This window comes from Leucopleurus acutus, assembly GCF_964270905.1.
Source record: "Leucopleurus acutus genome assembly, chromosome: 8".
Classification (NCBI taxonomy): domain Eukaryota; kingdom Metazoa; phylum Chordata; class Mammalia; order Artiodactyla; family Delphinidae; genus Leucopleurus; species Leucopleurus acutus.
The window spans coordinates 19,098,058-19,170,146 of record NC_139151.1 but is presented as its reverse complement, the minus strand read 5'-3'; the positions used below and the strand labels follow the sequence as shown (position 1 = coordinate 19,170,146).

At 41.7% G+C, this 72,089-nt stretch overlaps 1 protein-coding gene across 1 annotated transcript; it reads left to right on the top strand.

Moving 5' to 3' along the window:
* Window positions 1-21,329: 21,329 nt before the first annotated feature.
* On the top strand, window positions 21,330-56,119 carry HTR3B (5-hydroxytryptamine receptor 3B; the record flags this gene model as incomplete). Its single annotated transcript, XM_082844344.1, has 9 exons — window positions 21,330-21,369; window positions 26,623-26,783; window positions 42,798-42,842; window positions 43,163-43,272; window positions 44,236-44,405; window positions 44,919-45,076; window positions 54,364-54,574; window positions 54,708-54,890; window positions 55,884-56,119. 9 exons carry the CDS (start codon window positions 21,330-21,332, stop codon window positions 56,117-56,119), a joined length of 1,314 nt encoding a protein of 437 aa, XP_082700470.1.
* Between the last annotated feature and the right edge of the window lie 15,970 nt (window positions 56,120-72,089).

Sequence of the window (72,089 nt, the reverse complement as noted above, 5' to 3'; positions counted from 1 at the left end):
TGTGGAGCATCTCTCACTGCAAATAACATGAAGACTGGCAGAAAAGCTCTTCTACCACCAAGACTATAAAAAAGATCCACATGTAGTCAGGTAGAAAGGGAGGAGAAGTAATTGGGTCAGGAACCACACTCCTAGCATGGGGACACAGAGGAGGAGGGGAATATCTTGGGCTTGGTGATCCTCCCTGGGGAGTGAGGGGTTCAAGTCACAGTTTGGGCAACTCAGCCCTGGGGTCCAACAGCAGGAAGAAAAGTCCCCTTAGCTGGTTTGGAAACCAGTGGAACTTACAGGAGGGCTGTAAGAAACCAAGACTCTGCTGTTTGGGAGTGCACACGCACACACACTTGCTTACCCCCAGGAAGAGCATGGAGGCAGCAGGTTGAAAACTGCCTGGGCTCTGACCAGCTTGCTGGGACCACCCCAGCATGCAACCCAGTCCATATCAGGCACCTTCTCTGGCCCCTCTTGCTCTGGCTCTGCTAGTGTGGAGGTGTTATTGCTAAGGAGAGTGTGCACACTTAAAGGGAATGGAGATGGCTCAGACCCAACCCTCAGGACTTCCACTCCAGTCCCTTGAACCCCACTCCCATCCTTGAGAAGGCAGTGACTGCCATTGAGCAGAGGAGAAGCCCTGGCTTACACATGTCTCTGGCCCTAGCCCTTCCATCTCCAGCCCTACCTCCTACCAAGGTGGTAGTTGCCAGCATACCCTGGGGGAAGATTTAGCCCATGATTGCTTCAGATTCAGCTCTTCCACTAAAGCCACTGGGCACAAGCAGATTGTATAAGGATACTCCCACACAAGGACACCCCTTCAAGACTGGGACAGGTAACCATTTCACCTAATTTCATAGAGACAGAGAAAGATAAGCAAAATGAGAAGACAATGGAATATGTTTCAATTGAAAGAACAAGAACCCTTGCCCCCCAAAAGAACCCTAATGAAATAGAGATAAATATTGAATAATTTACCAAATAAAGAGCTCAAAGTAATAGTAATAAGAATGCTAACTGAACTTGGAAAGAGAATATATGAACACAGTGAGAACTTTAACAAGGAACTAAAAAATATAAAAAAGAAACAGAGCTGAAGAATACAATAACTAAAATGAAAAATACAGTAGAAGGAATTAACAGCAAACTAGGTGATACAGAAGGATAAATAAGCAATCTGAAAGATAGAATAATGGAAATCATCCAATCGGAATAGCAAAAAAAAAAAAAATTAAAAATGAGGACTTTTAAGGGACCTATGGGACCATATCAAGCATACTAGAATTTGGATGGAGAAGAGAGAAAAGGATAGAAAATATATTTGATGAAATCATTGCTGAAAACTTCTTGAAGATGATGAAGGAAACAGATTTCCAGGTACAGGAAGCACAGTGAGTCCCAAACAAGATGAACCCAAACAAACTGACACCAAGATGTACCATAATCAAAATGGCAAAAAGTTAATGATAAAGAGAGAATTTTAAATTCAGCAAGAGAAAAACCAAGAACTACATACAAGGAACCCTCATAAAGCTATCAGCAGATTTTTCTGCAGAAACTTTGCAGACCAGAAGGGTGTGGCATGATATATTTAGAGTGCTGGAAGGTAAAAACCTAAGCCCAGGATACTCTACCCAGCAAGGTTATCATTCAGAATTGAAGGCGAGATAAAGAACTTCTCAGACAAGTAAAAAGTAAAAGATTTCATCAATACTAAACTGATCTTATAAGACATGTGAAAAGGTCTTCTTTAAGTGGAAAAAGGCTACAACAAGAAGTAAGAATTTATAGGAAAGAAAAAATCCCACTAGTAAAGGCAAATATATGGTAAAGGTGTGGATCAACCACTTAAATAAGCTAGTATGAAGAATGAAAGACAAAAATTGTAAAATCAACTAGAACTACAATAAACAGTTAAGGGAAAGACACAAAGATGTAAACTATGACATCAAAAACACAAAACATGGGGGAGAGGAGTAAAAAATGTAGATCTTTAGAAAGTGTTTGAACTTAAATGACTGCCAGTTTAAAACAAGTGGATAAAGTTATCAGTCAACATACATGAACCTTATGGTAACCACAAATAAAAAACCTTCAATAGATACACCAAAACTAGAGAAAAAGGAACACAAACATAGTGCTAATGAAAATTGTCACACCACAAGGAAAAAGACTAAAAGAAGAAAATAACAGAAGAACTACAAACACAACCAGAAAACAAGTAATGAAGTGGCAAAAAGCACATACCTGTCAGTAATCACTTTGAATGTCAATGGACTAAATGCTCCAATCAAAAGACAAAGGGTGAGAGACATTAGCAACCAAGATGGCATAGTAGACAAACATGCTCTCACTCCCTCTTGCAAGAACACCAGAATCACAACTAGCTGCTGGACAATCGTCAACAGGAAGACACTGGAACTCACCAAAAAAGACACCCTACATCCAAAGACAAAGGAGAAGACACAATGAGACGGTAGGAGGGGCACAATCACAGTAAAAGCAAATCCCATAACTGCGGGTGGGTGACTCACAGACTGGAGAACACTTAGACCACAGAAGTCCACCCACAGGAGTGAAGGTTCTGAGCCCCACGTCAGGTTCCCAACCAGGGGGTCCGGCAACGGGAGGAGGAATTCCTAGAGAATCATACTTTGAAGGCTAGGATTTGATTGCAGCACTTCAACAGGACTGGGGGAAACAGAGACTCCACTCTTGGAGGCCACACACAAAGTATTGTGCGCATCAGGACCCAGGGGAAGGAGCAGTGACCCCAGGGGAGACTGAACCAGACCTACCTTCTACTGTAGGAGGGTCTCCTGCAGAGGAGGTCAGTGGCTGTGGCTCACCATGGGGACAAGGACACTGGCAGCAGACGTTCTGGGAGGCACTCCTTGGTGTGAGCCCTCCCAGAGTCTACCATTAGCCCCAACAAAGAGCCCAGGTAGGGTCCAGCGTTGGGTTGTCTCAGGCCAAACAACCAACAGGGAGGGAACCCAGCCCCACCCATCAGCAGTCAAACGGATTAAAGTTTCACTGAGTTCTGCAACTCAGTAGAGCAACAGCCAGCTCTACCCATCACCAGTCCCTCCCATCAGGAAACTTGCACAAGCCTCTTAGATAGCCTCATCCACCAGAGGGCAGACAGCAGAAGCAAGAAGAACTACAATCCTGCAGCCTGTGGGAAAAAAGAACCCAATACATTCACAGAAAGATAGACAAGATGAAAAGGCAGAGGGCTATGTACCACATGAAAGAACAAGATAAAACCCCAGAAAAACAACTAAATGAAGTGGAGATAGGCAACCTTCCAGAAAAATAATTCAGAATAATGATAGTGAAGATGATCCAGGACCTCGGAAAAAGAATGGAGGCAAAGATCAAGAAAATGCAAGAAATGTTTAACAAACACCTAGAAGAATTAAAGAGCAAACAAACAGAGATGAACAATACAATAACTGAAATGAAAACTACACTAGAAGGAATCAATAGCAGAATAACTGAGGCAGAAGAACGGATAAGTGATCTGGAAGACAGAATGGTGGATAAGAAGGAAGTTTATAGCTATACAAGCCTACCAGAAGAAACAAGAAAAATCTCAAATAAACAATCCAATCTTACACCTAAAGGAACTAGAGAAAGAAGAACAAACAAAACCCAAAGTTAGTAGAAGGAAAGAAATCATAAAGATCAGAGCAGAAATAAATGAAATAGAAACAAAGAAAACAATAGCAAAGATCAATAAAACTAAAAGCTGGTTCTTTGAGAAGATAAACAAAATTGATAAACCATTAGCCAGACCCATCAAGAAAAAGAGGGAAAGAACTCAAATCAATGAAATTAGAAATGAAAAAGGAGAAGTTACAACAGACACTGTAGAAATACAAAGCATCCTAAGAGACTACTACGAGCAACTCTATGCCAATAAAATGGACAACCTGAAAGAAATGGACAACTTCTTAGAAAGGTATAACCTTCCAAGACTGAACTAGGAAGAATAGAAAATATGAACAGACCAGTCACAAGTAATGAAATTGAAATTGTGATTAAAAATCTTCCAACAAACAAAAGTCCAGGACCAGATGGCTTCACAGGTGAATTCTATCAAACATTTAGAGAAGAGCTAACACCCATCCTTCTCAAACTCTTCCAAAAAATTGTGGAGGAAGGAACACTCCCAAACTCATTCTATGAGGCCACCATCACCCTGATACCAAAACCAGACAAAGATACTACAAAAAAAGAAAATTGCAGACCAATATCACTGATGAATATAAATGCAAAAATCCTCAACAAAATACTAGCAAACAGAATCCAACAACACATTAAAAGGATCATACACCATGATCAAGTGGGATTTATCCCAGGGATGCAAGAATTCTTCAATATACGTAAATCAATCAATGAGATAAACCACATTAACAAATTAAAGAACAAAAACCATATGATCATCTCAATACATGCAGAAGAAGCTTTTGACAAAATTCAACACCCATTTATGATAAAAACTCTCCAGAAAGTGGGCATAGAAGGAACCTACCTCAACATAATGAAGGCCATATATGACAAACCCACAGCAAACATCACTGTCAATGGTGAAAAACTGAAAGCATTTCCTCTAAGGTCAGGAACAAGACAAGGATGTCTACTCTCACCACTATTATTCAACATAGTTTTGGAAGTCCTAGCCACAGCAATCAGAGAAGAAAAAGAAATACAAGGAATATAAATTGGAAAAGAAGAAGTAAAACTGTCACTGTTTGCAGATGACATGATACTCTATGTAGAGAATCCTAAAGATGCCACCAGAAAACTACTAGAGCTAATCAATGAATGTGGTAAAGTTGCGGGATACAAAATTAATGCACAGAAATCTCTTGCATTACTATACACTAATGATGAAAAATCTGAAAGAGAAATTAAGGAAACAATCCCATTCACCATTGCAACAAAAAGAATAAAATACCTAGGAATAAACCTACCTAAGGAGGTAAAAGACCTGTACTCAGAAAAGTATAAGACACTGATGAAAGAAATCAAAGATGACACAAACAGATGGAGAGATATACCATGTTCTTGGATTAGAAGAATCAATATTGTGAAAATGACTATACTACCCAAAGCAATCTACAGATTCAATGCAATCTCTATCAAATTACCAATGGTATTTTCTATGGAACTAGAACAAAAAATCTTAAAATTTGTATGGAGACACAAAAGACCCAGAATAGCCAAAGCAGCCTTGAGGGAAAAAAAACAGAGCTGGAGGAATCAGACTCCCTGACTTCAGACTATACTACAAAGCTACAGTAATCAAGACAATATGGTACTGGCACAAAAACAGAAACATAGATCAATGGAACAAGATAGAAAGCCCAGAGATAAACCCACGCACCTATCATCAACTAATCTATGACAAAGGAAGCAAAGATATATAATGGAGAAAATACAGTCTCTTCAATAAGTGGTGCTGGGAAAACTGGACAGCTACATGTAAAAGAATGAAATTAGGACACTCCCTAGCACCATACACAAAAAAAACCTCAAAGTGGATTAGAGACCTAAATGTAAGACCGGACACTATAAAACTCTTAGAGGAAAACATAGGAAGAACACTCTGTGATATAAATCACAGCAAGATCTTTTTTGATCCACCTCCTAGAGTTATGGAAATAAAAACAAAAATAAATAAATGGGACCTAATAAAACTTCAAAGCTTTTGCACAGCAAGGGAAACCATAAACAAGATGAAAAGACAACCCTCAGAATGAGAGAAAATATTTGCAAATGAATCAACGGACAAAGGATTAATTTCCAAAATATATAAACAACTCATGCAGCTCAATATTAAAAAAAAACCCAGTCCAAAAATGGGCAGAATACCTAAATAGACATTTCTCCAAAGAAGACACACAGATGGCCAAGGAGCACATGAAAAGCTGCTCAGCATCACTAATTATTAGAGAAATGCAAATCAAAACTACAATGAGGTATCACCAGTTAGAATGGGCATCATCAGAAAATCTACAAACAACAAATGCTGGAGAGGCTGTGGAGAAAAGGGAACCCTCTTGCACTGTTGGTGGGAATGTAAATTGATACAGGCACTATGGAGAACAGTATGGAGGTTCCTTAAAAAACTAAAAGTAGAATTACCATATGACCCAGCAATCCCACTACTGGGCATCTATCCAGAGAAAACTGTAATTCAAAACGACACATGCACCCCAATATTCATTGCAGCACTATTTACAATAGCCAGGTCATGGAAGCAACCTAAATGCCCATCGACAGACGAATGGATAAAGAAGATGTGGTACATATATACAGTGGAATATTACTCAGTCATAAATAGGAACGAAATTGGGTCATTTGTAGAGACGTGGGTGGATCTATATACTGTCATATGGTGTGAAGTAAGGGAGAAAGAGAAAAACAAATATCATAAACTAACACATATATGTGGAACCTAGAAAAATGGTACAGATGAACTGGTTTGCAGGGCAGAAATCGAGACACCAAGGGGGTAAAGTGGGAGGGAGGTGGTGGTGGTGGTGTGATGAATTGGGCAATTGGGATTGACATGTATACACTGATGTGTATAAAATTGATGACTAATAAGGACCTGCTGTATAAAACAATAAGTAAGATAACATTAAAAACAAAAAAAAAGACAAAGGGTGGCTGATTGAATAATAATAATAAAAGATGAATCTATACACTTCCTACAAGAGACTCACTTCAGAGCTAAAGGTACACACAGACTGAAAGTGAGGTGATAGAAAAAGTTATTCCATGCAAATGGAAATGCAAAGAAAGCTGAGGTAGCAATACTCATATTAGACTAAGTAGACTTTGAAACAAGTCTATAACAAAGGACAAAGAAGAACATTACATAATGATAGAGGGATCAATACAAGAAGATAACATAACTTTTGTTAGCGTATGTGCACCTAAGCTAGGAGCACCTAAACTTATAAAGCAAGTGCTAATAGACATAAAGGGAAAAATAGACAATACAATTCAATTTGATTCAATACAATACAATAATAGTAGGGAATTTTAACACACCACTTACATCAATGGACAATCATGCAGACAAAAATTCAATAAGGAAACAGTGGTCTTAATTGAGACATTAGACCAGTTGGATTTAATAGATATCTACAGGACATTCCATCCAAAAACAGCAGAATACACATTCTTTTCAAGTGCACATTATATGTTCTCTAAGATAGAACACATACTAAGCTACAAAGAAAAAGTCTCAACAAACTTAAGGTGATAGAAATTATACTAAGTATCTTTTCTGACTATAACTATATGAAACTAGAAATCAATTACAGGAAGAAAAAGTGGGGAAAATGCAAACATGTGGAGACTAAACAACATGCTACTAAAAAACTAATGGGTAAATAAAGAAATTAAAAGGAAATCAGAAAATACCTCAAGACAAATGATAATAAACAACTTTCCAATATCTATGGGACACAGCAAAAGCAGTTCTAAGAGGGAAGTTTACAGTGATACAGGCCTTCCTCAAGAAACAAGAAAAATCTCAAAGAAACAACCTAACCTACCATCTAAAGGAATTAGAAAAAGAAGAACAAAGCCCAACGTTAGCAGAAGGAAGGAAATAATGAAGATCAGAGCAGAAAATCACATGATAGTATATATAGAAAACCCTAAAATCTCCACCTCAAAACTATTAGAACTAGTAAATGAATTCAGCAAGGTTGATGGATACAAGGTTAATATACAGAAATCTGTTGTTTTTCTATACAATAATAATCAACTATTAGAGAAAGCAAGAAAATAATCCCATTTAAAATTGGATCCAAAAGTATAAAACACTTAGGAATAAATTTAACCAAAGAGGCAAAAGACCTATACTCTGAAAACCATAAAATGTTAATGAAGGAGATTGAAGATGATACAAAGAATTGGAAAGATATCCCATGTTCATGGATTGTAAGAATTAATATTGTTAAAATAACCATACTAGGGGACTTCCCTGGTGGTCCAGTGGTTAAGACTTTGCCTTCCAATAAAGGGGGGTGCGGGTTTGGTCTGTGGTCTGGGAGGTAAGATCCCACATGCCTCTTGGCCATAAAAACCCAAAACATAAAACAGAAGCAATAATTGTAACAAATTCAATTTAAAAAAACTTTAAAAAAAGTCCATACTACTCAAGGCAATCTACAGATTTAATGCAGTCCCTATCCAAATACCCATGACATTATCCAAAAAACTAGAACAGATAATCCTAAAATTTATATGGAAGTACAAAAGACTCTGAATAGCCAAAGCAATATTTGGAAAAAAGAACAGAGCTGAAGTTGTCATGATCCCTCAATTCAGACTATACTACAAAGTTTCAGTAATAAAAACAGCATGGAACTGGCATGAAACAGATATATTGATCAATGGAATTGAATAGAGAGCCCAGAAATAAACCCATGCATATATGGTCAATTAATCCACGACAAAGGTGGTAAAATATACAGTGGGGAAAAGACAGTCTCTTCAACAAGTGGTGTTGGGAAAATTGGAGAGCTACATGTAAAAGAATGCAATTAGAACACTTTCTCACAACACATACAAAAATAAACTCAAAATGGATTAAAGACCTAAATGTAAGGCTAGAAACCATAAAACTCCTAGAAGAAAACATAGACAGAACACTTTTTATGTAAGTCATAGCAATATTTTATGTTTTTTGGATCTGACTCCTCAGGCAAAGGAAACAAAAGTAAAAATAAGCAAATGGGACTTAATTAAACTTAAAGCTTTTGCACAGCAAAGAATACCATCAACAAAATGAAAAGACAACCTACTGTATGGGAGAAAATATTTTCACATGATATGTCTGATAAGGGGTTAATATCCAAAATATATAAACAGCTCATACAACTCAATATCAGAAAACAAAGAACCTGATCAGAAAATAGGCAGAAGACGCGAACAGATATTTTTCCAAAGAAGTCATACAGATGGCCAACGAGCAGAAGAAAAAATGCTCAGTGTCACCAGTTACCAGGGAAGTGCAAATCAAAATCACAATGAGATATCACCTCACACCTGTCAGAATGGCTGTTATCAAAAAGACCACAAATAACAAATGTTGGTGAGGATGTGGAGAAAAGAGAACCCTCATAGACTGTTGGTGGGAATATAAATTGGTACAACCACTATGGAAAACAGTATGGTGGTTCCTCAAAAAACTAAAAATAGAAATACTATATGATCCAGCAGTTCCACTCCTGGGTATATATCCGAAAAAGAAAAAAAAGAAAGAAAACACTAATTCGAAAGATATATGCTTCCCTATGTTCATAGCAGCATTATTTACAATAGCTGAGATATGGAAGCAATTTGTGTCCATCAACATATGACTGCATAAAGAAGACATGGTGTATATATACAACAGAATACTTCTCAGCCATAAAAATGAATGAAAATTTGCCATTTGCAACAACATGGATGGACCTGTAGGGTATTATGCTTAGCGAAATAAGTCAGACAGAGAAAGACAAGTACTCTATGATCACTTATATGTGAAATCTAAAACATAGAACAAACAAATAAATACAACAAAAGAGAACAGACTCACAGAACAAACTAGTGGTGACCAGTGTGGAAAGGAATGAGGGGAGGGGCAAGATAGGGGTGAGGGATTAAGAGGTAGAAACTGTTATGTATAAGACAAATAAGATACAAAGATATGTTGCACAGCACAGAGAATATAGCCAATATCTTATACTAACATTAAATGGAGTATAATCTATAAAATATTGAATCACTTTGTTTTTCACTTGAAACTAATATTGTAAATCAACCGATAAAAAAATATCCAGAATACTGACAACACCAAATGCTGGTGAGGATGTAGAGCAACAGGAGTTCTCCTTCATTGCTGGTGGGAATGCAAAGTAGTACAGCACTTTGGAAGACAGTGTGGCAGTTTCTTATAAAGCTAAACATACTCTTATCATGCGATCCAGAAATTGTGTTCCTTGGTATTTATCAAGAGGAGTTGAAAATTATATCCATACTAAAACCTGTACACAATTGTTTATAGTAGTAATTATTCATAATTGCCAAAACTTGGAAGCAATTGAACTGTTTTTCAGTAGGTGAATGGGTAAATAAACTGTGGTACATCCAGACAACGGAAAATTTTTCAGCACTAAAAAGCAATGAACTCTCAAGGCGTGAAAAGACATGAAGGAACCTTAAATGCATATTCGTATGTGAAAAAAAGCCAATCTTAAGTGGCTACATACTGTATGATTCAAACAATATGACATTCTGGAATAAAAAAACTATGGAGACAGTAGAAAGATCAGTGGTTGCCAAGGAGTTGGGGGAGGGGGCATAGGGGATAGCAAAGTACAGAGGAGTTTTAGGGCAATGTAAATACTCTGTATGGTACCATAATGATTAATACATGTCCCTCATTATGCATTTCTCCAAACTCATAGAATGTATAACATCAAGAGTGAAATGTGGTGTTAACTACGGACTTTGGGAAATTATGACATGTCAGTGTAGGTCTATTAATTGCAATAAATGCTGCACTTTGGTGGGGGGTGTTGATAATATGGGAGGCTATGCGTGTGTTGGGTGGGGCAGGGTGTGTATGAGAAATCTTTGTACCTTCCCCTTAATTTTTTTGGGAACCTAAATCTATTTTAAAAAATAAAGTCTTAATTTAAAAAAATAATGAAGCAAAAATTTAAAAACTCTATCCATACTGGTTTTAATAATAAGATTATGTGCTGGGAACTTACCTATTTTTCTGAAGTGTGTAGCCTTAGATTTCCTCTGAGGCCTAATCATATAATTTGGAGTTAATTCAGTCTCTAAGATTCTCTGAGAGTTATAAACTAAGAATATGAAGGAGTTGGCATATTTAGCAATGACGGAGCACCCTAGAGTCTTTAGTTTGAAGGATCACACTCGACCTATTTCGTCACAATCAATAAAAGTGAGTTGAATAAATAAATCAGCACACGTTGTGATGGGCTGAATTGTGCTCCCACCAAATGTGTATGTTGAAGCCATTACTTCTAGTACCTCAGAATGTTCCTATGTGGAGAATATGTGGTCAAGTCCTTCAAAGAGGTAATTAAGTTAAAATGGGGTCATTAGGGTGGCCCTTAGTTCAATACGACTGGGATCCTTATAAGAAAAGATTAGGACACAGAAACTTACACAGACCAAGGGGCAACCAGATGAAGACACAGAGAAAGTAGCCACCTGCAAGCCAAGGAGAGAGGCCTCAGAAGAAACCACCCCTGTTGACGTCTTGATCTTAGACGTCCAGCTCCAGAAGTGTAAGAAAATAAATTATTTAAGCCCCAAAGCCTGTGGTATTGTGTCATGACAGCCCTAGCAGACTAATATATACATATTCTATTTGACCAGCCTCATAGTTGAATTCAACAATCATGTACTGAACCTTCACTGCACCATTTTACTGTGCTCGATGCCAGCTGGATGAGCAAGGCATAGCCTCTCTTCCTTAAGGGCCCTCTAGTTCAGTGAGGCAGACAAACATGGTGATGAAGAATGATTCCACACACTCAGAAATGTATACGCACTGTAAGCTCATATACTTTACCTAACGGAAAGTTATTCTGGGGCACAAACTTAGCACCTGGCCAAACTACCATCGTTTTAACAAAGGCTTTTTAGTTGTAAGTAAGAGAAACCAGCACAAAGAAGCTCTAAGTAAAAAGGGGCGAGGAGGGCTTTTTTGGAAGCCACAGGGCAACTTCTTGGTAACATAGCTGGGCCACACGAGCACTGAAACCAACTCTTGGAGAATCATCAGGAATCAGTTACTCTTCTCTTTGCTGCCACGTGATTTCTCATCCTTGATTTCTCTACAGGTCTGTTTTCTTCTCATTCTCTGTCGTCCAGTTGCTTCTCTGTGGAAATGGTGGAAATTGACATTTCCCCAACCCCAGGTCCATGACACTTTCCCAGCCCCAGCACCACTAACCAACTGGCCAGTGACTTATCCCCCAAGTTCTTGGAGAGAGTCTAGTGGTCCACTTGGACCAGATGTCCACCCCTTGTCCTATTGGCTTTGGTCAGAGTGGTTGGGAAAACTATACACACATGGCCATGGGAACTGGAGAAGGAGGCAATTATCAAAGAAGGGAAGTGTACACAGGGCAAATATCCTGACAGTTTCTTTTTACAAGCGTCAAAGTAGAATTCAATAATAATTGAATGAAGGGAAATTCATTCCATCCATCTACAAGTGCTTCTATTTGCACTGATTTAAACTTGTGATTTTCAGACCTGGTTGCACATCAGAGTCACCTGTGGAGTTTCAAAAACATGCCAGTGCCTTGTTCCCACTTTTTACCTTAACATCAGAATCTGTGAAGTTGGGGCCCACGTAATCACTGTTGTGGCTCTCCCATTGCGGAGCACAGGCTCGGGACGTGCAGGCTCAGCGGCCATGGCTCACGGGCCCAGCCGCTCCGTGGCATGTGGGATCCTCCCAGACCGGGGCACGAACCCATGTCCCCTACATTGGCAGGCGGACTCTCAACCACTGCGCCACCAGGGAATCCCCCCACATAATATTTTTAAAGTTTTTAAGCACTCCAATGATCCCAGTGTGCTGCCAGGGTTGCAAACTTCTTGTTTAGACTTCATGCCATTATAATTTAGACTTACGATTTTATGGTTTACTATCTTATTCTTTAAAACTTAAAAATATTTATTTATTTGGCTGCGCCGGGTCTTAGTTGCAGGACACAAGATCTTCGTTGTGGCCTGCAGGATCTTTCTTTTTTGTTGTTGTTGCTGCATGAAGGCTCTTAGTTGCAGCATGCAGGATCTAGTTCCCTGACCAGGGATCGAACCTGGGGCCCCTGCATTGGGAGCACAGAGTCTTAACCGCTGGATCACCAGGGGAGTCCCTTCATATATTATTCTTAAAAGATGTGATCAAGTTAGGAATCATGTGCCTCTGCTAAACGTTATGGAAAAATCATCATTGAGTATTCTGGGGAGAGAAGAGCTTCCTTCAGGGTAGGGTAGTATTAATTTGAAGGTACCTTTTTGTTTTATTTTTAAAACATTTTTATTGGAGTGTAGTTGATTTACAATGTGTTAGTTTCAGGTGTGAAAGGTAGCTTTTTATATTTCTGTATGATTAGGCTCTGAAACAAAGTTGATCATCAGGTTCCTTAGAATGTAACAGTCTTCTGGAAAAATAAGAAACGTAGTATCTCCCACAAATCTTTGCTGACTCTTCAGTGGAAACCTTCAGTGATCTTCCCAGCTCTTCTCAGATCCCTTTTTACTGTTTCTGTGCTCCCTTATCTCAACTTCTATGTGCTATTGCTTCCAAATGTCAATACCTAGAACTTTCGTAGAACTTTCCTTGGGCTACTAAAGTTTTGTCTGCCCAAGAAAAGAGCAGAAAATGCCTGGGAGTTCACGCCATCACCCCTGCCCCCGGGCCCAAAGCCAATGACAGACAGGTGTGAGTATGCCACCAGGCTCCCTTACTAAGGAACAAATTCTTCGTGTAGGTTTCTGTCAGTTTCCCTGCAGTGTGAGGCTATAACGATTGTTTTCCCTTAGCTATTTCTGTTGTGAGTACTTCTACAATAAACACGTGTTCACAAATCCTTATCTCAGGTATGTTTCAGGAAAACCCAATCAAGACATTCAGCTTTATGGAATTTTATACTTTCTGTCTAATATTAAAATTCTACATGACTTTTAATAATACTGTTTATAACTTTTCAGACAAGGAGCATCAAGGTTTTACTTATTCCTGCTCTTAGGAACAGAGTAGGGAAGTCACTGAGTCACTGGGAAACTCCCAGAAACAAAGAGTTTGGAGGAACAAACGTTAAGTGAGCAGGGAGGAATTGGTTGACATTTGTAAGCACAGTGGAAATAGATTAGACAGGTTGGTGTGAGTTGACGTTGGGGAATCTAAAGAGGGATAGTCAGAACAAAGAAAAAAGAGTGGTGACACGAATAGAGGCGGGACGTGACTTTCAAATCAAGTAAAAGTGCACTGTGTAATAAAATAGAAAACAGCTTGGCGATTCCTGGGGCTGCAGGTATGACAGCTGCCACAAGGCGGCGCTCTGATTACATTCACTTTGACTTCCAAGCAGCTTTCCCTTTTCCCACTCTGCAGTTTTTAAGGGCTCTGACTAGAGGTCTGTCATACTCCAGCCATAGTCAGCCAGCCTATTATTAGTGCCAAGCCCTCCTCCTGGAGCAATGACAGTGTAAATTTCAGCAATGGCAGAAAGGGGACAAATACAGCTGTTGTGCATTTTAGAATAATTGCTACAGGCCATTTGAAGACAGCTTTATAACAACAGCCCTTATACAGACTTATACAGTATTTCACTTTTCCGTTTTATTCTCTCCTCAACGCTTTTTAACACGAACTTATTAATCCACTCAACTCATGTGCATCTGGGATTATCTGCCTCCCAATTTTACACAGTGAGGCTTGCAGCTCCCTGGAAGGTACCATGCTCTTTCTTTTCTTTTAGTTTTTATTGGAGTATAATTGATTTACAATGTTGTGTTAGTTTATGCTGTACAGTAAAGTGAATCGGTTATACATATACATATACCTACTCTTTTTTTAGATTCTTTTCCCATATAGGTCATTACAGTGTATTGAGTTCCCTGTGCTATACAGTAGGTCCTTATTGGTTATCTATTTTATATATAGTAGTGTGTACATGTCAATCCCAAACTCCCAGTTTATCCCTCGCCCCTGATCTTTCCCCTTTGGTTAACCATAAGTTTGATTTCTATGTCTGTGACTCTATTTCTGTTTTGTAAATAAGTTCATTTGTGTCATATTTTAGATTCCACATATAATTGATATCATATGGTATTTGTCTTTCTCTGTCTGACTTACTTCACTTAGCATGATAATCTCTAGGTTCATCCATGTTGCTGAAATGGCATCATTTCATTCTATCATACTCTTTCATCTCACCGTCCAGCCTTTTCACATGCTATTCCTTCCTCTCTCCTAGTTCTCTCCTCACCTACCTATCTTTACCCAGCACAAATGTCACTTGTGAAAAGCCTCTCCTCACCTCACCCCAAATCTGGGCTCCATTTTTTTTTTTACTTCTATATTCCCCCACTTCATTCATCTTTTGGCATTTATCTCATTGTATTCTAGGTGTTTCTTACCTATTACCTCCACCCCAATTTCCTTGAACTCCCTTATCTTTATACCCCCAGTGCCTACCACAATTCTCCACAGAGTGAATGAATGAATGAATAAAGCAAGCTCTAAAAGATCAAAGCCCTTGCCCATCTTGAGTCCACGGCAGAGATAGAAATATCCAGAAATTTAGACCAAACCAGAATATCTTTCTTACTGGTTTCTGTGATTGACCGTATCCAGGCCTCTCCACAGAAGACTCCTAAATGAACCTAAATGGAAAAGTCCTGGGCTCTGCAATGAGCCACAGGTCACGAGAGATTCCCCAGTGCTGGCACAGCAAGACTTGAAGGCTCATGATCTGTGCAGAAGGCCTGACCAGCATGGCATCGTGAGTCAGACTCTTTGCTTTACACTGCAGTCTAAGCAGCTTCCTGGAACTGCTGTCATTGAAGGAATACACAGAAGCAACAAGCCCCCAGGTGTACATTCCTCTGGCTTCTGGGGGGACATCTCACTCCTGGGGATCACAAGACCCCCGAATTTTAGGTACCCTCTGAGAGACTCAAAGAGAGGCATGAACTTCCTGCATTTGTGTCCCATGTTTATCCTTTTCACGGCTTGCTGGCCTGTTCTGGAGCAAACTAAATAAAAGCAATCTTGATCTGAACCCAAGCCATTATTCTCACCATCCTTTGTGAGATGGGTAGTGAAGGGTTAGCATATTATATGTGGTTGTGAAAAAGCTAGGCCCTTCCTGGTGCCATCTTTCCTGCATAAACCAAAATTCTTTTCTGCCTATTTGTTAATTCCTTCCTTCCTCTCCTCTTTCCATCCTTCTCAAACATTTAATGAGCACTCGCTAGGTACCAAGCTCCGTGCTGGAGATAGAAGGATGAATATGATACAGTGCTCTGCCTTCAAGGAATCCACAGAATTCTGGAAGAGATAGGAAAGTAAACAAAAAATAGTCATAATACACTCAAGTGCCACAATGGAGGTGTCTATGAAGCCCTGTAAGTTCGAGGGAGTGGGCCCTGGGGTGCTAGTGGGTGTTTGGTCGGAGGAGACCTGATTTTTAGTGTTTGCTCGTTCCCGTGTGGCAGATACTTCCGTCATGGCTGATTTCAAGCTACTAACCTGAACACAGAGTTGGGAAGGGATGTACACAGTTGCCCCCCCCACCCCCTTTTTTTTTTTGGCTGTGCAGGGCTGCCTTCGGGATCTTAGTTCTCTGACCAGGGATCGAACCGGTGCCCCCTGCAGTGGAAGCACAGAGTCCTAACCAGTGTACCACCAGGGAAGTCCCCACAGTTGGCCTTTCTGATGTAGTAAGAGCCAGCTCCAGCATACCACCATGATTTCTGCCTTGTGAGACCTGAGCAGAGAATTTATCCCTGCTGTGCCTGGGCTTCTGACCTACAGAACTTTGAGCTCACAAATGAGCTTTGTTTTAAGCTGCTAAGTGTGTGGTAATTTGTTATGCAACCATAGAAAACTAAACAGAGCCTCTTATACCCTTTTTACAGTTGTGAAAACTGAGGCTTAGAAACAGTAAGCAATTTGACCAAGGCCATGAGCAGCTAGCAAGTGATGGAGCTGGGAGGCAAAATGAGGTGTGTCTGACTCCAAAGCCTGGAACCTTAGCTCTTATGTTCTCATGGAAAACAATGTCACATAACCACGAAAGGCCGCGGTCATGGCGGACCATATTTTTTTATTTTTAGGGACCAGAAAATGTGCATTATTACTAAAAAATGAAATCCTGTGCCACAAAAAAAAGCAAATGTTCAATGTAGCTTTGGACTTGAAGTGGTACCCAAGTGGTTACCTTGATATTTATTTCAGAAGGCACTGCTATAGAATAAAAGAAATTTCATATGGGACTCTACTCATTAAATAAAAGAAATTTCATATGGGACTCTACTCATTAAATATTTGAGTATGGCTAGAGTGTCCATTTCTGCTTTTCTCCTCCAGCCTGACCAGATGTGCTCAGAAAATTTGGTTCTCCCTGAATATGTACATCTGTCAAAATTCCTGTCAATTTTAGCACTACTGCCAAGGGAGTGAACAAAGAGAGTTAGCGATTAACTTCAAAGAACTTTGTTGGAGAGGAATAAAGATATTTAAGGCCTATTTTGTCAACTAATTGCATTTGCATATTTATGGGATTTACTGATATAGCAGTAATTAAAAACTATTTAGTAGTCTTAAAGGACACATAACTCAGTTGCTGTTTGCATAATAAACACTTCCTTATTATGTTTGCATAATAAAAACTCTCCCCCTGCTTCTTCCAAAAAACTGGTCCAAGAGGTGTCATATCTTACTCGGAAATAATGGAAAAACAAAGTGCAAGGGCTCATGGGAATGTGGAGAGGGGACTTCTGAAATAAATATATTTCTAGGTACTCTCTTAGTGTTAGGCCTGGCCTGAACTGCTCTCAGAGAATGACAGATTCAAACTTCAGATTAATAAGTCTTTTTTTTCCCAGGTGATATTTAAGAAGCCTGAATGCTTATCCCCTGACAATTCCATTTTCTTTACTTTAATACCCTGACCTGTTTCAAGGGTCTGAACAGGGTTCACCCTGCATTCATCCTTCCTAAAGAGATGTCTAAGGGGGATGAAATCTTTGACTAATGGATTGCAAAAAATAATGTGAGTAAACAGTATTGAATTTAAGGAGTTGAGAAGAGATGGTTTTCATGGAAAATTAAAAGTTGAGCAAGGGACAGACACCGAATGTAAAGGCACTGAGTATATAAACTAAACCTAGACAGGACAGTAAGGCTGGGAAAAGAAAGCTCTGAGCCATCTGGTGGTGCAGAGCAGGGCAATCAAGGGAAGATCAGGAAATATCTGTATATAAACTACTTTGAAGACAAGTCACTCACACAAACCTTTCTTGTCTTTGCGAAATTCATCAGCCAATAAAGAGCTGTAATGGGCAGGCTCACCAGACTGTTGTTAAATTAGCTAATGAAGGTCGTAATGTACCTGTATTACACGTCATTAGCAGTGGCCTTCCAGTAACAGATGGGTATATGAGAAAGTGAGCCAGAAGGGAGGGCAAGCGTGTCCCAGGAGGTTTGACTTAGAGTCATGGCTTACTAACGTGTGGCAAGAAGATAATGTTGATTACCATCTCAATTAAAGCTTTGCATAAAGGCAAGCTTCTGTGCTCCCTGCCCATAAAAAAAAATGGTCTGCTGCCTACAGCTTGCCTTTCTCCTGTCCTAATTCATCTCATAGGTAGAAGCCAACAATTCAAAGCATTGATGGGAAGTGATGGGATTTTGATGGCCGGATCAGTCCTTCATGATCTTACCTCTTGATGAAGCCCCATTTATTTTTCTACCCTATCTCAAGGATATTTCTCAAACTTTCCATAACTTTGTATCCAATTTCCTCTACCAGGTTATATTTCTTTTTTTACTTTTTCTTCTGAAAAAGTAAAAGTATTTTCAAATGCCCAGCAAAACTGGAAGCACAGGAAGTAGAAAGAACTCTCCACCCCCACCAGCCATGTGAGAGTTTGTTGCCAACATGATGACCCTTCACCTGTGATTACTTAGAGCATTACTCTTACAAACAAGGACATTATTTAACATAATCTCAATACAATCAAAATTAGGAATTCAACATTGCTCTATCACTACCATCTAATCCACAGACCGCATTTGAGTTTCACCAGTTCTCTCCAAAATATTCTTATGACAAAAGGATCCACTGCAGAATCACACATTGCACTGAGTTGTCATGCCTCTTTAATCTCCTTTTGTTTGATACAGTTTCTCAGTCTTTCTTTAACTTTCATATCCTTGACACTTTTGAAGATTACATGCCTGCTGTTTTGTAGACTGTCCCACAATACGGGGTTTCCTACTGGATAGATTCAAGTTATGAATTTTTGGCAGGATGATAACAGAAGGGCTGTTGCATCTTCTCAAATCTTGTGGTGCACAACTCCCATAACTGGTGATGCTAATTTTGATCATTTGATAAAGGTGTTGTCTGCCAGACTTCTCTACTGAAATATTTTTAAAATTAATTAATTAATTAATTTTGGGCTGCGTTGGGTCTTTAGTTGCAGCGAGCAGGGGCTACTCTTTGTTGCGGTGCGCGGGCTTCTCATTGTGGTGGCTTCTCTTGTTGCGAAGCATGGGCTCTAGGCGCGCGGGCTTTAGTAATTGTGGCGTGCAGGCTCAGTAGTTGTGGCACATGAGCTTAGTTGCTCTGCGGCATGTGGGATCTTCCTGGACCAGGGTTTGAACCTGTGTCCTCTGCCTTGACAGGCGGATTCTTAACCACTGCACCACCAGGGAAGTCCTGAAAGATTTTTTTAAATCTTTGTATTTAATAAGTATTTTGTGTTAATGTCCTGTTCCTCATCAAACTTTTGCCAACTAGTTTTTATCACCCATTGATGTTTCTTTTGTGAATTAATGATCACTATAAAGATTCCATTATTTCTTCTACATTTATTAGTTGGCAATTGTAATTTAAGGGAAAAGTTTTCTCTTCTTCCCATTCATCTCTTTATTTAAATCAGGATGGACTCATGGATTGTTATTCTACTTCATGAGTTATAAATCTTTGCCATCATTATTGATTTTGATGCTTGAATCATAACAGATTTGGCCAGTGGGAGCCCCTTCAAGCTGACTCTGTCCTTTTATCCTGTCCCCATGATTCTTTTAGCACTTCTTTACTTTGTGATACAAGGAGGCATTCTAGGCTCTTTTTCTACTTTCCTGCCCTGGCCCTGGCATCACGCATTTCTCCATTTCTTCCTTGTAGGTATGTATGCTATTTAGAGACCAAGATCTGGGTGTTAGGTGTACTCATTTTTGTTGGGGTGTTCCTGCTCTCAGGCGCTCTAGTGGACAGAGCTAGGAACATATGCGTGTATGAACACATGTACACACACGCTTACATTTGTATGTATTTCTATATTTAGCTACATGTATCGAAAACCAAGAGTTCACTCTGATACTTCCAAAACCAACTCAACACTACAGGGTTCATCCTAGTTTTCTCCCTTTCCATATTTGTAACTGCTTTCACCAACATCTATATTTTACTGGTAGATGAAAATTAAAAAGAGAGCTTCATGGATTCTAAACAAAGGGACCAAATGATTAGGAGAACAGGGATCAGGTATATGCTTCCCCTCCCTCAGTTTGTTGTGTGAAAACTTATCTCAAACCTGTTCCTCTACATTCCATCTATAGTAAAAAGCGGGCAGATGTTGGAAATGGTATGAAATTTAATTTTTGTCTCTAGAGCATCTAGGGGTCTACCAATGCAAGATAGAGTTATGTGGCATGATGCATCTTTTTCCTTAATAATGAAAAGTGAATGGGGCTCAATCAAAAAGTGAAAAAAAAAACCCAGTTTTTATTGAGTGATGTTAAACTTTAGTAGTTTTCATCTTCAGTAAGCCTAGACGCATTCTCTCTTATGTAGTTACTTTCTGAATTGTGGGCAGTGAGAATTTAAGAAGATTTCTATTTATCAAAAATCGATGTTTCTTTTAATGAAAGGGGCTTAGGAGAAACAAAAGACACTCTTCCCACTGTACTGTTAGCAGTTGCTCTTCATTTGACAATACCAGGTTTCCATTAGCTTAGTGTAATTCAAGAGTCCAATAATCACAGTCAAATGCTGAAGATGTTACTGCATAAGTCTGATTTAGATCAGCTATTTGGATCTCAATTATTAATGAAATTAGTGTCCTAAATGTCAGCAAGAGGACTGCCTTAGGTAAAGGCTGTAAAGGAAATCACATTAGTGTGGAATTTCCCCTGCTTAGGGGCTCCTCTTAGATTACATTATTCACTTAGCTATCTCCTGTCAGGGAAATTGAAATGTTGGCCAAGATCTGATCCTGGGGCAGAACCAAATGGAGAAGTTAAGAGGTATTGCAATGGTATCAATTCCATTTGTGTGGTGCTGGTACTGCCTTTGGTCCCATTTAGTGTTTACAAAATAGCACCAGCAAGGACAGCATAAACTGGCAAACAGAGAAGAACGGAATGGAAAGGAGGTCTTTTAGGAAAGATTGAGCGGCGTTCCATCCAATAGGCAAGTTTGTGTTTCTCATCTTCTGCAAGTGCCTGGGGAACACTGGCAAGTTCAATGGCCCCTCTGTGGCCCTTGGTCCTGGTGGCCGCCTCAGGTGAGTCCTTTAATGATATTACTAGGCTTTGAATATTAACGCCTAGAAGCTAGAGACCTGGTTTTCTACGTTGTGCTGTATAACTCGTCACAAGTGTTTGTTTTTATTTACCATCTGTAAAATGTCAGTCCTGTGAAGCTACACGGAGACCAACAATTTGTTACGACTTTGCTCCTACAATTATAGATGTATATACACATAGGGTCACACAGTGGGGCTTTACACATGGCTGAAAATATGCTCTGAAATGTTATAATTGTCTGATAAATTTCTGCTTCCTTAGAAATCAAGCTTTCTTTACAACAATTGACATTGAGAGTTTGGGGTATTCTCTTTCAGATTTACTTTTATGTCTGAATAGTATATTTTTATTATCCAAAGTAGTCTTGGCTTTTAGTAGCCCAGAGAGAGAGTTCCTTGGATCCATCATAGCTACAGAAACCTGGATGTCATTTTGGTATTAGGGGCTTTACATCCAGCCGTACAAAGGCTGTGTAGGTGATGAGTGTTTCTCTAAAGACGAGCTCTATTAACTTGCATGTTTTGAGTGTACAATTCCCCTTAAAAATATTTTAGAAACTAATATATATATATATATATATATGTTTTCTTTCCCTAAATTTCTGAAACTAAAATTCCATAGTGCCAGTATTAACTCTACTGAATTGAGCCATTTGAATAGGATACAATTGGTTCTTAGAAAATATACGCAAATCAAAAATTTATGTTTATGCTGGTGTTTTCCAACACCCCACTTTCTTGAGGGTTCTCCTAGAGCTCGTATCTGAATTTCCATGTTTTAAAATATAACTGAAAGTGGAATGAGTCCATTACGGAGATGAGGAAGCAATTTGGTAGCCAAGCAGCTGGCAATGATTTTTTTATTGGGTAGAGAAGAAAAATAGCCACTTATCATTAAAGAATAAAAATGCTGGGTGTTGAACTTAAAGGATAAAAGCATATCTTAATTATAAAAATGAAAACAGAGGGAATTTCATTAAATGTCAAATGGGTTTCTTAGCAGAAAATAATTGTGAACATTAAACTAAGTAAGATAAAATAGAAAAATGAAGGTTTGAAAACAGAAGAAATTCTTCTTCATGATTTCTCTTTCTAATGTTTTGCCTTATGCTTGATTTTTGCTCTAACTGTGGCAGAGAAAGTGTTTTAATAGTGTCTCGTAATCAGTGCTTGACCATAAATCATACTGAGAACATTTGTTGCAGAAAAATTCATCCTTTGGAATTTTTACTGGTTTAATATCAAGATGATTTGTAAACATCAAAGCCCTGAACCAACCACCAATTCACCGCTGCACCCAGGAGACAGTGTGCTAGGGTAGGAGGCCTGGATTAGAACCATCTAGGTCCTGCCACTCTACTCACTAGCCACGTGACCCGGGCAAGTCAATTAACCTCTTAGAGACTCTGTTTCCCTGTAAGTTAACTGTTTATTTTCTATATTCATGAAGACCGAATAAGATAGCATTATGTAATTGTAAGCTGCAATGCAAATGTAACATATCACTGACCTGAAAACACACAAATGGCAGTCCAGTGGCTAAGACTCCATGCTCCCAATGCAGGGGACCCAGGTTCGATCCCTGGTCAGGGAACAAATCCCTCAGGCAGCAACTAAGGGTTCACGTGATGAAACTCAAAGATCCCGAGGGCCGCAACTAAGCCCCGGCACAGCCAAATAAATAAATATTTTTAAAAACCCCACAAACACAGAAAATAACAATGCGCTGTTTCTGTCCAAAAATGTACAACATGCAACTCTTCCTTTTGAAGGGTTACTCACCTAGTATTCTCAGGGAGCCAGTTCAGGGTAGTGCCAGAGTAAGAGCTTGACCTTTGCATCCAGATCAGTCTTGTTTAAATTCCGGCCTCCTCACTTACAAGCTGTGTGATCTTCAGTGGTACTAACCTCCCTAGGCCTAGAGTCCCTCACCTGTAAGTGACCCTTCACGGGGCTGTAGAGTACCTATTCTTGTAGAAGTTAAATGAGATAATTCATGTAAAGGGCTCTTAGCCCAGTGCCTGGCACACAGCTAATTATTTAATCAGTATTAGGTATTCAGTCGTACCATGCCCTCAAACCTCTGTTTCCTTGTAACATCTCAGATATATGTAATGCTACCAACCAGGTTTCTTGGCCTTCCTTAATCAATAGAAATTGATAAGAGGCCAGACAAGAAGTTCAGGCAAGGCTCTATTGGGACTCCTACTATATAGCAGGGAGGAGTAAAAACAAGTAACAGGTTCCCTTGCTCGCTCCCTGAGGTGGGAGGAGCTGGTTCCTTAAATGGCGTGAGGGTAGGGGTGTGTCCAGGGGTCCAGCCAGAGGGGAGGCTTAGGTGGTCTGCCCACCCCCTTGGTGGTGCTGTGTGCAGGGGCATGTGCAGTACCCTGCTTTTGCTCCCTGCTCTTCAGAAGTGGAAGTTGGGTTTTTTTGGTCTTTTTGTATCTTGTTGTCCATAATTTGCCCTAACTGCACATGCATGCAGTTATTTTTAGTCCCTTTTAGTTTCTTTGTATTTTGCTTCTTAAGGAGACATTTGTCCAGGTGTAAGCACTGCAGCAAAGGGTCCTAGGTCCCAGGTCCCAGCCTGTCTCAGTATCATTCTCTTATAATCCTAAAGGTGGTATACTCACTAAAGCAAAAAGAGCTCTTTTCATCAAAGTGCCCAGAACATTCTAAGATAGGTGTGTGTGTAACTCGTTGAAATAAGGAAAACAAAGGAATAATTCTATTGTATTCTTATCTTTTTAAAATCTCTCTTCACCAAAAGTGCTTCACAGCTCAGTTCCTAACACATTCTACTTTCCAGAAATTTACAAGTGAATTATTTGAAGCTGATTATTATCATTCAAGAAGGCAGAACTAGTGAGGAATCTTTCCTGGGTCTGTTGATAGTTTCCATCAATGTCTGTTGAAACATCACTGAACTGTGAGTCATTTAGTGCTTGTGTGAATGTCACATTAGCTTTCAAGGGGCATAATTTACTGTTAATTAATGGTCACTTAAATCCTTAATCTTTCTCCTCTAATTGATCTTTCTCCTCAGGCAAATTTGCACTCATAGTAGAAATGTAATTTATTATTTCTTCCCATTTTAAACAAAGAACTCTTTCCCTCTGTAGTTTATTTAAGCATACTTCCGTTTGCTTCTGATTTTTCTCCAATCATTGCCTGCTTCTCTTTTGTTCCTATTTCCAGCTTCCAGAACATTCTCTTTTTACCCAAAGACTATGACACATTCTAGAAAGTATGTGTTTATCCATAGGGGACCTATGGATTGTTTCCTAGAAAAGGTATCAGAGGGGAATTTGACTCTCCATGAACAGAGGGTATAGGGAGCACACATTCACTTCTCAGAATTATGTCTTAACTCTGTCTCAAGTGGTTTCCTGTATTGAAACAGGCACATTTCAGTGGTTCCCCAGCTGGGACTTGAATTGGGAGCTTCCAAGGGAGGTAAGAGTGAACTTGCCCAAAGCGAAGTTCTCAGGAAAAACACCAGACCAGCTTTGCTTTGGGCTCCAGAAATCTCTACCCCCAGCGTCCGCCAGCAAGAAACAGTCTCAGGTAGAGAGATTCACAGCACACTTTTTGACAATCACAGTTCACAAAAACTAAAGATGATGCCTGATGCAAGTCACCCACCTTAGTCCCGCATGCCAGAATCGCTGTTGCCACTTCTGGCGTCTTGTCTTGTCGGGTGAATAGTTAGGGAGCTAAAACGCTAATTAGATTCCCAGTTCAGATGATAATGAAAGTGAATATTCCACTGCCTACAATGAGTCTGGAATTGCACCTCCAGCACCGTTGTTAGCATTTTGGTCACACTGACATTGATAAACACAGAAATTGCTGCCTGCGGCAGCAAGTGACACAACATCATTCATAAAGAGATAGGTATAAACAGGATTGTCGCACGGGGAGAGGATATCTCATTTACAGTTTCCTGCTGGATCCCGCGTACCTTCAGCAGCTCATCAAAATAACCATCAAAACCGCTGAGAGCCGAGGTGAATTCACACGCAGGACACTACAGATAGATTTCACTCAGGCGCTGTTGGCGGGAGGTGTGTAATTTGCTTCAGTCCAATGACTTAGCGAAGCCTTGAATCCCCCAGGGGCCGGCAAAGCTGGTGAACAAAATATCTTTTTGCAATTCTGAGAAAGCCCTCACAGGTTTGTCACTTCCAATTGCTGGTGCTCATTTCTCCTGCTTGCTTTCCCCTGGCCTTGCCGGCCTCAACACCAATCACGGCTCCTCTACAAATCAAGATTCCTGGGTCCTAGGAAATGGGTGTTCCCTGGAGCCACAGAGAATTTTCCCAAAATGAAGATCTCATTTTCTGACAAGTGCATTTTAAGGCAGAGTGAGAGAACAGATATATTTTTGAGGAGAAAAATATGAATTGGAATCTCACTAATCCCATTATTCAGAAATCCACACAAATCTTTGTGTTCAACTGGTTTGTCCATGTTTCTGCTTTGGGCTTTCTATGTGATTTTGAATTACGAACAGAAAATCAAAAGAAAAATCCAAAGAGGAAGTTAAATGTTGGCTAAGTGCATAGGAAGTTTTCTCCTATGTACCGGGAGGGGGTGATACGGAAAAAAGAAAGGATGTTGTCTCCAATATGCAAGATTGTTGTAAAAATGGAACTGTAAGTGAAAGTTTGCATCCTCAGAGATGGGGTTGATTTATTTATCTTTACAATGAGATTTCTCCATTGGGCACTTAGACCATCAGCTTACTTTGCTTTTTTTTGTTTGTTTGTTTGCTTTTTAATTGAAGTATAGTTCATTTACAATGTTTCAGGTGTACAGCAAAGTGATTCAGTTATAGACACACACACACACATATTTTTTTTCAGATTCTTTTTCGTTGTAGGTTATTATAAGATATTGAATATAGTTCCCTGTGCTATGCAGTAGGTCCTTGTTGTTTATTTTATATACAGTAGTGTGTATCTGTTAATCCCAAATTCCTAATTTATCCCTTCCCCCTCTTTCCAGTTTGGTAACCATAAGTTTATTTTCTATGTCATCAGCTTACTTTAAACAAGTGTCTGCCAATAAGCCCGCTAGTTGGCTGTGAACTTAAGCAGTTCGGATGAGCTGAAAACTATATCCTGCTAGGAGCCACTGAGTCCTGAGCAGTCTGAAGTGTCCTAAAGATGCTAAGTTCCTTTTATTTTCATAAACGATGAAAACGATGATAGTTTTCTTTTTCAGGAATCCTGGCCATAGATACCCCTCATCCCAAGAGTTCTGCTCTGCATCATCTCACCAAGCAGCTATTACAAAAATATCGCAAGGAAGTGAGGCCAGTTCACAACTGGACCCAGGCCACCACAGTATACCTGGATGTGTTTGTCCGCGCTGTGTTGGATGTGGTAAGGACCATCTTACCATCTCTTGGTCCCATCGTTCTTTTGTAAAACTACCTGCTGTTTATGCAGGGGTCTAGGAGAAGTTTTATTCTTGAGACTCTCGAGCTGATAGAGAAGTTGTGCTCGACTCAGCAGTGAGCCTGGGGTAAATATTTATTAGGCAAATCATGCTTTCTAGCCCCCGACTTACATTGTGAGGGCAGATATAGAAATAGGAATTTGTATATCTAGAAAATATTCCTAGAAATAGGAATTTCACAGAAATAAGAGGTTTTAAGAATTGTGGTCATAGGTCAAAGAACATATTTTATGAGCATTGCTGAAACCAAAAGTGGTAATGGGTATTATTTTCTATGGTTCACATTTCTTAGTGATAGTAGCAGGTTTATGAAACAACTTCTACAACTTACTGCCTGAAATTTTAAAAGGGGGAAAAAGTGCCTTGCTATCCTGAGTTTTTAAGGGAATTTATACCTAAGGTATTTGCTAAGGGTAGTGGGAAGATTTGTTTATTAAAGCATATCTTTCCTACTATGTCTGAAAAATGGGTTGTTGTGGGTATTAAATAAGAAAGTGCATGTAAAGCAGTTAGCAGAGGTCTTAGGAAGCCCTCAGTGATGGCCCGTATAATTATCTCTGCTTCTTCTTTCTCCTTTTTCTTAATTACAAAGTCTTCAGTATAAATAGATCCCAAATTTCTTTTGATTTCTTTTAAAAGCAGACTTTACTGAGCTTGTTTGTTAAAGTAGTTTAATAATTGTTTTTCAATTTACTTCTCAAAATTTTTTTTCCAATTGAGGTATAATATACAGATATAGAAATGCACAGTATGAGTTTTGATAATTGCATGCACCCACATAATCCGTATCCCTATCAATATGTCAAACATTTCCATCACCCCAGAAAGATCCCCCATTTCCTTCCCAGTCAGTCATCATCCCCTCCATCCACAAGGACAACCACTGTTCTGATTTCTTTCATCATAAATTATTTTTGCCAGTTCTAGAACTTCTTAAGAATGAAAATTTACTGTATGTACCCTACTGTGCCTGGATTTTTCACTCAGCATGTTTTTGAGCTCCATTCATGTTGTTGTGCATATCAGTAGTTTATCTTTTTTATTGATAAGTAGTATTTGGTTATGGCTATACCATGATTTGTTTATCCATTCTCCTGTTGATAGGCATATGGGTTGTTTCCAGTTCTAGTGTACTATGAATAAAGCTGCTGTGAACATTTCTGTACAAGTATTTTGGTGTATATATGTTTTTATTTCTCTTCAGTAAAACCTAGAAGTGGAATAACTGCCAATTCTCATAGGATAGATGTACATTTAATGAGAAACTGCCAGACTGATTTACAAGGTGGTCGTACGCTGTATACTCCCGCCCATCAGCTATGAGAGTTCCCATTTCCCCACATCTTCACCAACATTAGGTGTTATCAGTCTTTTTAATTTTAGCCATTCTGGTAAGTGTGTAGGGATATTTCATTGTGGTTTTTCTTTATACTTCCCATGGCTAATAATTAGGGGCTCTTTTTTTATGTGTTTATTGGCCACTTATATATCTTTCTTTGTGAAGTACCCGTTTAAGTCTTTTCCTATTTTTATTGTGTTGGTTGTATTTTTATTATAGATTAACAGGGATTGCTTATATATTCTGGACACAAGTCCTTTGTCATCTATGTATTGCAAATGTTTATTCTCAGTCTGTGGCTTGCCTACTCATTTTCCTAATGGGTCTTATGGTGGACAGAAATTTTTAAATTTAATGAAGTCCATTTTTTACCAGTTCTTTATTTATGGTTAGTGCTTTCTGGGTACTGTCTAAAAGAAATCTTTGCTACTACAAGTTTACCAAAATATTTTCCTATATTTTCTTTCAGAAGATTTATAGTTTTTAGCTCCTTAGATTTAGTTCTGTGATCTTGAAAACTAATTTTTGTAATGGTGTGAGGCATAGTTCAAAGTTTTGCTGTTGTTTTGAGTTTTGTTTTTGCATTTAGAAAGGATTTGTTCCATCACCATTTTTTGAAAAGTCTTCCCTTTCCCTGTTGAATTGCTGTGATGTCTTGGCTGAAAATTAAGTTAACTTATAAGTGTCAGACTATCTGATATCTTGAAATCAGATAGTGTAAGTCCTTGAACTTTGTTCTCATTTTTAAGATAGTTTGGCTTTTTAGAACCTTTGTACTTCTACATAAATTTTATATTCAGTTTGTCACACTTCATTAAAAAAAAAAAACCTGCTGGGAGTTTGCTTGGAATGGTGTAGGACCCACAGAGAAATTTAGGGGAGAATTGACATTTACCAATACTGAGTTTTCCAGTCTTTGAATATGGTATGTCTCTCCATTTATTTGGGTCTTCAGCAGTGTTTTATAATTTTAAATGTAGACGTTTTATACATATTTCCATTAAAGTTATCCCAAAGTATTTTTGATGTAGCTATAAATATTACTTAAAATTTTAAATGTTCTAGTTATTTGTTGTCATTATAAAGAAATAGGATTCATTTTGTATGTTGACTTTGTGTCCTGTGACCTTGCAAAATTCACTTACTAATTCTAGTAGTTTTTCAGATTAGTATTTTCTACTTACACAATCATTTCATCTGCAAATAGTTTTACTTCTTTCTTTTTTAATCTGTGTACCCTTTATTCTTCTTGTCTTATTGCATTGCCTAAGACCTCTACTACAGTGTTAATGGAAGTGGTGAGAGCAGACATTTTTATTTGTTTCCATTCTTACAGAAAAATCTTTCACCATTAAGTGTGACGTTAGCTATAGATTTTTCATAGATGATCTTTATCAGGTTGAAAAAGTCCTCTCCTATTTTCTATGTGCTGAGAGATATTTTAAAAATCATGAATGACACTAAATTACATCAACTTTTTTCTCAATCAGTTTGAATGATCATATGATTTTTCTGTTTTATGCAGTTAATATGGTAAATTATTTTTAATTGATTTTCAAATGTTAAACCACCCCTGCATTCCTAGAATAAACCCCACTTGATCTTGATATATTATCCTTTTTATATATTTCTGGATTTGAATTCCTACTTATTGTTCGTTGCCTCTATGTTAATGAGGAGTATTGGGCTATAGTTTTATTTTTTGTAATGTGTTTGTCTGGTTTTGGTGTCAGGGTTATGCTGGCTTTATAAAACTAGTTGAAAAGTGTTCCCTCCTCAATTTCCTGAAGGAATTGTGTAACATGGATAATTTTCTTCCCTAATGTTTGATAAAATTCACCAGTAAAACCACCTGGGACTGGAGTTTTCTTTGTGGGAAGGTATTTAAATATAATTTCAATTTCATTAACATATATAGGAATATTCAAATTTTCTATTTCTTCTTGTGTCCATTTTGGTAATTTGTATTTTTCAAGGAATTTGTCTGTTTCATCAAAGTTACAAATTTATTTGTTCATAATATTCTCTTTTAATTCTTTTAATGTCCAAAGGATCTCCAGTGATACTGCCTCTTTCATTCCTCATGTTGGTAATTTGTGTTTTCTCTTATTTTCCCTTGACCAATATTGCCAAATGTTTATCAATTTAATTTATTTCTTTAAAGAACCAAATATTGGTTTTGAATTTTCCTTATTGTTTTCTATTTTACTGATAACTACTCTTATCTTTATTTCCTTTCTTCTACTTACCGTGTACTTAATTTGTTCTTCTTTATCTTGTTTCTTAAAGTGGAAAGTTATATCATTTATTTTAAACCTTTTTTCTTTTATAATTTTAGCATTTAAAGTTATAAGTTTTCCCCCAAGCACTAATTTAACTGTATCCTATGAAATTTTGATGCATTTTAAAATTTGAGGTAACAATTATATAGACTGAAACTCATCATTTTTTTAAGATTCATTTATTATTTACTTTATTTATTTTTGGCTGCATCAGGTCTTAGTTGTGGCATGTGGGATCTTCATGGAGGCATGCAGGATCTTTTGTTGCAGTGTGTGGGCTTCTCTCTAGTTGTGGCATGTGGGTTTTCTCTTCTCTAGTAGTGGTGCGTGGGCTCCAGGGCTCCTGGGCTCTGTAGTTGTGGTGCACAGTCTTAGTTATCCCGCGGCATGTGGGATTTTAGTTCCCTGACCAGGGACCAAACCTGCATCCCCTGCATTGTAAGGGGAATTCTTTACCCCTGTACCACCAGGGAAGTCCTTGAAACTCATCTGTTTTAAGTCAGTCCCTTCCTCCAGCCCCAGTCTCTGGCAACCACAGATTTTCTTTTTTCTCCCTATAGTTTTGCCTTTCTAGAATGTCATATAAATGGAATCATATTGTATTTTATTCTTTGTTTTTGGCTTCTTTCACTTAGAATAATGCCTTTGAGAGCTATCAGTGTTGTGTTGTTGCATATGTCAGTAGTAGTATTCTATTGTACAAATGTACTGCAATTTGTTTACTTATTTACCAGTTGTTGGGCATGTGATGTGGGTTGTTTCCAAATTGGAACAATTATGAATAAAGTCACTATAAACATTTGCATACGTTTTCAATTCTGTTGGATAAATACTTAGGTGTGAGATCGCTGTGTTGTATAAGTCTATGTTTAACTTTATAAGAAACTGCCAAACTGTTTTCCAAAGTGGCTGTGTTGTTTTGCATTCCACCTGCAATGTCTGAGAGTTTCAGTTCCTTCACATGATTGCCAGCACTTGATATTGTCAATCTCTTTAAATTTTAACCATTCTAGTAGATTTGTCACCACAAAGTAGATTTGTGATATCTCGATGTGGTTTTAAACTTTCATTTCACTAAAAACTAATGACGTTGAACATCTTTCCATGAGCTTACTTGTCAACTGTATATCTTTTAAAATAGAGTATTCACTCAAATCTTTTACTTTTTAAAAAATAGCATTGTTTATTACTTTATCATTGAGTTGCAGAAGTTCTTTATATAGTTTTGGTCTATTTTTGGATTCTATTCTGTCCAACTAATCAATATATTTCTCCTTACACCAATACACTGTGTCAATTACTGTGCATTACAGAAGTCTTGAAAACAGATAGTGTGAGTCTTCCAACCTTACTCTTCTGTTTTAAAATTGTTTTGACTCTTCTAGGCACTTTGCATTTCCATATAAACTTAAGAAAATTCATCAACTTCTATTTTAAAAACTATCAGATTTTTATTGAGATTGCATTAAATCTATAGATCAATTTAAGGAGAATCAACATCTTAACAATAAGCTTTCAATCCATGATAACAGTGTATGTCTCCATTTGTTTAGTTCTTCAATTTCTTTGCATAATGTTTAGTGCTTTTCAGTGTTCTACACATATCTGGCTAAATTTATCCCTAAGTATTTCACATTTTTGATGCTATTATAAAAGATTTTTTTTTTTTTTTTTGTGGTACACGGGCCTCTCACTGTTGTGGCCTCTCCCATTGCGGAGCACAGGCTCCGGATGCTCAGCTTCAGCGGCTGTGGATCACGGGCGCAGCCGCTCCGCGACATGTGGGATCTTCCCAGACCGGGTCACAAACCCGTGTCCCCTGCATCGGCAGGTGGACTCTCAACAACTGCGCCACCAGGGAAGCCCTGTAAATGATATTTTTTAATAAGAAAGAGAATTAAAATTTTAATAATATAAATGTATTTTAATTTTGTGTCTCTGTTACTTGCTAGCATACAAAAATATAACTGATTTGTATATATTGGCCTTGATCCTGTGATCCTGCCATCTAATTAATTTTTGAGTCTTTTTTGTAGATTCTTTCAAATTTTCTCTGTAGAAGATCATGTTGTCTGTGAATAATGAAAGCTGTATGTCTTTCTTTCCAATCTTTATAGCTTTTCTTTCCTTTTGTTGCCTACTGCCCTGACTCGAACCTCTAGTGCAATGTTGAATAGAAGGGTGCACTGTTTTATAAATGTAAATTCAATAAATGTATTTATAGTATTGTTAAAATCTCCTATAACAATTTTTTTGTCCAGTTGTTCTATTAATTTCGTAGAGAGGGGTATAACAATCCCCAATTATAATTGTGGTTTGTCTATTTATCTGCCCTGTTATTAGATGCATACACATTTAAGATCATATGTCTTCTTAAAAAACAGAACCTTTTACCATTATAAAATACCCTTCTTTATCTCTGGTAATATTCTTTTTCTTGAAGTTTTTTTCTTGCTTACTTTTTGCATGGTATGTATTTTGGCATCCTTTTATTTTCAATTTCTGTGGTACTCAAAGTCATCTCTTAGACAGAGCATGTAGTTTGGTCTTTCATTTTGTTAAACTTTTTATTTTGAAATAACTATAAATTTACAGGAAGTTGCTAATAAATTTATAGGGAGGTTCTGTGCACCCTTCACTCAATGCCCCCCAATGTTAACATCTTGCATAAATACAGTACAGTATCAATACTAGAAAATGGACTTTGGTGCTTATTCAGCTTTCTCCAGTTTTACATATACTCATTTGCATGTGTGTGTATGTTTCTCTATAATTTTATCATATGTGTAGCTTTGTGTAACCACCACTACCACCACATCAAGCTACACAATCATCATCACAGGGCTCCCTGGTACTGTTCCTTTATAGCCACAATCCTTTCTCCCCTCTAACCCTTAACCCCTGGCAACCAATCAATCCCTTCTCTATCTTTATAATTGTGTCATCTCAAGAATATTATATAAATGGAATCATGTAGTATCTTACCTTTGAGGTTGGCTTCTTTCATTCAGTGTAATTTCCTTCAGGTTCATCCAAGTTGTTGTGTGTATCAATAATTCACTCTTTTTTGTTGCTGAGTAGTGTTCCAGGGTATTGCTATTTTAACCTGTCAACCTATGCATTTTAATGGAAGTGTTTTGTCCATTTACCAATACCATCTTGCTATTTGTTTTCTAGCTGTCGCATCTGTTTTCTGTTTTCTGATCCTCTTATCCTGCCTTATTTTGGATAAATTAAATATTCTTTAATATTTGATTTTAGTTCCTCTGAAATCAAATCAGCTTTTTTGCAATCCCTCTGTGTATTATTTTTAGATGTTATTTTAGGGATTTCCATATCCATCATTAACTTAATACAATGTACTTAGAATTAATGTTATTACACTTCATATAAAATGTACAAATCTTACAACAGTAAAATTCTATTTACCTGTTCCCCTTACATTTACATATATAATATGCCCTACAATACGGTATTATTATTTTAATGTACTTTAAAAAATAATTCAATAATTTCTCTTTAATTTATTTTAATGGATGCGTTTCTCTATGTTAATATCTTAGTGCTGCACTATGAATCATAGACTCTGATTTTTTGACTGAGACTCAGGTATTGAAATTGATGAAAAATACTTCAAAACTGAAAGTATAAATTTTCTGTTATAACATGGTTTAAATTATTTTTTATCTAATGAAGTTATTTTAGCATAATTTTCCTCGAGCTTAGATAAACCCCTACTCATTATTTCTTCATAAGCAGGTACATTTATTTATTTATTTTTAACATCTTTATTGGAGTATAATTGCTTTACAATGGTGTGTTAGTTTCTGCTGTATAACAAAGTGAATCAGCTATACATATACATACATCCCCATATCTCCTCCCTCTTGCGTCTCCCTCCCACCCTCCCTATCGTACCCCTCTAGGTGGACACAAAGCACGGAGCTGATCTCCCTGTGCTATGCGGCCATAAGTAGGTACATTTAAATGCAACACAAAAAATCCTCCTTTTAGCACACAATTTCACTTTTCTCAGCTTTATTTTCCCACTTACACTAGTAAAAGTACTCTATCTAAGATCCTAGAAAATACTGTTTAATTAAATGCCAGAAAATGCCCACCCTTACTATCCAAAAGACCTAGTCTTACACAAAGCCCCAGTAGAAAACTCCTTTAAATCTCTTTTCTATTTGGATGTTGAACTAGAATTTGGGAGACAATTTTCTGGGGCTGCATCTTCACTTACTTAAGAGATATTAGTCCTTGCTATTTAGTTGTCAGTGGGTTATTATGTCTATATTGTTTATCGGACATTGTCCAATGGGAAAAACATGATTTGAATAAAGACACGATATGAACCATGTTATATGAAACTCCAGGGAAGAGATAGAATCAGCCTTGAGTTAAGAGCTGAAGACAGGTTTCTAGGTCTCTCCTCATCCTTCTACTTTCTGACTTCATATTGGTGAAGGTGAAGTAGAATTGCTCAGGCTTTCATTTAGAGGCTTATTTGGAGATAAAGAAAAGGAGTAAAGTCTTTATTTTACTAATTCCCTTGGAACAACTGTATCAAATTGAAAGTTTTAATCTAACTCTTTCTTCCTACCCCAATAAAAGAAAATAAAATTTTATCCCTTATGGTGGGTAAGGAGAACACCATTATTTTTTCAAAGATATGCTTTTCTCCACTGTTGTGAAATATACTAATTTTTTACAAGAATATGTTAGACATATTTTATTGGATATGGAAAACTTGCCTTCAGAAATATGGAAAAATCTTATATTCCATCCCTCTAGTTTTATCCCTATCTACTGTCTTAATATTATCTTCTACATGTACTCAATGCTACAATGAACCTGAACTTCTTGTTTCCTGCCTATATGCTGTTAATTCTGCTATTTCCTCCAATGAATGTGTTTTCCTCTTCATTTGCCATCTATCAAATATTATAGTCCTCAAATCTCAGCTCCTAAGAGAAATTTTCCTCAATTCTCCAAACTGACAGCAATGTCTCCCTCTTTTGAACCCAACGAAGTATGTGTATTTCTTAATGCCCATAGTTAACTGTTAAAATGTCACATACACTAATAGCTACTTGAGGGAAGGATTTTCTAACTCATGGTCCTGTTTCCCACAATATGTAGCATAGCATATCTTACTTCAAAGCTACTGGGTAGATATATGTCTAACCAATTAATTAAGATATGTGAGTACAATTCTAGGGTTGTCTTTATGAATGACTTAGTCTAATATAATTTGCAAATGTCTCTATTACATTCAGGTGGGCTGCTCCTAAAGTTCGTTCCAGAGGCAGGGCTGGTTTGAAGGACTTGATAAAAATCACTCACAAATTCTGCTCAGACAAGGACACTCCCAATGTGAATAGATAACTTGTTGGATGCATCTACCAGCAGCTGAACTGCTGGCAACTTTTGTTTGGAGTGAAGAGCTTTCAGCCCAGCTTTCATCAGTGCACCTCCCTTCCATTATGTTTTGCCTCCTGTTTTGTTTACGTGAAAGACTACAGTCTTGTCTTAGAATTTCTGGGTATTATGTGTACCTTAGGGAAATCTGATTATAGAGATAATCTACTAACAGGGAAGAGTTCCCATTTGTTTCTATTGAGTTTTGTCAATTCTGAATCCAAGATTCCTTTGTATTCCAGTCCATTGACTAGAGACTCCCAGCCAGACTTTAAGGCATCTGTTTCTATAGTCTTTGGAACTGGGAAAGATAAATAAGAATGTGCAGGAATTATCTGTATATTTGCTAACCACCAATTTAGATCTAAATAGACTCCCTCTGTTAGGAAGGCTAATGAATTCCAATTCTCTGAAATATCCTTTGCTTTTAACAAACAAGATGGAAGGCATCTAAAGAAAAAAATAAAAGAAAGAGATGTACAGAGGGAAAAGCTGTGAATAATGCCACCAGAGAACCAATTATGTTCACCAGCTGGCATTGAGAAACTTGTTTCCCTTGACAAAAAAAAGACTTCAGTTTTAGCCTCAAACTTCTTTTTGACATTGTGTTCTTTAGGGCTGAATGACAAATCTTCCCAGACATCCCCATAAGATATTAGGAAAAAAATTCTTAACACTATTGTTACGTGTAACATGACAAAGGGCTTGGCAGGAAGAGAAAAACAAGCGAAGGCGTCAACATGGCAGTTAATAAGAACCAACTAGATAAAATGACAGTGAAAATGAAACATTAATACGTAGAGACCTTCCTCCCCAGCCACATGACTGAGTCAACGAGTTATATTCACAACTTGTCATGACAGTGATAAAGAAACTGGTTGGGATATTTCATAGATGTAAAAGTATATTGCTTATGAAAGAGTAGCTAAAAGCTATATTTCTCAGTAATAGAAACAACGTTTTGGACTTTTTCCATTGTTAAGGGGGAACCCTCTTTGATTGCAGCTAAGCCTAGAACTGTGCCTTTTGTGTGTTAGTGGGTGAGATATGATCTATTTCAGGCTCTCTAAGCCAGTAAAACTTGGAAGAAAGTGGTGTCACCCATCTTGGGCTCTCAGTAGAGGTCTTTTTTTAACTGCCCTGAGCCCCTCAGAGCCTATCTTGGCTGGAAGTCCTCTCTGTACCTCCTCCAAGCTGTTTCTTAGGGAAATACTTGTGAATTCAGTGTTTACATTTTGTACAGTCAGTCCTCCATATCTGTTTTGTATTTGCAGATTGAACCAACTGTGCCTCGAAAATATATTAAAAAAAAATTCCAGAGACTTCCCTGGTGGCGCAGTGGTTAAGAATCTGCCTGCCAATGCAGGGGACAAGGGTTCGATCCCTGGTCCCGGAAGATCCCACATGCTGTGGAGCAACTAAGCCCGTGTGCCACAACTACTGAGCCCATGTGCCACAGTTACTGAAGCCCACGTGCCTAGAGCCCACGGTCCGCAACAAGAGAAGCCACTGCAATGAGAAGCCTGTGCACCACAACAAAGAGTAGCCCCTGCTCTCTGCAACTAGAGAAAGCCCGCACACAGTAACAAAGACCCAAGGCAGCCAAAAATAAATAAATAAAATAAATAAATTTATTTTTTAAAATTCCAGAAAGTTCCAAAAAGCAAAACTTGAATTTGCCATGCATCAGCAACTATTTACGTAGCATTTCATTGTATTGGGTATTATGAGTAATCTAGAGATGATTTAAAGTATACTGGAGGATGTGTGTAGGTTATATGCAAATACTTCTCCATTTTATACATAAGGGTCTTGAGCATCTATAGATTTTGGTATCTGAGGGGGTTCTGGAGCCAATGCCGCATGGATACTGAGGGACAACTGTATACCATTTTATAACCTGCCTTTCTCATGTATCTATTTGAAGTTCATAAAAATCTGCAGAGCAAGTTCACTCCGACTAACCTTTGCTGAACCACTGAAGTAGAGTCCCTCTGTATCTGTGCACAACCCCTTTTATCTCAAGGTATCTAGAAATGTTTATTCAACAGCAACTTACTTTTTTGATTGCAAAAAGGGGGAACTTAAAAAAGTTTATTGTTTCTCTTTCAAATGATGCCATCCTGTGTACACCTGTATAGTCTGAGCACTACACAATTCCAGGTGCACCCCCCGCAAGAAGTAAATGTCAATGGCTCCCCCCTACCCCCCACCCAGCCTGGATTGAAGAGAGTGGTAGTCTTGACCCTATGCACAAAGATTATATATATATATATATATATTTTTTTTTTTTTCGGTACGTGGGCCTCTCACTGTTGTGGCCTCTCCCGTTAAGGAGCACAGGCTCCGGACGCGCAGGCTCAGCGGCCATGGCTCACGGGCCCAGCTGCTCCGCGGCATGTGGGATCTTCCCGGACCGGGGCACGAACCCGTGTCCCCTGCATCGGCAGGCAGACTCTCAACCACTGCGCCACCAGGGAAGCCCCAAGATTATATATTTTTGATGTGATTGGATAACTGACTGGATAATTAATTTAATATACTTTGTTCTGGGGAGGAAAATGGAGCTGTTGTTTGCTTTCATGCCATAACTCCCCAACTCTATTATTTTACTGAAATTGGTATTATACTTAATATTACAGAAATACAAATGTTATTTAAATGACTCCTTAGCTTTGAACCAAAATCAGTAAGGAAGTGTTTTACACATTTTATTTCACATGTTTTTATCTTGGATTTTCCATGCCTCTTATTCTCTTTGAAGGATACAGTTGGAAAGGAATGGTTTCATCAGTAGTTTGTACCAGCCTTCTTACCTATACATTCCCTGAAACATCTTCAAAAATGGTTTCCTGGGACTTCCCTGGTGGTCCAATGGTTAAGCCTCCACGCTTCCACTACTGGGGGCACGGGTTCAATCCCCAGTCAGGGAAATAAAATCCCGCATGCCGCATGGTGTGGCCAAAAAATAATGATTTTCTTTTTCTTTATTAATACATTTTTAAAATGGCAGTTCTATTGAGATATAACACAACCACAAAAGTCATCCATTTAAACTATATAATTCAGTGGTTGCAGTATATTCACAGAGCTGTGCAACCATCACCACTACCTAATTTCAAAGCATTTCATCACTTCCAAAGATTTCATACCATTAGCAGCCGCATCCTGCACCCCACCCTCACCGGCCCTAGGCAAACACTAATCTACTTTTTTTTTAAATTTTCTTTTGATGTGGACCATTTTTTAAAAAGTCTTCATTGAATTTGTCACAATATTGCTTCTGTTCTATGTTTTGGGCTTTTTTTATTTTTGGCTGCAAGGCATGTGGGATCTAGCTCCCCAACCAGGGATCAGACCTTCACTCCCTGCATTGGAAGGTGAAGTCTTAACCACTGGACTGCCAGGGAAGTCCCACTAATCTACTTTTTATCTCTATAGATTTGCCTATTCCAGACATTTCATATAAATGGTATCATACAATAAATGGCCTCTTGTGATTGAATTCTTTCATTTAGCATAATGTCTTCAAGTTTCATCCATGTTGTAGCATGTATGAACGTGCTAGTTTTTAGTGCTGAAAAATATTCTATTAAATGGATATGTACCACATTTTGTTTATCCATTCATCAGTTGATGGATATTGGGTTATTTCTACTTTTTGGCTGCTATGAACAGTCCTGTACAAGTTTGCTTTTTTTCCTGTACACACTGTGTGTGTGTGTGTACTTCTGTTTTCAAGAGTCTTGGTTATTCACTTAGGAGTGCAGTTGCTAGGTCCTATGGTAACTCTATGTTTAACATTCTGAGGAACTACCATACTGTTTTACACAGTGGCTGCACCATTTTATAATCCCACTAGCAATGTAGGGGGGGCTCTAATTTTTCTACATTTTCCCAACACTTATTTTTTGTCTTTTTAATTTTATCCGTCCTAGTGGGGTGAAGTGGTATCTCATTGTGGTTTTGATTTGCATTTCCCTAATAACTAATGATGTCGAGCATCTTTTCAAGTGTTAATTGGCCACATTTATATATCTCCCTTGGAGAAATATCTGTTCAAGTCCTTTGCTTATTTTAAAATTATTAATTTTGCTTGTAGTAAACTACACGTAATATAAAATTTCCATCTTAACCTTTTTTAAGTGTACAGTTCAATGGCATTAAGTACATGCTCATTGTTGTACAAACATCACCACTGTCCATCTCCAGAACTCTTCGTCTTCCAAAACTGAAACCCTGTACCCATTAAACACCATTTCCCCATTTCCCATTCCCCAGCCCCTGGCAACCATCATTCTACTTTCTGTCTCTATGAATTTGACTAGTCTAGGTACTTAGACTATATATAGTGGAATCATAAAATATTTGCCTTTTTTTTTTTTTTTTTTTTTTTGCGGTACGTGGCCCTCTCACTGTTGTGGCCTCTCCCGTTAAGGAGCACAGGTTCCGGATGCGCAGGCTCAGCAGCCATGGCTCACGGGCCCAGCCGCTCCGCGGCATGTGGGATCTTCCCAGACCAGGGCACGAACCCGTGTCCCCTGCATCGGCAGGCAGACCTCCAACCACTGCGCCACCAGGGAAGCCCTATTTGTCCTTTTGTGACTGGCTTATTTGTGACTTTGCATAGTGTCCTCAAGGTTCATCCATGTTGTAGCATGTGTCAGAATTTCCTTCCTTTTAAAGACTGAATAATATTACATTGCATATATATACTACATTTTGTTCATCCATTCATCCACTGAGGGGCACTTGGGTTGCTTCCACCCCTTGGCTATTGTGAATAATGAACATAGATGTACAAATATCTGTCCAAGTCCCTGCTTTCAATTCTTTTGGGTAAATGCCGAGGAGAGGAATTGTTGGACCATGTAGTAATTCTATTTTTAAGTTTTTAGGAACTGCCATACTGTTTTCCATAGCAGCTGCACCATTTTACATTCCCAACAATAGTGCACAAGAATTCCAATTATCCTCACCAACACTTATTTTCTGCTTTAAAAAAAAAATAGTAGCCATCCTAATGAGAGTGAAATGGTATTTCATTGTGGTTTTGGTTTATATTTCCCTAATGATTAGAGATTATATCAGCCAGCTCCAACTGCCGTAACAAATACCATAGACTGGGTGGCTTAAACAACAGAAATTTATTTCTCACAGTTCTGGAGGCTGGGCAGTTCAAGATCAAAGTTCCAGCCAATTTGGTTCCTAGTAAGAGCTCTCCTCCTGGCTTGCAGATGGCTGCCTTCTCACTGTGTCCTCACAGGGAGGAGAAAGAGAGATCATTCTCCCTTCCTCTCTTTCTAAGGTCACCAATCCTATTGGATGAGAGCCCCACCCTTTTGACCTCATTTAACCTTAATTATCTCCTAAAAGTCCTATCTCCAAATACAGTCATATATGAATTTTGGAAGAACACAGTTTGGTCCATAGCTGTGATGTTGAGCATATTTTCATGTATTTATTGGCCATTTGTATATCTACTTTGGACAAGCGTGTATTCAAGTCTTTTGTCCACTCTTAAATAAGGATATTGGTTTTGTTTTGAGTTGTAGAAGTTCTTTAATATTCAGGATAATAACCCTTTATCAGATAGAGGATCTACAAATGTTTTCTTCCATTCTATGAGTTGCCTTCTCACTCTGTTGACTGTGTCCTTTTTTTTTTTGCGGTACACGGGCCTCTCACTGTTGTGGCCTCTCCCATTGCGGAGCACAGGCTCCGGACGCGCAGGCTCAGCGGCCATGGCTCACGGGCCCAGCCACTCTGCGGCATGTGGGATCTTCCCGGACCGGGGCACGAACCTGCGTCCCCTGCATCGGCAGGCGGACTCTCAATCACTGCGCCACCAGGGAAGCCTTGACTGTGTCCTTTGATGCTTATTTTTAAATTGGGTTATTTATCTTTTTATTGTTGAGTTGTAAGAGTTCTTTATATATTCTGGGTACAAGCCTCTTACTAGGTATATGATTTGCAAATATTTTCACCCATACTGTGGTTTGTCACTTGACTTCCTGATGATGTCCTTTCAAACACAAAAGTTTTAAATTTTGATGAAGTCCCATTTACTTTTTGTTTTGCTACTCTTGTTTGTGGTGTCATATCTAAGAAATTATTGCCTAATTCAAAGTCATGAAGTTTACTCCTATGTTTTGTTCTAAGAGTTTTATAGTTTTAGCTCTTACATTTTGGTTTATGATCCATTTTGAGTTAATGCTTGTATATGGTATGAGATGTTCCTTTTCTTTTAATCCCTAAGAATATAATCATTTTAGCATGTTTTTACTAGATTCAATATGAAAAAAAATTAGCAAAGTGGTTTTTTTTTGTTTTTTGGGGGAGATCTTTTTTTAAATCACTGACGTGGGAAGCCACATCTATTTATATCACCAAAAATATACCTCACTTGGATTAAGCTCATTCAGTCTGTTTTATAAGCAGAGAAATCCAAGCATAAGGTAACAACAGGAATGGCTGCCAATGGCAGTTGAGATAACACTCATTGAAAGATTATGAATAACATCTTGATTACAAATAAAAGCGTGGTCTCATCTTTTTAGTCCAAAATTGGCTACGACTACATATCATCTTTTAGTCTGATTAATGGCAGGGTAACAATTAGAGTAGGAAAGAGATTCACAAATCATTTAAGATGTCAAGTGCAGTTAGTGTGTCATTTTATCATAGATAATATAGTAAAGCTCATAGCGACAGGTGTATGTAATAAATAAGAACTGAGAATACTCAGGTATTGAAGAGTCAAGGTAATGTTTCTAAAATCAGCATTATTTTGTTGGATTCGATTTTCTTCCTCTGAATTGTCATACTGTTGAATTGGGCTTTGATTTTCTGACACTCTAAGATTTGGTGTGGATGTTCTTTTTGCTTTGCAGGATGCACAGAATCAAAAATTAAAGACAAGTGTATGGTACCGTGAGGTAAATGATTATGTTTTCTTCCGTGCATGCTGGACTCCTGAACTCAATCTGTTGCAAGATGTAATTATTCGAAGAAATAGATACTATCTTGTGTTTCTAGTTCTTTATGTCTGCAGCAGACCTGATTTATTAGAATCTGAGTAAGATACGTGGCCGTGGTTTCTGGTTGGGGCAACCCTCTTTAGGAGTTGAATGGAAAGTCCTCTTCCCTGACAGATAGAACCAACGGGCTGATCAATTGAGCTATTCATCCGAATCCCTCTTCAGTTCTTTGATGAGATTGGCATTGCCCCTTTGTGATGTTTCCTTTTTGGATACAGGTTTGGGATGATGAGTTTTTATCCTGGAACTCCAGCATGTTTGATGAGATTAGAGAGATCTCCCTACCCCTAAGTGCCATCTGGGCTCCTGATATCACCATAAATGAGTTGTAAGTGTGCTGGGGTGTGTTTCTGTGGGGTTTAGACTGCTTAGAATATTCAGGCTGGTTGCTGCTTCCTTTAAGTCATTGTTACTATTTTTTGTTTCTCAACTTGAAGAAGAGTATACTGTTAGAAATATTCAGGTTAGAAGTACCATGGGTCGACATCATTTAAGATACAGATTTGATTGCTAATGCTTGATGTTACTCATGGATTATGTCTGTGTGTGTGTGTGTGTGTTTGTTTTATACATTTACTTATTTATTTATATTTTTTATTTTTGGCTGCATTGGGTCTTTGTTGTTGCGCGTGGGCTTTCTCTAGTTGAGGGGAGCGGGGGCTACTCTTCGTTGCGGTGCGTGAGCTTCTCTCATTGCAGTGGCTTCTCTTGTTGCAGAGCACGGGCTCTAGGCATGCGGGCTTCCGTAGTTGTGGCACGCAGTCTCAGTAGTTGTGGCGCATGGGCTTAGTTGCTCCGCGGCATGTGGGATCTTCCCAGACCAGGGCTCGAACCCATGTGCCCTGCGTTGGCAGGCGGATTCTTAACCACTGCACCACCAGGGAAGTCCTATGCCTGTGTTTTTTTTTTCTTTTTTTTACATCTTTATTGGAGTATAATTGCTTTACAATGGTTGTTAGTTTCTGCTTTATAACAAAGTGAATCAGCTATACGTATACATATGTTCCCATATCTCTTCCCTCTTACGTCTCCCTCCCTCCCACCCTCCCTATCCCACCCCTCCAGGCAGTCACAAAGCACCGAGCTGATCTCCAGTGAGTTGACTTACAAGGCTGTCATTGCTGAACCCACCTTTGCCAGGGTGGCTATCTCATGTAAAGTGCGATTCTGTCTTTGCACTTCTAGGCTGGTCTTGGGTGTTACGGTCACTATCATCTCATAATCAGTTCTGCTTATGTATTAGAATGACTAAAGCCCTTTCTGTAACAAAGATCTTTTGTGTTTCATGTAGTGTGGACATTGAAAGATCACCTGATCTTCCCTATGTTTACGTGAACTCATCTGGGACCATTAAGCACTCTAAGTCCATCCAACTGGTCTCTGCATGCAGTTTAGAGACATACGCTTTTCCATTCGATATCCAGAATTGCAGCCTAACCTTCAATAGCATTCTGCACACAGGTAAGCCATGAGAGGTGTAGCCTGCTAGTGGGCAAACACACTTGTGCTGGGTTGGCACACATAGGTGAAATTATTACATTCTGCTGTCCCTCAGGTCTATTTTATTCTTGCACATAATTGACTTTTTATAAATCTAAATCTCTTCTTGTAGTTATTTGGCTCCTGCTGTAATTCAGACTAAGTACAGTATTGTGCCCAGAGATATTGCCCTTTGCTGCTGTTGGTTTGAAAATACAATATTAGGCCTCTACTGCCATTGAGAACGTTATAGAAGTCTCATTCTATAGACAATGGAGTACAAACCCTCAGTTCATAGCTGCTTTTTTTCATGACCTGAAAGTTTTTATCCCCCATCCCTACCCCTAATTCAAAATAGTATATTGAACCCCATCTCCATAAGACTGTCCATGTGGGGACAGGAGTAAAAAGGAAGGATTTGAATTGCGAGTTGGAAAAGTGGGTTAATATTGGTGCCTCTCTCCATGGGAAGTCAAGTGTTTCTGTTGTTTTCAGTGGAAGACGTAGACCTGGCCTTCCTGAGAAGCAGAGAAGACATTACACATGACCAAAAAGAATTTTTGAATGACGGTGAGTGGGAACTTCTTTCTGTGTCCTCAACATACAACATCCTGCAGAGCAGCGCTGGAGATTTTGCACAGATTCAGTTTAATGTAAGTCCTCCCCATTCCTGTCCCTGTTGTCCAATTCTCTGCAGTCTTTCACCTTCTCTATTGGGCTGAGGAGTCTCTTTCCTGCATCTTCTCATTCATTACCACCTAAGTACAGGAGATTCCAATGGTTCCAACATCCACTTGCATTTTGGCATTTCAGAGACGAGAGATTCAGCCGTAGATCCTGGACTTCTGCTGTAGCTATTCCATATGTGAATATAAAGAGAATGGTTTTCAGACAGAGACCTGAACCAGCCCCTACAGCAGGAATCTTCAAGGCTTTCAATACATGTAACATCCTCACTTTTAATTGCTACTGAGAGAGAGAGAAAAAAACCCCACAACAACAGCAACAAAAAATTGGGAGAAGAGTGTCTCTTCAACATTAATGTCCTGTTTGCAATTGAGTAAATTATTAATTAATCCCAGACTCAAGTGCATAAAATTATCATATTATTAACTTGAGTATCTTGAGGGATTAGCTAACAAATCACCTGCAGGATCTGCAGAGACCACTGGTGGTTTCCAGATCAGAGAGAACAACTACTCTAGAATGACGTGATAAGAACCCGAACTTCTCAGACGTGTCACTGGGAATGCCCTTGGCTGCACTGTTCCTGGGGAAATTTGTCCAGCAGACACCTGGGAGGCAGTTGGGAGCAGGACAGTGAAGGCTGATACTTTGCAGCAAGTTTCTGCAGCCGGCAGACTTGTCATTAATATTCAGCCCTGCTTTTCTGCACAAAGTCAGCTGGTGGTGGGAGCTGGGGGCAGTGGGAGGGTCTTTCATGCCAGGTAATCTGATTGAAAAGTAGAGACTACAGACAGGTCAGGATTACACAGATGAATTCACACAGATGAAGTCTCCTGGAAACAAACCTTTTGAATAAGAAGGAAAAGTCAGACTAGACTAAGGTGCTACGGTTACAATGGATAATCCTATGCTAAGGGGAGCGGTGGGGATGAAATAAGCGATTATTGAGGGCACAGAAGTCCTCCATTGGTTAAAAGGTGTGGTATGCAGCTTTCTAGCAGAGCTCTTGTTAAATCAAGGCCTCTCAGACACAGCTGTGATTTGAACATGACTAATGTATTACTCCAGGCACCAGCTACTCCCAATTCATACCTTCTTTGCGGTAGGGCTTGGGTTCTTGCCTATTCTGCTTGGTTTTTATCAAAGCTTGCATTGTGGCTTGTTTGTCCACTTTTTTACCAAGAGAAAGGGAGGGGAAAAAGAAAGCTTTTTTAATTTCAATGAGTTTCTTGGCTAAGAGTAAACACCTCATTAATCTTAAAGATATCAGCCCACAAACATTATTAATGCAGCCCGAATAATGGAGATCATTAAAGGGAAATGTGAGGGAGTAGCACATGCAGGGTGGAACACAGTCACCTATCAAGCACTCTGGAGAATGCTGCACACACCATTACCTACACTGCACGGAGGAGACAAACAAAGATGGGAGACGGGGCAGGTAAACAGGAGTGTGTGTTCCCGCTCACACAAACGCACTCTCTCCATAGAGCAGCCATTATTTGTAGTTACATGTCACCATTTACCCTAGATATTAATTGTCTTCTCAACAGTGGCAAGAGGTTTACTTCTTTTACTTTATTTATTTATTTGTTTGTTTATTTTTGGCTGTGTTGGGTCTTCGTTGCTGTGCGCAGGCTCTTCTATAGTTGCATCGAGTGAGGGCTACTCTTTGCTGCTGCACGTGGGTTTCTCGTTGAGGTGGCTTCTCTTGTTGTGGAGCACGGGCTCTAGGTGTGCGGGCTTCAGTAGTTGTGGCACGTGGGCTCAGTAGCTGTGGCTCGTGCACGGGCTTAGTTGCTCCGCATCATGTGGGATCTTCCCGGACCAAGGCTCAAACCCGTGTCCCCTGCATTGGCAGGCGGATTCTTAACCACTGTACCACCAGGGAAGTCCTGGCAAGAGGTTTTCTATGTCCTAGCTCCATGTTATATATGATGAACAGAGGCGTAAAAGATTGTTAAAGGGAGGAGACGATCTCCTCCCTGGATCTTGGGGACCAAGGTCCCATTTGTTTGTTGTCTTCACTGCCACCCTTCTTTTCCATTCAGTGTTTACATTGAGTGGGGCTGGAGGGGACATCGGTGCGAGATTTCATGCCCTTGGAACTTCTCCCTGGGGACCTTTGCCCTGGGGGTTAAGGTTGGTTATCTAGCAGGCTGCCTTCCACCCTGGCCCTCTGGAACAGAGTAGGGAAAGAATCCTGGGAAGAGCCACAGATCGTGTTTGGTAAGGCAGGGAGTCAGACTCAGGGGCATTCCTGCAACTTTGGAAGACAAAGTAGATTGAATGACTCTCCAGTTCAGTTCTTTGTCCCCCTCGACCTCGTTCAGCCTCCCTGACTCCCTATTCCCCCTATGTGCACCGTGTCGGCCCATGTTCTCCTACTCCGTGCCAGACATCCTACCCTGAATTTAGCAATCGAGTCACCCTGGTGTCCTTCAATGACCTTTAGCCAATAATGTGAAATTCAGAGCCCAGTTCCATGCCAACAATGGGCCTGCCAGGGTCCTGACAGCAAAGGGCCAAGTCCCTCTTAATCTAATCACCTCCTATGTCCAAGTCCAGGCTACCCAGCAGGGGGTAGGGAACAGGTGGGGCAGGCAGGAGGAACAAAGATCTTTTCTAAGTACGTCATCAACCTGGGCCTGATGTACATGCTGCCATTGATACTGAACCAAATGCTCCGGGTGCCCCATTAGTTCTGGCTAATGTGCAATCCTGTCTGCAGCTCTAGGACATGTATTGTTGATCGGAGGGCACCGGTGACACTTTGGAGTCAGGCTGCATTCCACAGGGGGCCCAGAGCACAGGCACCTCTGCCTACGAGGATGTCTGTGTGCAGCCTGGCACCCGATCCAGCAGCCATAGGAGGGGAGGTTTCCTCCAACACATTGCCAGAGGTGCTGGTTCCCAGAAAGAGCAGGGTGAACATTTGATTTCTATATGGTAGTGTTTTGTTTCTTTTTTGTTTGTTAGAGAATGAGGGTAGGGCTTCCCAGGTGGCGCAGTGGTTGAGAGTCCGCCTGCCGATGCAGGGGACACGGGTTCGTGCCCCGGTCCGGGAAGATCCCACATGCCGCAGAGCGGCTGGGCCCGTGAGCCATGGCCACTGAGCCTGTGCGTCCGGAGCCTGTTGCTCCGCAGCGGGAGAGGCCACAACAGTGAGAAGCCCGCGTACCGCAAAAAAAAAAAAAAAAAAAAGAATGAGGGTAGAAGTGAGAGGCGGTAGAAATAAAATTTGAGAACTCATGTTGGATAGAAAAGGGCAGACCGTTGTGGGAACTAAAGTGAGCTGGACCACAGATGTCCTCTCACTGACTAAATTTCATGCGGCCAGAATTGGGAGGCCCACAGGGGACTCCTAGAAAAATGCAGAGGGGCATCTGGGAAAGAAAGGCGCCTTGTTTACCCTCACTTTCAGATGTAATTTTCCTTTCTAGAGTAGGGTAGATTAATTTCATTGAGATATCCTTTGAATGCAGCTCAGAAACTTGATAGAGGATCCTTCTAAGCTCTATTAGGTCACTCCAGAGACAGAGATAAAGAGAGGAGAGACACACACACACACACACACACACACACACACACACACAGACATATAGATAGATGATAGATAGAGAGATAGAGAGATAGAATTTAGACCCCTAGAAACCCTTCCAGGGTCACTCAAGTAACCCTGGAATCACGGACTTTCTGCTAATCCAACCCGACCCATGGTCTAGATCCAAGAAACTCTCACTCTTGTGCAAGGATCTTACTTAAATGGCCGCAACTTTCCCATTCTTTCTGAATCGGGAATGTTAGGAGGGGCTTGGGAGAGGAGGAGAATGGGCTTCTGTATGAAGCGTGAGTCTGGGCGTCAAAATTCCAACTATGTCATAAAGATGGTCATGCAAAATTGAGTACTGGTGAGGTCTACCATCAAGGAGGCAGTTAGAGGCTAACCTTGGGGCCTATTCCATCTCCAAGGAGCTCTCTATATACACATTCTGAATTAGATTGATCTCTTTCATTAACATCAATAGGCTGCAAATACCTTTGTGTACTTATTATTACCTGGCTTTAATGGATAATGAAATTGTGGCATAATATTGCTAACACCTGAAGGGTGTCTAATGGAGAATACGGACTGAAACCAAAGTGCTTTTTCTTCCCCTTCTGTGGAATTTAAAGGCACCAGCTCCTTTAGTCCATTAGAAATGATGGGCTCTAGGTAGGGGCAGTTCTGCAGAGAGTGGTGTCTCACTGAGCTGGAGACATACCGTTCCCTGGCATACAGGGGTCACTGCCTGACGTGACCTGCAGAGAGGTAGCCCTCAGAACACTGACCTTAAGATGAGAGCCCCCCTTTGGGTTCACTCCACTCTCCCACCCTACTGGAGCTAAAAGCAGCATTATTAACAGACTCTAATACAGCTCAATGAACACCTTTTGTGTTTTTATCGTGCACCAAGCTCAATGCTGAGCACTGAGGACACAAGCATGAATAAAACAAGTCTCTTGGTTCCTATCACAGGCCTCAAAATCTGCCCAGGGAGACATGGTAACAGTAACCACAAAACCAAGCACTAACTCCAAACCAGGCACTGCTTTAAGAGGTCGTACTGTAACCCTCACATCTCTATGAGATGTAGCCGCTAAGGATCGACATTTTTACAGGTGTTTGAATTGGGGTGCAGAGAAGTTAAGTATCTTCACCAAGGTTATAGGGTGGCTGGTGGAGCCTGGACTTGACTCCAGAAACTCTGTGCCTAATCCTATATGATGGTGACACACAACTAAAGATAAGCAGTAATATTCCAGTCCAGTCTGTGGCATCCTTCCACTGCGTGTTACCGGCCAAGTCGCCTGTATTAGTTTCTTAGAGCTGCTATAACAAAGTACCACTTTAAGACAATCGAAATTTCTTCTCTCACAGTTCTGGAGGTCAGAAATCTGACATCAAGGTGTTGGCAGGGTTGGTTCCTTCTGGGCACTCTGAGGGAGAGACTGCTCCATGCCTCTCCCTTAGCTTTTGGTGGTTTCTAGCAATCTTTGGCTTTCCTTGGCTTGTAGACATATCACGCCAATGCCTGCCTCCATCCTTACATGGCATTATCCTTTGAATGGATACAAAGGAGATCCATTTTTTCTTCTTCTTACAAGGACATCAGTCATATTGGGTTAAGGGCCCACCCTATTCCATATGACCTCACCTTAACTAATTTCATCTGCAATGATCCCATTTCCAAATAAGGTCATATCCTGAGCTTCTGGAAGGACACAAATTTTGGGGGGCATTATTCAACCCAGTACCATCTGCCACCCTCTGACTCCCCCAAATTCATGTCTGTCCCATGTGCAAAATATAGACGCCCTATCCCAACATCCCCAAATGTCTTAACCCATTCCAGTACTGATTCTAAGACCAGAATATCACCTAAACATTAACTCAGAAAGTCCCAAATCTTGTCACCAAATCAAGAATAGACTCTGGGTATGGTCCATTCTGGGGCAAACTTCGATCTGCAGACTTGTGAAATATCTAACCATCAGAATCTGGTTCCTGATCCCATAAGACGTGGGTTGGGGGTTTGGGGGGCAAGAGTAGAGACTTGTCCTGTCACCAGTTCTAACTCTATCATTTAGGATAGTGCCTGATACTCTGTTCATGCTCAATTCATGTTTCTTGAGTAGGGGGACAGAGGGCTTTGAGGATCAAAGGAGATCATGAAAACAAAACATTTCTGAAAACTGTGGGATAAAATTAGAGTTTCTTTAGGCTGTACTGGGCTTGTAGAGAAAATTAGTCTAGTCCATAGGTAACATTGCCCCCAGATCAACTTAAAGAAAAAGGTGGGTCCTTTGTGCTTGAAGAAAACCAAAACTGTAGGAACTATTTGATCTGTCTTAGGAGTTGGAACATCTGTCTTAGGAGTTGCTAAAAGGCAGAAAAATGGTTAAGGTAGTTCTGGAGGGTCTGCCTAGTTTCACGATTTTACAAGCCAAACATAGACATAGAGCTTTCTGCTTTATGTCACAGTCCAAGCTAATTGTCCACCCTTGTACCTACCTGTTTACTTTCAGCTATTGTTGATAGCCAGTGAGGAGTATCGTCACAACAGGACAGGCTACATACTTTTTGGGGCCTCCTGCAAAGTGAAAATGCAGGGTCCCTTGCTTAAAAATTATTAAGAATCTCAAGCGTGGGCCCATCTCAGTGCCGGGCTCCTCGTGACTGCACGAAGCTGGCGTGCCTCTCAGCCTCTTAGCTCTTGACACGCCTCTCCCCTGGCACCTTGGGGAACATGAGGTTTGGTGAAACTGCACTTTCCTAGGAACCAGGGACCCTAAGGAGCCACACTGCCCATCTTTGGTTCTGTCCCAGATTTCCATTCACTTTCTGCATCAGCCTCTGGGTGGAGAAGAGTCATCTCAGCATGTGCTATTTACACGGGAAATTTATTTAAAGAGTACAACAGCTAATCTCAATTGTACCCAAGGTGCTTGGCAAGGCAAAAGTAAACTGCTTTTTTAAAAAGGGAAAAATCAAGGCAAGGAGAGGTTCGATACCATCCAGAATCACTTGAACCAGCACATCAAACTGAGAAGCTTAGGAACTCTGCTGTTCCTTTGACTCTAAGTCTGGGCTCTTTCTGCTTAACCAACATGCCTACTGGTACTTTTCTTTAGGGTGGTATTCTTATTCCTTTCATCTCCTTTATGTAACATCCACCATGAAGTCTCTGGGGGTCTTCCCACCTCTATCCTCCAGAGACAGCAGGCTTGGTCGCCCCCATCTCCCCATATGGCTAGATCACCAACAGCCCAGGTGGGGCTCACAACACAAGAGCCCCTGTGGACTCTGGCCCCTTGACTCCCTTCCCTCTGCGCCTCCAAACACGGCTATGTCTGTCACAGCACAACGAAGGGAGTAGAAAGGTGCAGGTTAATGACAGGTCATGGTTTTCCTTGTTGACTGCACTTGGGTAAAAATGTATTTTAACCAAATGATTGCAAAGCAGTGAGTGTCCCTCTGGTTTAGATATTTGCAGCCAGTTATGTCTCATGTGAAAGACAATAGCCCGACTACAATACGCCGAATGGCTCTGGTCTGCAGAACTCCACTGAGTCAGGACACGCTTCCAGACCCAAAGGCTGGGGAGGCCCTGCTCTCACCAGCACGGTGACATCTGGTCTCACCCAGCCAGGCTCTTCGCCCACCACCTTCTCCTCTTTCCCTGGTCTCTGCCCTGGCTCCCGTCTATGTGATCCTCATCCGGAGAGGGAGGCAGAGGTGAGAGAGAAGACCCTGAACTCAGCTCAGAGGTCTGATCAGACCAAGAGTAGGCTGTATGGGAAAGAGCACAGCGCTTGGAACCAGAAGATGGGGGAGCACATCCCAGCTCTGCCACTTACTCAGCTTACCTAGGGGGTTGAGCTTTATTTTTAAAGATCTATAAAGTGGGGATGCTCTATTACCTCCCAACAAACTGACAGTGAAGAGCAAATAACTCACATCCCATGTGAAAGAGTATCTAGCACACTATCTGACACGTAGAAGTCGTCCAGCTGTTTGGTGAATCAGAGAAATGGGAGATTTCAGACATTATTTTTTTCCAAATCTAACAGCAACGTGGCTCAGAACATTCATTTGTTCAGTAAACATTTATCGAACACCCACTGTAAGATAGGTATTATTTCTGGCCCCATGAAAGATTAAAAAATGCCATTTTCACCCTCAAACGGTCATTGCAAAGCAGTAAGTGTGTCTGATGGGGGAAACAGCCCTGTCATATCATAGTTTCTCTCCAGGAAGGATGAGAATAGATTTTGTGTTAATTACAGACATCTCCTATTCCCATCCCAGAGAAGCTAGGTATAACGAAATGGCAACAGCAATCATTGTAATTTTATGAGTCTTAAATTCCCAGCTAAAAAACCTGCTCAGCCGCTCTCTGCCCAGCCGTGCTGCAGGCCCTGCTGGGTATCTGCAGTTGCCCCCACCTCACATCTACTTTTGCTCCTGGAGGCTGGTCTACGGCCTGTAGAGTTGGGACTCCTGGTCATGTTTGGCCAGTAGCGGGCAGGGGAGGCAGTGGCAGGAGATTGGAAGGAGGGGGGAGAGTGAGTGGGGCATTTATCTCTCCATTTCTCCCCACCCCACGGTGTCTCCGCCAGCTGGCTGTGCTCCTACAAGGAAGCCACAAGTCCAACCAGCTTTCTGTCCCCTCAAGTTCCAACCACATTCCCGGTCTTTGGTCCTTTCAGGCCTAAGGGTAGGAACAGCTGACGCAGTCCCCTGAATCCCTGGGGCACTGTCCTCTTCCTTGTGGTTTCTCTATGTCCTGCCCACACCTTGTCAAGCCCTCCTCAACTTTCTCAGTTTAACTGTGTTATTTGTTCCTAACAAGACTCTGACAGATACACAGGTACTAAGGTGTTTGCATCCCAGGTAAGAAGAGAGACTAAACCAAAACCAATACAATATATTGCAAACTAAATGGTTTAAAAAGAAAGATTCTGGTGTAAGACCTGGTTTTAAAACAGTTTCTCACTCACCAGTTATGCGAATTTGGACAAGCAATTTAATCTCTAGGAACCTCAGTTTCCCAGTTTGTAAAATGGATATAATAATACCCAGCCCTGTGAGAGAGTGGTAGTGTATATACGGACATATATACACTACCAAATGTAAAATAGATAGCTTGTGAGAAGCAGCCGCATAGCACAGGGAGATCAGCTCGGTGCTATGTGACCAGCTAGAAGGGTGGGATAGGGAGGGTGGGAGGGAGGGAGACGCAAGAGGGAGGGGCTATGGGGATATATGTATATGTATAGCTGATTCACTTTGTTATAAAGCGGAAACTAACACACCATTGTAAAGCAATTATACTCCAATAAAATCGTTAAAAAATAATAATAATAATACCCAGCCCTCAGAGCAGCCCTCAGAGCTGTTGTGAGGATTAAATAAGACAAATCATATGAAACACTTCTTCCAGTGCCTGGCATAGAGCAAGTGCTAAATAAATGGTAGCTTCTTCTTATAATGATTAATAATATTAATATTAGTTCTATGTAAAAGCTTAAAGGATTTTTTTCTATTTTCTAAACCACAAGATAATCTCCTATTCTGAACTACATAGACTTTTCATATTATGCAGAAATGTTGGGACGGCAGAAAGTGTTCTTGGCTAAGTGTTCTTTGGCCAAACATTTGTCCATTGGCTTAGACCCTCTTGGCAACAGATTCCTCATCCCTGTCCAGGTGGTGATTCGCAGGCGCCCACTGGTCTATGTTGTGAGCCTTCTGATTCCCAGCATCTTCCTAATGCTCGTGGACCTGGGGAGCTTCTATCTCCCGCCCACCTGCCACGCCAGGATTGTGTTCAAGAGCAGCGTGCTGGTGGGCTACACCGTCTTCAGGCTTAACATGTCTGATGAGGTGCCGAAGAGCGCAGTGACAACCCCTCTAATTGGTAAGCAGCTCCGGGGTCTCTAGGTACCTGTCTTGCATTACTTCTGTCCAAGATCTGATGTTGTCTTTCAGATGGGGAAGGAAGAGGCCCAGGGACCCCTGCTAACTCCACCTCCATTGGCTCCTTCCCTCAGGGGTCTTCTTCACGGTCTGCATGGCCTTCTTGGTCCTCAGCTTATGCAAGTCCATCCTGTTGGTCAAATTCCTCCATGATGAGCAGTGCAGCCAGCGGGAGTGGACCTTCTTGTGCTTTCGAGGGGACACAGATGCGGAAGGGTCTAGAATGGATCCCTGGGCCCAGCTCACTGGCGTAACAGGTTTGTGAGAAGTCTTGGGGTCCCTGTCTGGTTCTGCTTTATCACCCTCAGCCTTAGTTCCCATGGGTGGAGTACCAGGCCGTCTTGAGTCAGCTGTATGAAAAAATGGAAACACCTGCTTCTTAACCTCTGCCCTGCATATTACATGACCTCCCTGGAGACTGAAGACTGTCTCCTGCTGGCTTGCCAGGAAGCCACATGTCAGCCTAGAGATCAGGGCCTCAGTCCCCTTAGCTTGTTTTATTTTCCAGTTTGGAGCCATTGACTCCAGAATAGCAGAGTGCGTGCATGTGCACGCACGCACACACACACACACACAAATAGTTTGTATACATGTGGGATCTGATCGCTTAATGTGCAAAAGTATACAAATCATCCCAGTGTTCCCTTTGGCAACACATATACTAACACTGGAATGATACAGAGGTTAGCATGGCCCCTGTGCAAGGATGACATGCAAAGTCATGAAGCAGTCCATATTTTCTCTGTATCCTTGAAAGTTGCCGAGAGAGTACATTCCAAAAGTTCTCATCACAAGAACAAAAATTTGTAACTGTGTGGTGACGGATGTTACCTAGGCTTATTGTGGTGATCATTTCACAGTGTATACAAACATTGAATCATTATGTTGTACGCTTGAAACTAATATAATATGTCAATTATACCTCAATTAAAAAAAAAAAAAAGAACCATTCCAGCCCCTGAAGCTCTAAGTCAATGTGGGCTGGCTGCTAGCTCAGAAAAATCTCCCGGATGGCTGTAGCCTCGACACCCTACTTACACAAACACCCTACTTGCTGTGTTCTCCAGGGGTTCCTTCAGCGCAGTCTTGCCTCCCCTCAGCAGGTAGGGAGAGGGTCCCCAATCCTAACTAACCCACTGCCCAGTTTTGCCCACCACCTTTCTTGAAGGTTGAGGCCATCGGCTTCACTGGGAAGGCTGGGGGAGCCTTGGTAGCCCCTGGCTCACCTAGAGTGTCTTCCTCTCATGTAGAGTCCCCCACCTGTCAGGAGCACCAGGCCCAGCCATGGACCCTGAGGGAAGTCTGGTCCCAGCTTCAACGTATCAGCAGCTACTTCCAGACCCAGGACCAGGCGGACCAACAGGAGGCTGGGTGGCTGGCCCTCCTGGAGCGCTTTGACCGATTGCTCTTCCAAAGCTATCTTGTTGTGCTGGGGTTCTACACCATCACCCTGTGCTCCCTCTGGGTGCTGTGGAGTGGCTTATGAAGACCCAAGTTTGCTGGTCTCCATCAATGTGTTTGCATGGCCCTTGGGGAAGGCTGAAAAGTTTTTGTGGGGATATTGGAAGGGGACAAATGATGGGATAAAATGTTCTCCAGCCCCCGTTGCCTCTTTTCATTCAGCCCAGGGATGCACATCATCGAATTAGCTATTGAATGACCCAGGAGTAATGCATTCATGATGAAAATGCATAAACAGTACGAGGTATCCAGTGAAAAGTAATCCTGGCCTCTTACCCAGTTCACTCCCCAGAAGTAACCACCGTTAACAACCTCTTTCAGAAAATTTCTAGCACATGCAAGCATACATGTATGTTTAAGTGGTTTTTGAAAAGGTGTAAGAGCACTCCATCTCCCAGTCCTGTCTTGGTCACTTATTCAGTCGGTCGTTCAACAAAACTTGTATTGAGTGTTGATTAGGTTCTAGGCCTTGTGTTAGGCACACCAGAGAATACAAAATAAGTCAGTTTCAGATCATTCTTCACTTGACTTGATCCCTAAGGAACATTGCTCCAACCAGAACACAAAGTTCCCACCTTATCTATATCCTGGAGCTCTCGTTCCCTTCATCCCAGGTGAGTCTATCTTCCCCTGTGCCTTCTCAGCAGTGCATTCCTATTGGAGGGGATCCAGATCTAGCACAACATTTCATCAACACGCACCATGTGTAAGGCACTGAGCTGGGGGATAGGCTTAATGCATGGCCCTTGGGTTCAAGGAGTTTATTATAATCTGCTATCCTTGTATTAGTCTGCTCTGGCTGCCATAACAAAATACCACAGACTGGGTGGCTTAAACAGAGATTGATTCTCTCATAGTTCTGCAGGCTGGAAGTCCAAAATCAAGGTGTTGGTGAGGTTGGTTTCTTCTGAGGCCTCTCTCCCTGGCTTGTAGGTAGCTGCCTTCTTCCTGTGGTTCTCTTCTGGACACATATGTGTCCAAATTTCCTCTTCTTCTAAGGACACTAGTCACACTGGACCAGGGCCCACCTTATGAACTCATGTAACCCTAACTACTTCTTTAAAGGCCCTGTTTCTAAATACAGTCCCACTGTGACATATTGGGGGTTAGGACTTCAACATATGAATTCTGGGGGGACACAATTCAGCCCATAACACTCACATGATTGTGGAGGCTTGGCAAATCCATCTGTAGGGTATTCTGGCAGGCTAGAGACCCAGGAAGGAATTGCAGTTTGTGTTCATAGGCGGTCTGCTGGCTGGATTTTCTCTTCTGGAGAGGTTGGTCTTTTTCTATTAGGGCCTTCAAATGATTGGATGAAGCCCACCCACGTTCTGGAGGACAATCTGTTTTACTCAAAGTCTACTGGTTTAAAGACTTTAAACATTTAAGAGATACCTTCACAGAAACACCAAGAATAATGTTTGAACAAATATCTGTGGCCCAGCCAAGTTGACACAGAAAATTAGCCATCAGAGTCCCAATGGCCCCTTAGCTCCCCATCTGTGCCCACAGCCATCTGTCCAGATAGAAGAGCCCTGATCACCTTGCACTTGGGTAACTAATCAACTTCTTGTTCATTCTCCTCAGTAGCCAATTCTGTACTGATTATCCTATCTTATGGCAGTTCCTGTGGCCTCATAACCTGAATCCTAAGATTAGAATTCACGCCTTCCACAAAGTTTCCCTCCCCTTATGTTTAACTTTCTTCATTTCTCATTGCTTTCTATTACAGAACCTTCAATCTAGCCAAGCCAGCCTGCCTACCAACCTGCTCAGGAAGGGGTTCATTTCCATCTAAGCCTCTATTTCTAGTTGGCACAGTCTTCTTCTGTTTCACCAATCTGTAGGTCCCTGTCTAAGACCTGGCTCAAAAAACAGCCTTCCTCCCCCACCCTTACCACCTGATCACCCTATGACTCTGTCCCCTCTCCTCTAACTTCAGACTTACATTATCTCCTATCCTTCTCCCCTTGAATGTTTCATGGATCTCTGTGTGTGTGTATCACTTGTCAAATAGATCGCACACTCCTGAAACAGAAATCTTGTTTTCTATTTCTAGGTCATCCTCATCTCTGCCCAGGTCCATACAGAGTTTTTTTCATGGTGATTCTGCCATAACTATTGCAGAGAAACTCATTCTAGCTCGTGGCTGATGGTAGACACATTTCTACCATCTACCAGTGTGTTTCCCCAAGTCTGAGGGACTGAATCTGCCCAGGGTCAGACACCCAGTCCCTCAGCATCCCTCACTCAGGGCAAGCACCAGAATTTGGTGGGTAGAAAAACACCGTGGGCTGAGGGTAAGGCATTACTCCTAACACTGCTTACAGAGGACTGCTGTTTGCTAGGAACTTTTTCCAGCACTAAAATTGCCTTTAAAAAAATCTGCCCCCCCATCCCCCCAAAGGAAAAGAATTTAAATTCAAACAGCCTTTACCGCATCCTCCCTCTCATTACCTCCCAGTTAATGCTCAACGCCAATTGTCCATGAAATTCCGCTGCTGCTGTTAATGAAATGAGGAGCGTAAGAAGTTTGTGAACAGGAAGTGTCCATGCAAACGTCCACCTGTTTCCTTCCTCGCTTCCTACTTCCTGCTCCTGGTCTCCTCTGCCTCGACCTGCTCAGTTAGCCTCTAAATTGATCCCAAATCTTTCTTCACTGTCTCGGTTATTAGAAAAGGAAAAGATCTGCGGTGAGGTCCCCACTACAGAGGCTCCTTCCTTTCCACCACCTGACTTTGCTCCTGGCTCCATCACTACCTAGCCAGGGGACCTTGAGACTGACCTCTCAGAGCTTCAGCTTACTATTTGACGTCGGGGCTGCTTATACTTATTCTACCCATATCACAGAATTTTGAGGCTCAGAATGAAGCAATGTATTTAAGAGTACTTGGAAAAGTAAATCATATATTGTGAAATAAAAACACCTGCCTGCTATCAACAGACGAATTCCATTATTTAGTCTTTGCTATGAGGTCCTCTTCCAGCTACCTCTATCAGAATCCATTTATGGACTGGATGCCCCAGAAGGGCCTTTATTCCAGAATCCAAAGGCCAAGGGCTGAAGCCACCATATGCCTCCTTGTCAGGGACTTGGGCTGCGGGCCGGGCGAGGGGTGGGGGTGGGTGCTGCCCAAGGGACTTCCCATTTCACTTCCCATGCAGCTCACCTTGGCTTTCTCCCTAGGGAATCTCTCCCAACCTCTCTATGTCAGCAGGCCTTCAGGAGTGAAGCCTGGCTGCTGAGCTAGGCCCCAGTGTGTGGACCTCCTCTGTCCAAGTGCCAAGTGGCCCTGATGTCAACATGGCAGCCAGGGACTCATTCTAAGCCCTGGGTCAGGGCCTGAAGCAAAGCTATCATTAGCGAATGGCACTTAGAGCCCTCCTCCTGGAATAGTGTCCCTCTGCAGTGGGACGAAGATAGGGCACCAGCAGCCCTTACTTACAGAGCAGCATTGGCTCAGCCTCTCCAAGTGTTTATACCTTTCATGATTCCCATTTCATAGAGGAAGACAACTGAGGAACAGAGCAAAAATGGGATTTTCCCAGCTGTGAATGCTCCTACCATCTGCTGTTTCCCAGAATCTCAGGTAGTTTCAGCACTCACCAAGAAATCTCAGCTCCAGTTCTGGGGACTTCACTAACATCTAGAATAAAAAGTTAGTTACGCACAACCCCTGGCTAGACAGGCAGCCCTCTATTTGTCATTATATCCAGAAAAACTTCCAAGGGCTGCTGCCACAATCTCCCACAGTCTCTGCATCCTGTTGGATGGCCAATAATTCGATGGTAGAGGTCTCACTTTCCTCCCAAGACATCCCCACCTCCTTCTCCAGTTGTACTAGAGGAGAGGAGCTGTGTGGTTAAGGATACTGAGCCCCTCGCCTCTTACATCTCCATGACTCAGCCAGTCTCCCGGGGTCCAGCTTGAAGCCTCTATGGGCCAGACCCATAAAGGAAACAAAGAACCGCCCTGCAGGCAGCCAGCCTGAAGCTGCCTGAAGGCATTAGCTCTCCCCTCAGTAAAGCCCGGAGGCTTCCCGGGCCCTCTCACTCCTCAGGGATCTAATTATATATCTAAAGACAAGGTTAGTAGGAAGGGGTGGAACTTAAATTTTTACCCTACCCTGTGGCTCTGAGGTTCCAGAAAACTTCAGGTCTTGGGTTTTGCTTTTATTTTCTTTCTTTCTTTTTTTAAAAAATCAAAGTATAGTTGATTTACAATGTTGTACCAATCTCTGCTGTACAGCAAAGTGACTCAGTTATACATATATAGACTTTCTTTTTTTTAATATTCTTTTCCATTATGATTTATCCCAGGAGATTGGATATAGTTCCCTGTGCTCTACGGTAGGACCTTGTTGTTTATCCACTGTTGTTTTGGGTTGGTTGCATCTGCCAACCCAGAACTCCCAGTGCATCCCTCTCCCTCCCCCCTTCCCCCTCCCCCTTGGCAATCACAAGTCTGATCTCTATGTCTGTGAGTCTGTTTCTAGGTCTTGGGTTTTAAGACCAGTTCCCAGATGGTGGGTGGTCACCCCAGGGCAGGGACAACAGTCCCTGTGTCCCCTCCAGGAAGACTGTGCTTCCCTCCCTGCAACCCCATCTGTGCCCCAGGGCCCATCTCAGGTATTGCCCTGTCTAGTTCCCCAGCTCACACTCCATCTCAGCAACCAGAAGCTCTTAGTCCTGAGTTACTCACCTGGGAGACAGTAAGAGATTCGCAATTAGCTGAGCACCAGCATGGAGGCTTTTGGGAGCTGCCACGCCCCCAGCACACTCCGGAATTGAAATAACCCATGCCAGTGATTAGATTAGGGGCTGAAGCCGCCCAGCGTTTCACTCCAGCCCCTCCCTGTCCTGTCAGGGGGGTGATGTAGTGAAGTTTGTGCTTCGTTTGGCAGAGGCCATAAAGTGGGAATTGCAGCCAGGCTTTCTGCTGGGCAGGAGGGGACTGCTGGGCAGTAGGTGGGCTCGATAGCAGGCAGTAGAGCCAGGATGGGGAGCCCTTTGCTCGCCCTTTACCTCACCTTCTACCTCTCCCCAAGCCTAGTGCCAGGCTCCAAAGACCTGGGGCCCAAGAGGGCCTAGCAGGATTACCAGCCCTAACTGGTGTCACTAGGGACAGACCTGCATGTGGATAGCCAGCCCCCTGCCCAGTCGTCTTGCTCATCCTCTTTCGAAAGCTCCAGGCCGAGAGCAAGGGAGTTGAGCGGCTGTTGGTAGTGCTTTCCCTCCCCACCTCCCTGGTCAATCTTGGCTTCTCGGCTCTTCCCCATATGAACCTCCCTCTGTCTCTGTCCCATCTGCCTCCTCCTGGGTGCTGACACCACAGGCTTTGAGGTCAGAAATGTTCGTTTGTTCCATGATTACTCAGAGCTGACATAGCTTTGGTCTCAGTGCAGACAGAGGCTGCCTGGAGTGCTGTCTTAAGACAGGTTTTTTGGACGGAGGCAGGCTCTGCGGGAAAGAATGCTGTGATCAATTTGTGATGTCTGCCACAGGCAAGAGAAGGGTAAGAGGACAAGCAGAGCTAGTGTTCATTGAGGGTTTTGCCATGTGCCAAGCACTGTGCTGAGTGCTTAGGAGGTATCAGTCTAGGACCCCTAGAGAGCAGGGGGTTTAGGAGGTATTAGTCTAGGACCATGTGCCAAGCACTGTGCTGAGTGCTTAGGAGGTATCAGTCTAGGACCCCTAGAGAGCAGGGGGTTTAGGAGGTATTAGTCTAGGACCATGTGCCAAGCACTGTGCTGAGTGCTTAGGAGGTATCAGTCTAGGACCCCCTAGAGAGCAGGGGGTTTATTGTGTTTACTGCTGTATTTCCAGTGCCTACAGCAGTGCCTGGCACACTGTAAACACTCAATCAATATGTCAATACGTGTTGCGTGAATCACACTGGGTTCAAATTCCAGCTCTGTCACTTATTAGCTATGTGATCTGGGGCAAGTCATTTAAACTCTGTGCCTCGGTTTCCTCATCTATACAATGTGATTAATATTAAACCTAGCTTATAGAATTATTATGAGAATTAAATGAGTTACTACATGTAGAAAAGTGTCTGACACTTGCAAAATCTTTGATTGAATGACAGTCTTTATCTTTAGTATCAATATCCCCATTTCACAAGTAACCATATCACTGATATTTGTGCCAGACACTTTTCTAAGTGCTCTCTGTCTATAATCTCATTGGACAGATAATATAAAAATGAATAAACAGAGACCTCAATGAATCTCGAGCTGAGAGGTCAGAAGGAGGAGTTCTCACACCCTGGATGATAGCAGAGCCCTACAGGAAGAAGAAAATCTTTCTCTTCTAGGCTGGCAGGAGCTCAGCCAATGAAAAGCCACTATGCTTTGAAATCTCAGTTCCTCCAATGGACTCTACGTTTACTATAGCCCTCCCAGCTTCCTGTCGCCCTCTCTAAAAGAGTTCTCCTCTCTTTGTTGCACAACACTTACACATGGCTCATCATGCTTGCAGACCCCAAATTACAATTCTTTGCTGATCCTGAAGAAACCCATGTACTGCTGAAGAAATAACTGTCTATTTGTTTAAGGTCAATGATAGATAGATAATACTATGGTTATTATGAGGATTATATATATTATGAGATGCATATATAATGATATATCATAGTTTCTACAGTGTCCCTTGGTATCTGAGGGGCACTGGTTCCAGGACCCCACCCCCTTGGATACCAAAATCTGTAAATGCTCACGTGTCTTACAGTCAGTCCTCTGTATCTGCAGGTTCCACATCCATAGATACAGAAGGCTGACTGTATAATCCTCATAATAACCCTAGTATTATCATTGCCATTTCAGTTAAAGAAACTGAAGCACAGAGAGGTTAAGTAAGTTGCCCAAGATCATTAAGCTAGCAAGTGACAAAGCTAGCATTCAAATCTTAAGAGTCTGGGTCCAGATTCTTGGGCTCTCTGCTAAAGTCAGGCACACTCTGGCTCCAGAGCTTACACCCTTGACCATTACTTTTTAAAAGAAGCTTAAATTTGCCAACCTTATATATAAATAGAGGAGGGACCAGTGTTAGAAGATGGAAGTTTGAATTCCAACTCCACCGCTCATTGGGTTCATGACCTTGGCAAGTTATTTCAGAATGTCAACTTTTTTCTCATCTGTAAATTCTGAGAAAGAGCTCTTTTGCTGAGGTGCTGTGAAGATTGAAATAGGATTTATGAAATTCGGGGTTCAGTGTCTTGCATTGGAGGCAATGAGAATGATATACGCTACTACCATTATTATTATTATCATTACTCTTTCCACAGGGCTGTTATGAGAGCAGAGATCATATACATAATAATGCTGTGAAAATTCTAAAGATGTCCTACTCAGAGCATTGTCCCTGCATCAGCAGCAGAGCAACAGTACCGGGAACTGGTTAGAAATACAGAATCTTGGGCTCTAAATTGGAATCTGAATTCTAACCACATCCCAGATGATTCACTTGCTTATAACAGAGAAGCGTGGATCTACAGAATGATGAAGGGAAAGGGGGACGGTCTGAGTTTTGGGAAGGGGACACACAGGAGTCCCGGGAGCTGGGGCTTCTCGGGCAGTACAGCGTCACGTGGAGCCTGCCTCTGCTACCAGGGCAGCCGGGCCCCCCCAGGCACCTGCCAATCACTTCACTCCACTCAGTAATCTGCCCTCCCCACAACCAGAGCAGCCAAGCACTCAGTGCAGCTGGGTGGCTGAATTACAGGCTGTGGGCAGATGCTGGAGATGACTCTGTGTATGCCGTCCAAAGAGAGAGGGCAGTGAAGGGAAGAGAAGGCCCCTCCCACTGCCCTCCTTCCCCTGACAGCAGACACCCTCTTTTTTGGAGAACCAAGCTGCCGATACCAACCATCAGGTGGCCCCTTTCCCCCAGAGCCCACTCACCGTGGAGCAAACTCAGTGCAGCAAACTCCTGAGCCCTCCTGCCGGCCAGGTCATGGCCAGAGTATCTCCACGGACCTCCACTGTGTGAATCCTTCCCCTCGCAGGAGGGGCTTCCTCTAACGGATTGGCCTCTGACCGATGGAGCAGGTTTGCGCGCCCAAATCCTCGCCGCTCCCCAGAGCTTGGCGCCTCCGAACACCGGGCGAAGGTAGACCTGCGACCAGAGCTGCAGTCGCCCTCACCGTATCTGGCATGTAATCACAGGCCTGCACAGCGTGGGGCACTGGGAGTCCTGGATGTAGGAACATGTGCTCCAGTTTCCCCAGAAGGCAGCCGGCCAAGCTACGGTGGGGCAAGTGCTTTGCTGCCATCTTGCATCAAAGCGCTGGGCCCCGGGGGTGGGGACGGGAAGAACCCCAGGTGACAAGGTGCGCCGTGCTGCCGTCACCGCTCATTGCCTGCCTTCCAGAGGTGCCAGGGTGCAAGTGGAGACGACGCTCTGTCTCCCCACCCAGGTCTCCCTGCCACCATGTCTCAGCCCCAGTTGCGGGGAGGGATGAAAGCTCTCTCCAACTCCCGGACCTTCCCTGGCTGGTGATATTTCAAACACCCATTAGGTTTTATGGGGCACTGATTCCAAATGATGGCTCTGGGCTGCACTCCAAGACCTTAGGTCTCCCTGCACCCTGCTAACCCTTCTGGGCATTTGACCTGTTTCTCCCTCACCCTCTGCCCTCTTGCCTTTCAGCCTCCATGACACTCTGCCTACTCCCTGAACTTGACCCTTGAGGGTAACTGAGCAGAGCTCAGGCTTGTCACTGTGGCTTTGTAAATCTGGGGTCCCCTGCGCTGCCTCTTTGAGCAGCAGGGTGTGTGTGTGTGTGTGTGTGTGTGTGTGAGTTTGAGGGAGTCACTCAAATTTGGAAGGGAATTAGACCATCTCGTTCAAAGCTCTCATTTTGTAGATGAGGCTGGGAGAAAATAACAGTAAACCATAGATAGTGATAAAGATGATGGTAATGATACTGATTGCTGACAGCTACCACCTATGGGATACTCACTAAGTGTGAGAACTTCCCATATTGCACATAAGTGAGTCCTCCTGATAATCTTACAGGGTCGAGTAAATTTACAGATCCAGAAACAGAGGCCCAGAGAGGCTAAATAACTTGCCTAACATCACAGAGTAAGTAAGAGAAAGAGTAGAAGTTGAGCTCAGGATTATCTGACTTAACACCTATTAGCTTTAGTATCTAGATGTCAGTATCGAGGTGCATCTAGTATCTCTAGAGTTTAGGGAGGTGGTGATGATAACCGGGGTCCTCCCTGTCGCAGGGAGCTGTGGCAGAGTTAAATCAGCTCCTGAGGGGGTGGGAGCTGCAAACATGAGGGGTCATTATTCTCAAGTGCAGAGCCCAGAGGAGAGCTGGGGTCTTCTGTTTCCCAATGCAGTGCGCCTCCCCGAGGTTAACCCTGCTGGGAGAGAGGCCCTGCCCTCGTGCTGTCATGTTAGAAGATGCACACACCATCCTGGGCTAGAATCCTGAGGACCCCCTGTGCTCCCCTGCCCAGGTTGAAGAGAAGCTGGTGGGAAGGGTAAGGGAAGGGGTCAGATATGGGACTGGGCTACCGCAGGTCAAGTCAGGATGGGCCAGGTCCAGGTTTAAGGAGGAGGCTAAGAAGGCTGGCACTGTAGTGTGACAAGCCATGCTGCTCTGAGGAAGTGATGGAGCTATTTGGGGCTGGAGTAGAGGGTGCAGGGCTTAGGGGTGCCCAGGGCTGGGAGCCTTCTCTTTCAAAGAAAATAAAGAAGAGGATGGGGAGAGAATCATCCAGGGCTAAATTCAAATCCTGGCTCCATCATTTAATGACTCTGTGACCCTAGAAAAGTTAAATAATTCTCTGAGCCTCAGTTTACCCATCTGTAAAATATGGATACTTCTGCAAAAAATGCCATTGGTAATTTGCTAGAGAAATGCAAATCAAAACCACAATGGGGTATCACTTCACACCGGTCAGAATGGCCATCACCAAAAAATCTACAAACAATAAATGCTGCAGAGGGTGTGGAGAAAGGGGAACACTGTTGCATTGTTGGTGGAAATGTAAATTGATACAACCACTATGGAGAACAGTATGGAGGTTCCTTAAAAAACTAAAAATAGAACTACCATATGACCCAGCAATCCCACTACTGGGCATATACCCTGAGAAAACCATAATTCAAAAAGAGTCATGTACCAAAATGTTCATTGCAGCTCTATTTACAATAGTCCAGAGATGGAAACAAGCTAAGTGTCCATCATCGGATGAATGGATAAAGAAGATGTGGCACATATATACAATGGAATATTACTCAGCCATAAAAAGAAATGAAATTGAGTTATTTGTAGTGAGGTGGATGGACCTAGAGACTGTCATACAGAGTGAAGTAAGTCAGAAAGAGAAAAACAAATACCATATGCTAATACATATATATGGAATTTTAAAAAGCGGTACCGATGAACTTGGTGGCAGGGCAGGAATAAAGACACAGACGTAGAGAACGGACTTGAGGGCACAGCGAGGGAAGGGGAAGCTGGGACGAAGTGAGAGAGTAGCATTGACATATATACACTACCAAACGTAAAATCGATAGCTAGTGGGAAGCTGCTGCATAGCACAGGCAGATCAGCTCGGTGCTTTGTGACCACCTAGAGGGGTGGGATAGGGAGGGTGGGAGGGAGCCTCAAGAAGGAGGGGATATGGGGATATATGTATATGTATAGCTGATTCACTTTGTTGTACAGCAGAAACTAGCACAACATTGTAAAGCATTTATACTCCAATAAAGATGTGAAAATATAAAATAAAATATGGGTAATGATGTCCAACACATAGGATGAAGAAAATTCGGTCCCCTTTTCCCTCCTGTACCTTACCAACAGTCACTTCTAACTAAGGGGACTCTGGGCAATTAACTGAATTTCTTTTATAATAATAACAGTAACAACAACAACAGTGACTACAGCTTCCATTTACTGAGCATCTACTATGTGACAGGCACAGCACTAAGAATTTTATTCATATTATCTTGTTAAATCCTCCCCCAAACTCTGTGGCAGATGCCATGCATCCAACCTGCCAAGCTCTAGAGAGGCTGACTGACTCATCCAAGGCCACATAGCTAGAAAGTGGCAGGGCTGACTTTTAAACCAGGCAGTCAGGAGAAGCTAGTGGTGGCCACATGACCCCCAGCTCTCAGTGGCTTACAGCAGCATGCTGTGTTCCTGCCTTGGATCAGCCCCAACTCTGATCCATGTCCTTCCTCTGAGACCCACGTGGATGGAGCAGCCTCCGTCTGGGACATCGTTGGTCACCGTGGTAGAGAGAAGGAGATCTCACAAGGGTCTTGCCTGGCCTGGAAGACAAATGTATCTTTTCTGCTCACAACTCACTGTCCTATTGTCCTCAGTCATGCAACCTGCCCAACCACTGCAAGACCAGGAAGTGAGATTCTTACAAGTGCCAGAAAAGGGGACATCTGGAACATACGGAGCATAGCTCTAAGGGTCACCATATCTGGTTTCTAACCGCCACATTCCACGGTATCCTGAGCCTCAGATTCCTCATCTGTAAGGAGGGAATGATAATTCTACCTTCCAGGATTGTCATGCTGACTTGTTTATAAAAAGCCCAAGTCTGGGAACCCTGCATCATGGCGATCTGTGTTTATGGGAGAATTCAGGAATACTCTGGGGCTGATCAGTTCGACCTTCGTTTGGTGGAATGACAAATAGAGCTATAGAATTTGGAAGGTTTCCAGGAAACAAGAGGATGTGCTTTGGAAAGTGCTGCTGCTCTCAGTGTGCCTGCAATCACCTGCAGCGGAGCCAGAGGGGAAGGAAAGTTTCCAGGATGACAATCAGAAGCAACAGCAACCACGCAAATGTGATTATGTCAGCAGATGTGCAAAGTGCTCTACACTTTTGGAGGATTCTTCATTTAGGACTAATTAAATATTTAGAAGCAGGAAGATGCAGAGGGTCTTCTCAGGGAAGCTATTCCAGGCCAGCAAGACCTTTGGTAAAGCATTTGGAAAAAGCTGCAGAGGAGGAAAAAGAGGGTGGCTCAACTTGGAACAACACAAGGTTGTCAGGGCTGCCATCACCTGGGACACTGCAGGGTCCTCCTGCTCCAGTGTGAGTCTGAGGTTCTGTGTGGTGTGAGAAAACATACGTGGGGTTTGTGCTGGTGGTTGTGAAGGGGAGCTTCCAGTGGTTTCCTATGGTTGCTGTAACAAATTACCACAAACTTAGTGGCTTAAGACAACACCCTTCCCTTCCCCCCCGTGTCCACAGGTCCATTCTCTACGTCTACGTCTCTATTCCTGCCTTGCAAATAGGTTCATCTGAACCATTTTTCTAGATTCCACATATATGCATTAATATACAATATTTGTTTTTCTCTTTCTGGCTTACTTCACTCTGTATGACAGACTCTAGGTCCATCCACATCTCTACAAATGACCCAATTTCGTTCCTTTTTATGGCTGAGTAGTGTTCCATTGTATATATGTGCCACATTTTCTTTATCCATTCATCAGTCAATGGGCATTTAGACTGTTTCCATGACCTGGCTATTGTAAATAGGGCTGTAACGGAACATTGAGGTACATGTGTCCTTTTGAATTATGGTTTTCTCAGGGTCAGATTGGGAGATTAGGTTTGACATAAATACACCACCATGTGTAAAATAGATAGCTAGTGGGAACCTGCTGTATAGCACAGGGAGCTCAGCTCAGTGCTCTGTGATGACCTAGTTGGGTGGGATTGTAGGGGGTGGGAGGGAAGTCCCAAAGGGAGGGGATGTAGGTATACATATAGCTGACTCACTTCATTGTGCAGCAGAAACTAACACAACATCGTAAAGCAGCTATACTCCAATTAAAAAAAAAAAAAAAGACAACAAAGATATGTTCTCTTACAGCTGTGGAGGTCAGAAATCCAAAATCAGTTTCACAGGGTTAAAGTGAAGGTGTTTGGGCAGGTTTTTGGTTTGGGCAGGTGTTTGTTTCCTTCTGGAGGCCTTGAGGGGAGAATCCATTTCCTTGCCTTTTTCAGCTTCTAGTGGACGCCTGCATTCCTTGGTTTGCATCCCCTTCCTCCTCCTCCAAGGCTCACCACTCCAGTTTCTGCTTCTGTCATCTCACGGCCTTCTCCTTTTCTGTCATAAGATCTCCTTCTGCCTCCCTCTTATAAGGACACTTGTAATTACATTTAGGGCAGATTGGGATAATCTCTCCCTCTCAAGGTCTTTAACGTAATCACACCTGCAAACTTCCTTTTGCCATATCCAGGATCCAGGGATTAGGACCTGAGTATCTTTGGGGTCATTATTCAGCTTACCACGTGGGGCATCTGAGATGGGTTGGAAAGCAAAGGGGGCAACCATGAACCCAGTCATACTGCAAAGATCTCCTGCTGCGGCCTGGCATAGAGGGCACCCACTAGGCCATGGCCATGGGTGGGACCTCTGTGGCAACCACAGGAGAGCCTGTGTACACACCTCTTCCTTCAGCTGGGTAGCCAGTGCCCAATACACAGTGCTACAGAACAGCAAAGACATGTCATGTAATCAATCAGTCTATCTATTAATAACTGTGTATTCAGCCCCTACTGTGCCCTGTTGGCAGCTGATTCAGACCTGGGGCCCTGCTGCGTTCTCTGAGCAGGAGATTCATTCAACAAATATTTACTGAGCCCCTATTAGGTGTCAGGCACTGTTTCAGGTATTTGGGATACATCAGTAGACAAAGCCCCCAAAGACCCCTGCCCTCACGGAGCTAACATTCTATCAGTGGAGACAGAGGATAAAGAATCAACAGGAGTCAATCCCGTAGAATATTAGGAGGTGATGGGGCTATGGGAAAAAGTAGGGCAGAGTAAGAGGGATCAGGTGTGCTGGGGTGGGACTTGGCAGGTGAGGGTATTAAATGGAGTAGTCTGGGTGGGTTTCACTGAGCAGGTGAGATTAAGGCAAAGACTTGAAGGAGGCGAGGGGGAATTAGCCGCGTGGGCATCTGGGGGGAGAGAGCCCTGGGCAGAGAAAACTAGAGCAAAGGCTCTAAGGCAGAGTGGAGAGGATGATGGGAAGGGTCACAGGAAGAGGAGCAGAGCAGATGAGGACAGAGGGAACAGGGGCCAGATGGGCTACAAGGCCAAACCCGAAAATAAAAGACAAAGCAAAGCAAGGTCTCTAAACATTCTGGTAGGGGACTCTGGAAAATCCTCTGAACTGGAGCTAGTTCTGGTGTGAAGAGCTGATGGGCTTGCGGACATCACTAAGCCTCACTGAGATGCACTTTACTTGAGAAGCTTGCACCGGATTCTTTGACTCATCCATTCATTCAATGGACTTGGTCAAGCACCCATGAGGCCCCAGGCGCACAGCACAGCACTGCAGACTCTAAGGCAGGTCATGCATGGCCTCAGCCCTCCCTGTCCATGGTCCTTCCTGCTCTACACTCTGTGCTGGAAGAATTTAAGGGCATGGCCTATAGAAGAGAAGGCACGATGATGGAATGACTTTGATACTGAAAAGGAATCTGCCTTCCTCTGAGTAGTCCCAAAGGAAGGTCTGGATGGGTGGAAGGTTTTGTGTAACCGATCTGGGGAACAAGAAAGACTTCTGCAAAAATACAATGGGCTGTCATGAAAAGTCTCCTCATTGGACGTCTGCAAGCAAAAGCTGGAAGATCGTTTGCTGGAGATGTCATAGAGATTTGGGTGCTGGATGGAGGCTGGACTAGATGGTTTTTAAGACCCGAGGGAGTTTTCTCTAATATCTGCCACTCTGGAGGACGTTGATAAAAGGCAGATTGAGTCTGTTGGGATGTGGTGAGGGCCTTGCTTTGAGCTGAGAGGCAGACTGCTCTCCTATAAGGAGAGCTCCTGTGAGGGCTTGCTGCCTCCCCCTTGTCAGGAGTGAGGCTGGAGTTTCTCTCATGCCTGTCCTCTCCCCATTGTCCCATCTCTCTATCTACTCACACAGGACTATAGGCTCTGGGTCCCAGAGTATTTTCTTACTCCAGGTAATGGTATCTCAGGGGGCCCAAATGTTCCCCATTCCAAGAAATGCGTTATTACACAAGCCACCCAGTGGTCAGCTGAGTCCCATGTGTCCAAGAGAGCAGCAGACCAGAGTCATGGCAACAGTTGGACCATGACAGTGTGCTCAGTACATCCCCAGAACCAAAGTAGGCAGCCAAAGATCTCAGCTCCAAGGGCTGGCAGCATCCTCTTACCTCAGTTGACAGGCCCCCCCAAGGAGGTCAGGAGAGCTCCAGAGCACAGGAGGATTTTGATAGAATAGCCCCATTTTTCTTCCCTTCTGCTAATGCCAGTAATTCACTCACCCAACAAATAGTTATTGAGCATCTACTATGTAACAAGCACTCTTCTAGGTTCTGGGAATTCAACAATCAACACAGCAGATTAAAAAAGTCCCTGCCTGTAAAGGATAGTCTCTTCAATAAATGGTGTTTGGGAAACTGGATATTCACATGCAAAAGAATGAAATTGGACTCCTATCTTACATCACTCACAAAAATTAACTTAAAGTGGATTAAGGACTTAAATGTAAGACTTGAAAGCAGAAAATTCCTAAAAGAAAACACAGGGGAAAAAACTCCTTGACGATGGTCTTGGCAATGATTTTTTTGGGTATGACACAAAAAGCACAATCAACAAAAGAAAAAATAAACAAGTGGGACTACATCAAACTAAAAATCTTCTGCACAGCAAAGGAAACAACAAAATGAAAAGGCAACCTATGAAATGGGAGAAAATATTTGCAAACCATATTATCTGATAAGGGATTAATACCTAAAATATATAAGAAACTCATACAACTTAGTAGCAAAAACAACTAATAACCTGATGAAAAATGGACAAAGGACTTGACATTTTTCTAAAGAAAATGGCCAATAGGTACATAAAAAAGTGCTCAACATGACTAACCATCAGGGAAATGCAAATCAAACTACAATGAGATACAACTTCACATCACACCTGTTAAGATGGCTGTTATCAAGACAGGAAATAAGTG